General features: G+C 34.1%; 3 protein-coding genes across 6 annotated transcripts; all 3 read left to right on the top strand.

Annotated features, from left to right (window-relative positions):
• Nucleotides 1-394: 394 nt before the first annotated feature.
• LOC148303118 (fibroblast growth factor receptor-like 1) lies at nucleotides 395-9,290 on the top strand. 4 transcript variants are annotated; one of them, XM_088270470.1, is made up of 7 exons: nucleotides 395-571; nucleotides 2,141-2,403; nucleotides 3,465-3,580; nucleotides 4,248-4,458; nucleotides 4,955-5,025; nucleotides 7,833-8,108; nucleotides 8,996-9,290. In XM_088270470.1, the coding sequence occupies exons 2-7, from the start codon at nucleotides 2,337-2,339 to the stop codon at nucleotides 9,179-9,181; spliced, it is 927 nt and encodes a 308-aa protein (XP_088126596.1). In that variant the 5' UTR covers nucleotides 395-571; nucleotides 2,141-2,336; the 3' UTR covers nucleotides 9,182-9,290. The 4 variants fall into 4 exon arrangements, with proteins under 4 accessions (XP_088126596.1, XP_088126593.1, XP_088126594.1 ...); XM_088270467.1 differs by having other exon boundaries at nucleotides 395-563; nucleotides 8,996-9,282; XM_088270468.1 differs by having other exon boundaries at nucleotides 2,223-2,403; nucleotides 8,996-9,282.
• Nucleotides 9,291-9,794: 504 nt separating this feature from the next.
• On the top strand, nucleotides 9,795-16,828 carry RpLP0 (ribosomal protein LP0). Its single transcript, XM_088270476.1, has 7 exons — nucleotides 9,795-9,832; nucleotides 10,005-10,092; nucleotides 12,994-13,230; nucleotides 14,128-14,284; nucleotides 14,822-14,946; nucleotides 15,752-15,988; nucleotides 16,585-16,828. Exons 2-7 carry the CDS (start codon nucleotides 10,039-10,041, stop codon nucleotides 16,714-16,716), a joined length of 942 nt encoding a protein of 313 aa, XP_088126602.1. The 5' UTR covers nucleotides 9,795-9,832; nucleotides 10,005-10,038; the 3' UTR covers nucleotides 16,717-16,828.
• Nucleotides 16,829-18,088: 1,260 nt separating this feature from the next.
• Nucleotides 18,089-21,928, top strand: cyp33 (peptidylprolyl isomerase cyclophilin-33). Its single transcript, XM_088270477.1, has 5 exons — nucleotides 18,089-18,383; nucleotides 18,504-18,686; nucleotides 19,298-19,513; nucleotides 20,758-20,930; nucleotides 21,383-21,928. Exons 1-5 carry the CDS (start codon nucleotides 18,177-18,179, stop codon nucleotides 21,525-21,527), a joined length of 924 nt encoding a protein of 307 aa, XP_088126603.1. The 5' UTR covers nucleotides 18,089-18,176; the 3' UTR covers nucleotides 21,528-21,928.
• Nucleotides 21,929-54,055: the final 32,127 nt, after the last annotated feature.

Genomic DNA, 54,055 nt, shown 5'->3' with positions numbered 1-54,055 from the left:
AGAGAAAAGAGTTATTGAAAGGTAAGAAGTTAAAAAAAATGGTGAAAATATTTTTCTCTGTGCATTCCACTGGTAGGTAGTAAGGTAAGCTGGGTAGGCAATAGAGGTAGGTAGTAAGGTGAGCTAGGTACTGCTTAGTAAGGTAGGGTAGGTACTGGTTGCGTTTTTATATGTCACGCGGGTAAATTAGGATAGCACTGCTTTTCTGCCTATATGGAATGCACGCCCCTGCTGGTAACCAAAGGGTTAGGTCGTGATGGAGTTTCCCATTCGTCCCTGATCGAATTATCTAGGTGTACGTAACATAATCCATATTTATATGGAGAGATAAGAATGTTTGATTTTGTCAGATTGATTATTTCCAATAGTAACCCAGCTACTGTGGGGTCGGTCGGACGCGAGCAGCTCGTTCTTCTTCGCCCATCCTAGAGATGGTTATACTCCGTTCGCGTTGTTATTGCAAAGTGTGAAACAAAATATATCGTGCGTTTTTTTCGCTTATAAACATCGGTTTCAGCGTTCTATAAACAGCAACTAAAATTATTACCAAACATTGTGGCAAAGTAAAGTGGTAATTACGTTGTTTAATGCTTAAATAAACCCGCAGAGATAGATTATACATTTAAAAAATTAATGTTTTAGAATATTTGCGGTGCGAGAATTCTCGTTGAACCTCATCGGATACTAGATATAGTACCGCGTATAAATAAATGCAAATGTGCGCTTGGCTCAAAATATATCCTTTGTTTCTCATCTTTACCAATATTAGATATTCTTTTAATATACCTATCTATTATCTATATATGCAAGGCTTTTTTTAAATACAAAAAGGTCCCGGAACTCATTCATGTCAACCTTTTTACTAAAAAATATATATGTTCAAATATCATTCAAATATATATAAAAAAATACCATATTTTATCATTTTGACGAATTATATATGTAATTATGGATTGTTCTTACGGAAGCACAAACATTGTTTCGAAATGATTAAATGATTTTGAAATTTAAAAGAAAAAAATATCCATATTGTTTGAATATGATATTTTTAATTGATTTTTATTTTGAAAACAAGTCTCAAAGATTTATGACGTATTGATTAATGACATATGTAGAAGTTCCAAAAGTTTGAATAGTGTGGTTGTTAATCATGGGTAGAATGGTAAATGTTGCACGTGTGTAAAGTGATCATACGACAGGTCATAAGCCCTGTAAATACCCTGTAAAAGCCCTGTAAATCATCTTCGTCTATATTGAGAAAAATGTAAAAATAAGTGGAAAAACTTACATTTGTGAACAAATATTTGTAATGAAACCCGCCAGAATATTTCATACAGATAAATTGTTTTTTTTTCTCATTATATATGAAACATGTGAAATTAAAAAAAAATCTAAAAAAACAAAAAAAAATATTCGGCCAAATATCCTCTGTTAAAATGTCTGTCGGCCAAAAGTCTATTTGGCAAAATTTTCGCTGGCCAAGTGTCCGGGAGTAATAAATAAGTCCGTAATAAACATTGGCTGGCAATTAATTTCTTCTCGCAAATATATATTATAGAATATTTATTTCACGGCGAAAGATTTATTGGGCCTATAATTGAAACATTTGTGTGGTGTATACATTGGAACGTTATCATCCACTGATTCTGTGATTTGTAATAGATTGTTAACACGTTTAAAAATCTTTTTATAGATTATAATAAATAAAATTAGCATCGGAATACTGAACTTTTCCTGGAAACAACAAAAAATCACAGCTTAATCAAGGATTAAAAATTACTTTTGTACATAAGTTCTAAAAGAAAACAGTTTTTATATTTTTTAAATTCAAAATTCAAACCTTTATCCCCACCCCAATGGTGCATAGGGCACTGCATTATATAAAAGCAGTGTTATCTTGATCATTAACACACGAAGGAAAGGTGATCAGCCCTCCGCTTCAGGTATCAGTCCAGGGTGATATTGAATAAATATTAGAAGGAAAAAATCACTTATATTTATTTGACTCTACGGAGGCGGACTGTCAATAGAATATTGTAACCATGTCGGGTTGTTGTCCCGTGGTTAGTGTCGCGGACTCTTGAGTCAGAGTTTCTCGGTTCGAAGTGAAGTATGAAATGTTTTTGCTCATTTTATTTAGGTACCTTCATTCTTAACCACAATGGAAAATAATAATCAGTGTATGAGACTTGTTTGTGACTAATGTTCGTGTTTTGATGCAGTTTGTGAGAGACTAATTGTGCGTTTATCGAGAGCTCGGAAGTGAGAGCTTCCGTTAAGATAAAAATCCGTCGTTGAAACATGATCTATAAGTGCAGTCAACATAGAAAGGAAGGATGGAGTGGATGTTTCTTTCTTTGATTATCATCGCAAGCCGGATGTCGTGTTCTTCGAGCGAAGAAAGTAAGTAAGATATACAAATTCAATGTACGTATTTATATTTATCAACAATGGGACAAAACAGTTTGGGAACGAACTAACCAAACCTTTTCCAATTAGGTACTAAAACATTTTTGGTTCTATTTGTGTCGTGTCAGGTCGCCCAAGGTTGGCGATCACTCTGGCAAAGTCTGGAAAAACTCGTCCATTTCTCTTATCCCGATCCAGTCGCGAATATTGCTCAGCTGTGATGTTTGCTCTCCGTCAGCTCCTCACAGTCCATCTATCTTTCCCATCATGATTAAATGTAAAAGGTGGTATTTCTTTCCACGAAATACGTGACCCATATATGAAATCTTACGAATCTTGATATTCTACATCAGTTCTCTGTCTGATCCAGCTCTTCTCAGAACTTCTTCGTTTGTGACCATATCCAAGAAATACGAAGCATTCTGACGTGAAGCCATGTTTTAAACGTTTCAACTCGATTCATCGTATTCACCTTTAGGGTCCAGGTTTTCTCAGAGCCATATGCTATATGGACCACACATAGCACTCTATGAGTCTCTGACGAAGTTTCAGGTTAAGATTACCATTTCAGAAGAGCACTTTCATTTTATGATCGCAACGCATCCCATTCGGGGATCCAAAATAAATGATCTGAAAAATTTCTTTATGGAAAGATATATATGTCGTGTTTAGCCACATTTTTTTATTTTGTTTTTACCTTATGTTTTTTTATATTTTCTCATTTATTATATATTCTCATTTTTTTTATTTTAAACATGCTTCTTACCTTATGTTTTCCTCATTTATTTATTTTAAATATGCTTCTTATGCCAATTAATTATAACTGTTTATTGTTTTTAGATTTTGCCATGTATTAGTTTTGGTTATTTTTTAAATCTCTTTTTTGTAACTTTATTATTTGTGTTCCATTCTTGTTAATCATAATCCCATGTCCGAAAATGAAAACTAGAAATTGGTCATCGCGAATATTATATCTATGACTTATGTATGTGATATGTTTTGAAAAATAAATAAATAAACTCGGTAAATATTTTAAACAAATATCTATTTTTTAGATTGGCCATGGTCAGCGGAACACGAAGCTCGTGTAGGGAGAGTGATGGAAGGACATGATGTAGTGTTACGATGCGCTGGACGATTGGAGAATGCTACAGCTCATTGGGAATATAAGGTAAAAACAAAAGTTTTTTTTAATCAGTGAATGAAGTTTTAATCGCGGGTCTTATTGGATTCTTGTTAGTCTCTCATCACAAGCAAAACAAGAGGCATATTTTGCAATTATCAAGGGTCACTACAAAATATCGACAGCATCATGCTTTTAGCGCCGCGTTTACTGTATCAGGTTTAACCTCCTGTATAGCATTTTTCGTCGCATATGGTTACAAAGTGGGCATCTATGTTACGAAACTGCATATTTTCTGTTACATTTCCGCCTTAGTTACGTAGTTTTTACAATAAAGGGGAAAATTTGCCAAAGAAGTGTTCCAAGGATAAAAATACCATAGTAATGTTTCATAAAAGTCATCAGAAACGGTGCATTTTTTAGTGGAGAGCTAATTCATTTATTATCTGGCTGTTTGAATAGTGTAGGAATCACTAAACAATTGTTTTGTGTTGAGGAATCAATAGTGTTTTTTTCCTCAGCATGGTCAAAAAGGGTCTCAGGAAGATATTTGGTGCATCGAGGTTGTGAAGAATATTATAATGTAAATATAGAGATTACCTTTGTAAGTTAGACACTGCTTACGTTGAGGATACCAGATTACTTAATCAGGATTACTAATGAAATCCAAATATACCCATTAACAGTACCAATTTTTGGATTGTTTTTTTTCTAGGCGTGTGGTCCAGGGTTGAATGAGTCTCGCTGCTCCTCTGCCGCCAATTCCCCGGGGGGCTGGGTGGCGCTCCATGACCACTTCACGGGGAGACTCAGCCTGCGCGCCGTAGGGCTCCACGACCAGGGGCTGTACCGATGTCGGCAGAGTGCCACGGCCAGCATACAAGTACACAGCGCAGTACTGCTGGAAGTTGTGTCTAGGAATAACGGTGAATAATGTTTTGTTTACTACTTACTTACTTCAGCCTTTTAGTGTCCAGTATTGAACAAAGACCTCCCTCTTGGACTTTGGACTCAGTTGTCTGTTATACGCGACTCTCTTCCAGTGTAGGCCCGCCACTTTCTTAGTTTCATCAGACCATCTTATCTGGGGTCTTCCCACGCTTCTGCGTCCTGTTCTTGGTTTTCAGTCAAGCACCTTTTTCGTCCGATCGGTTCGGCGAACTCAATTTTTTTCGGCACCGGTTCTAGCGACCGGTGCGAACCGGCTGAATCCCACCACTGGGTATAATTATAAACTTATGTTTATATTCATACCTGTAGATGGAGGGATCCATAGCTTTCGAAACTAATTGTAATAGAATATAAAACTCGAGTGGTATAAAACAAAAGTTTTGTTTTTAATTTATACTCGTACTTGTTGATTTTGTAAGAAATGAAGAATTTAGTTGTGCCAATAATTAATTACTTTTATGTATTTTACAGATGTGGATCTAGATTTACCAATATTTTTGGAGGGACTTCCAAGGAATCTAACAGTTTACAAGGATTCACCGGTAAAATATAATTTATTTAATTAATTCCTCTAATATCAAGCACAGTAAAATACCGTCGTAAAAATACCAAAATTGTAACGCTTTACAATACAATACAAGTACAATACAGTAGACTGTATGTATGTATAATATCTATTAACACGAATCAGTAAGATGCGTTTTACTTTGACTTTGAAAATGGGAATAAAAAAGAGAGTGACTTGATATAAAGATAACAAAACTACCAAAATAATAAAAAAATATCTACCTATCTCTTGGCAGTATTAAATTTAGAACCAAGCTAAAATTCAAGCATGTTTTGGTAGAAGACACCTTGAAATGACATGATTGTGTTATATCTGTGGGAGTTATGTACTCCTTGTTCAGAGATACGCATTACATTGCATTACGTGTAGTAACTACTGATATCAGCTTAGTTGATAATATTGTAGATTGGGCTGTTACGTTTTATGGCAAGCGATCGAATCGGAAATGATTTTAACAACATTGATATAAGATAACACATAGGCCGGCAAAGTGTGGCTCGGGAGCCGCATGCCTTTGACCTTTTAAGCGCGGCTCCGGCACCAATACCCGCGGCAAGGCCTTTCGATTTTTTAAGCATGAACCTTATCAAAACCAAACTGAAAAATCGTCTAATGGGAAGCTGGAGAGAAGCTGGATGAGAAGCTGGAAACGTGCTAAACATAACGACGCACTTTGACTTGACTAAACTTGCAAATGAGATGCAAGGACATTATTTGCAATAAGTAGTTTTCTTATAGAAAGATATTATAAATTTTTTTATTTACTTAATATAGTTACATTTTTAATACAGTTTCTATACATTTATACATATTGCTCACTCCTTTCAAGAACGTCATAAATCAAAAAACTTGATTTTTCAGGAGAACGTTTTTAAAGTTAAAAAATATAATACAATGTATTAAAAATAAATATCAAGCCAGTTATTGAACTTTTTTCTGTGCAACAGATCTTTTAAGGTAAAACCTGAAGGTTTTTTCTCCATTTGAAAAATATTTAGTACATTAAAAAAATACTTAAAAAATACCTTTTCTTCAAAATGGAAAAACAACACTTCCTGCCTTGTAGCGGGTAAATATTAAATTAAAAATATGCCTCTTTTGCTGGGATATAGTATATTTTCTGGACATTCCAAAAACATGCACAACTAAAAATTATCGATTTTTGATTTATGACGTTCTTGAAAGGAGTGAGCGATATGGCAAACTTATAATTTTAGTTTCGCTGTGCCTCTCCAAAAAAGAGATTGAGCTCTTTTGCTTGGAGAGGGACTTACACTCAAGGTTTATTGTTTTATTTGATTAATGTTTTGGTCTTTTTCTTTTCTTTTATATATATTTTTTAAAGATTTACATGTGATGGGCATTACTTCTTTCCGTAAGAATTTTGTTATCTTTTTTTTTTCTTTATGGAGTTTATTGAATATATGTTGAAGGATAATGGATACCTTACTTTCAAAAGATTTTTTATCAACAAATAAAATCCTTGTTATGTATGAAATCAAGTTTTATCGAGTGTGCCCGTAATTTAATAAAGGTCTAAAAGTATAATTAAGGTGTAATAGAATTGCAAAACAAATTGGCTCTCAATAAAAAAATACCATTGTAATCTGCATTTTTGGCTCTTCGGCTAATAAGTTTGCCAACCACTGAGATAACAGAATGATAAGCCAAGACAGTTATTAGTCCTTTTGTCAACCAATAGCTGATTGAAACAATAATACTTGAGGCTCATAAAATGAATGCATTTTACATTGTTAGCATCTGAAAGTAGGTACCTAATATTGATTATAGAGACAATTCATTGTACACTCTGTATTTTATATACTTTTCTTGCATTATATTATCTGGTATCAGTCATGTTAATTTTTTACTGAAGGAATAGCATTTTATTATTATTTTTATATTTATTAGTTGCCTTAGAAAATTCTCCTTGCCTATTATGTGCAAGGATTTATAGCATATTTAGTTCATATGTCTAAGAAATGATAGCGGATTAGAAATGATACAGTTCATAATAAATTAATGAGGTTGATCTCCAAAAACAATAAAAAAGATACAACAATATAAATAGTACTTAGATTAACATTAGGGCAGTCTTTTCGCTAAAAATCTTCCTCTACTAACATATTTTCTTTAATCCCTTATCCGCACACAGCGGTACATAGGGCACTGTACGTAATTGAGGTAGTGTTATCTTAATTACATGTAAGCAAGTATATAAAAGATAAAATAGAAGGTCGACGTGGTGTGGGTTGAAGACAGATCTCCTAGCTCAGGAATATACGAGATTGGACGGGAATCAGGGCCGTCAAAGTGCTGTTTGCCCGAGACAAAAACAATTAATCTCAAGTGATAGACATGATACGCACAGAAAAAGAAGATTAATATCAAATGAGCTCATTTTAAGCTCTTTAAGAGACTTTAAACCACTACAAATGTTGTTTTAAAGCTCCCCTTAGCTACCGTGCTTGAGGTCCAGGGTTATATTATTCCCAGGGCTCTTGATAAATATTAGTGATTTTACAATCTAATATTTTTCTAATATTACCCTTGACTAGTCCCCGAAGCGCAGGTGTGATCACCTTGCTTTCATGTAAGTAACGATCAAGAACAATAACTATGATTATATGAAAATAGATGATTATGCAGTGCCCTATGCACCATTGGGTGCGGATAAGGTTTATAAGAAGAAGTAGAAATTTTTGTATGATTCTAATTAGGTACTAAGTTTTAAAATATCATATGATATATTTTTCAAACAGTGATCATCATTTATTTCAGGCAGTTTTCCAGTGCAAGGTATCTAGTCGCACTCCGTCGCGTTTGCTCTGGCTGGCCGATGGGGCCGGAGCCGAGGGGGGCAAGGGGGTCCCGGGAGCGGTGCGACACCAGAGCGACTGGTACACGCCCCTGGCCGGAGCCGGGGAGCTTGGCCTCCCGGGAGACGTGCACGTCAGCAAGATGGTGCTGCCGAGGGCGAGGGCTCGCGATGCGGGGAGATACTACTGCGTGGCTGTCAACACCAAAGGGTACATCAACAGTAGCGCTTATTTAGAGGTTTGTTTTATATCTTCTTCTCCGGTCATTTCCCTCAATGCTGAGGATTGTGATCCTTCTGCTGGTTTCCTCTGGAACCTCGAACAACACTCCGCCATTGGTCCCTGCATTGTGCAGTCTTTAGAGCTCCCGCAACGGAGAGGCCTGTGATCTCTTTCAACTAGTTGGTCTATTGAGTTGGAAATCTACCTCTAGCTCTCCGATCTTCTAGGCGTCCGGTTATGGCAAGCTGCTCTAGTATGTTTTATCCTGTTTTATGTACTTGACCACATACTTGAAACATCACACAAGCTGTAAGGGAACGGGTGTCTCAGGCAATGTTGCTTTGTTCCTTTTATCTTCTAAATTTCCAATCATTTTTGGCCCTTATAGTACCAATCCCTTTCATATGGAGTTCCTTCACTTACGTTATCTCTATCCAATATTACATATTTCCCCTTCTTCTTCTTCTTCTTCTTCTTGGTGTAGACCTTTGGTATGTTTTTAATAGACATTTACCTCCTGCGATGTCGATTCCCAGCTGTCAATCCATCTCTTTGGTGGTCTGCCCGGAAGTCGTCTTGGGGTTGGCCGTGTAATGCAATGTGGGAGAGTCTGGATGGTTCCAATCTCCTCATACGATTCACTCTGCGCATACGATTGTCTTCTTCGTTGCCTTCCCTACCTAACGACACCTTCCGATCTCACATATTTATTTTATTACATTTACCACTCCTGTCAATGTTATCTTCAACCTCACATATTTATCTTAATACATATTCCACTCCTATCAATTAAATTAAATTAAATTAGCAAATAATCAAATTCGTAACCCAGTTTTTCGGTCAATCGTCTATTCATCATCGTTGTTTTATCGGAAGATCTTTTATTGTATTTTTGATTTTCAGGTTATAGGAGATGCAGAAGATGAATGGTATCAGCTGTCTAGTGATGGGTGGTCTTTGTACCTATTATTCCTGCTTCCTTTGGGGCTGGCCGCTGTTCCTGCCCTACTTTGGGGGTGCTATGTTTGGAGAAAGAGAGTGAGCCGAAGGAAACATAATGATTACGAAGAGGAGGGACAGTATCTGTGATATAAATATTAAGTGATATTTTTAGTTTAGGATGTCAGCAGATAATTACGAATATGATAATGTATTATAGGAATATGTATGTATAATAATAAATAATTTTACTACCATATATGAATTCTTTACTTTTCCATATGCAATGTGAGATGTGCTTAGACTTTCTGAGTACATTTAATACGGATTATTTTTAGCACCTACTATATTAAAATTAAATAGGTGGTTCAGGTTTTCAGGATTTTGACAAAGTAAATCTAATTTTTTTTGGATCATCTTTCTGCCAGAAAGGCTTTTATTGAATTTAGCTTATGTTCTTGTCTTAAAAAGGTGATCCTGAAAAATAGTAAATATTTCTTATATTCGTAGTGGATAATTTTTATCGAGCTATTTAAAAAAAAAGTATTGAAAATTTGTTAGGAATCAAATGGCGCAAAAAGGCCAACTGCGTCAAAATAATTTTCATGGTACAAAAAACAAAATACCTCTCTTTTACTCACTGTCTGCATCGGCCATTATTTGAGTTTTCCAAGCACAGGTAAGTACGTCAGATTATTATAAATTTATTTTTTTGTAGTAGCAACATTTTTTGGTGATGTCAAATTGTAAACCGGAAATCGGCCATTCTGCCCGAATAGTTCGTGCTGTGTTTTTGCGTTGGTGAGTTTTTCGTTAAAAATCTGAAATTTATCCGTTAATCCGATGTTTTAAACGCCTATAGCGTGTGTGAAATGGCGCCTTCACTATTTTTATATCCATCACGCAGTGTATTTTCTTAGTTTATTACTTAAAAGTTGACAGGATTTTAAAACGTATGCTATTTTATTTACAGTCCTTAATTTTCGTGTGAATTCCCTGCACACAAGATGGGTAGGGAGGACAAGGCTACCTGGAAGTCAAATTACTTCACCAAGCTAATTGTAAGTACCCTCACTCACCAGAATAAACAGTATAACCTCAAAAATTTAAGCCCTCGATATCATAGCCCAATTGTTGTTGAAAACATTATTTTACTCAAATATTATTCAAAATTACAATAACAAATGTAATACTCAGTCTTAGTGCTTGTTCAAAAACTTTTCCGCCTCCGTGGTATAATGGTTAGCGTGTTTAGCTACCGCGCTGGAGGTCCTGGTAATTAATTTTACTCTCTGATATTTATCTAATATTACCCTGGACTGATCCCTGAAGCGCAGGAGTGATCATCTTGCCTTCATGTAAGTAATGACCAAGATAAAACTGTCAATACGTTGCAGTGCCCTATTCACCATCGGGTGTGGATAAGAGTTAGAAGTTAATTACTTTTGTTTCAGGCGAATTACATCGATTACAAAAGATTCATTACAATGCACTTAGTATCTTCATTATGTTCATATATTATTAAAATTATGCAATTTTTTCAAATACTACCTCCAGGGCGCTTATAAAGACATGGATAATAGAAATAGGATGATGATGATAATGATATACAAAAAATAAATGGATTAAAACGTCGTCAATCAGTCTCGGGCCGTCAAGTCTGGAGCGGGGAAAAGACAAGCCGACAAATTTAAACGCCTTCCTCTTAATCCCATGGGCTGGAGAATGGCCGAGGTGTTGGGTAGGACGCCTTCCTGAGCGATGGTCGTCACGCTGGAAAGCAGCTTGTTGAGCTCCTCGTCATTGTAGATGGCCAACTTTCAACTTCCAGACTAGGACAGTTCAAACGGGACTCACTTTTATCCTCTTGCCGCCCTTCCGTGGTCTGACATGATGATTTTGTCTGAGGTTTTCCACTTTCGCTTTTATACGAATGGGAGCTGGCGTAATTGAGGTATTTAAGGTTGCAGTTCGATTTCATCAAATTTAACTCTTTCTCCGCGCTTGGCATCTAGAGGTGATTTGCCGAACAAGGCCCATACGCGGCTGGCACCTATAGGTGACGCTGAGTTTTGGCCCTTATATCTTTACCATTTCATACAATTTTTGGTCGAAAATTGCTTGAACACAAGCCCTCAGCATATTTTAAGTGACATCTTACGAGATATCTCCTAAACATTTATAAATTAGTTTAAAAAATCAGATCTCCGATGAACTGTGAGATTGCCCAATAGTTCAACTTTTGGCCGCTACGTGGCGCGCGCAAATTTCGTAGTTTTGAAGTGGATTATGCGTCAGTAAGGGTATATGCATAATCTTTCTGTTACTTTATACTAAATCTCGGTTCGCGGTGTACCTTTTTTCCGAAATACTTACCTTTATTTGTTTTTATTTTCTCGGAGACTTTTGCTTAATATCTGTGAAGGAGTGTTTTGTCCTTTTTGCATTAGCTTTTATTTTTGCAAAATATTATAAATCGCGTCACGTAACTTTTTTAAAAAATACAGTTTTTTTTTGTTGTTTTTATTTGTAAAAAATCCGATTAAAGAAACTCGCAATATTGTGTCCTGTTTTTAATAACGTAAATACGTATACAAAGATATATTTATATTACGAAGATTGTGTTTTTTATTGTTCGAAAATTTAGTGCCTTGTGATATATATTTTTTAAAGTTTATATTATTAAAAATGGAGAGCCGTAACCTGTCCCAAATAGAAATAGAGGATATGTAATCGATTTGTTTTTATTAAATGGATAAACGTTATTTAAATCTGTCACTTCGAAAAATATTGTCTTTGCCGAATTTCAACTAAATGTTATCCGCCAAATTATTAATAAATATTCGCAATTTACTAAAGCATTCCCTCAACTTCACGCGCGTCATGTGATACGGAAAGCAGAGTGTCATTCAAAATTTAGTTATTAAAACACATGCCCCGACCGATTCCATCTACAGAAAAAAAAATCACTCCATTTTGTAGATATAAAATCTGCTCCGAGTTAGGGCAACGTAAAATGACAAGAGTAATGTGTTGCGTGTGTGATGTGTCCCTTTGTCACCTATCGTGCTTCCATACGCATCATGAAAGAATAAACTATTAGTTGATAATTAATGACTTTCCTAGTGTTTAGCTTATCTTAGTGTAATAAATCGTAAAATCATAAGTGGAGCTAGTGTTACCGCGAGTCGAGTTTCTCAAGTGCGAGAAATACGATCGACGCAGTGACCGACAGATTGATGACAAAAAATGGCGCCGGCCGAGAGGTATGTTTTTTAGTATGGGAGGTTATTATTTATTTATTTCTCCGAAAATAAACAAAATAAAGATGGTTTCATAATTTGAAAAAATACTTTAGGTGTCAGTTGACATATTTATGCAACGTTATGAATTTGACAGACATCGTACGGTTTAAAAAAAATGTTTTCGTTTCCCTAAAAACAGTGCCGCGTATGAGTGTTGCTCGCATACATTGAAGACGCGGAGAAAAGGTTAACCATTTAAGCACATGTTCTAGGATCGTTATTGTTTTTGCACATTTTTATTGCAGTCATCGAGAAGCTAGGGGTTTCGGATGAATACACTATGGTCGTAACGTACCCTTGAGGGACGAACACAAAGCGCTTTTTAACGCCCGATCGCCACATGTGTTCATTCGGCACAGATTCTTAGAAATACACTACACTGTTTAGGACCGCATTGCTATATTGAACGATGCAATGATATTCTTGATGCACTTTCATCAGTTAACAGCTAACCTTTGTAAAATTATAACTTTTAACCATTTCAAGTTAACACCAATCACAATATTTATAGATGTGCAAAAAATTGTAGACTTACATTAAAATTAAATAAATGGTGCAGTGTGGTTCCTCAGCAGTGTCGGGCGTTGAGGAACCAAACTCCAATTCACCTGGAATACATAGCTCTATGATATAATATTCTTTTTATTCCATTTATAGACGCTTTTGGATGAGTACCCGAAGTGTTTCATCGTGGGCGCTGACAATGTGGGATCCAAGCAGATGCAGCAGATCCGCATGTCGCTGCGCGGGCACGCCGTCGTGCTCATGGGCAAGAACACCATGATGCGCAAGGCCATCCGCGGCCACCTGGAGACCAACCCCGCCCTCGAGAGGCTCATGCCCCACATCAAGGGCAACGTCGGCTTTGTCTTCACCAAGGGAGACCTGGTCGAGGTAATTATTATTTAAAAAATATATATAGTTGTTATTATTTACAAAAATACTTCAATTTCCTACTATTTCTATGGTAGCGTGGGTTCAAACCCAGAAACTCTGACTCAAGAGTCCGCGACACATTACGCCACTAAGGGTAATGGACACTTTTATGCCGCATTTCAAGATGCTACACTCCAACCCTAACATTCCACATTCTAATTCACAACACGCCACACGATCAATATGTCACACAACCAATGCACTTCAACCAACACGCCACATAGCCAACATGCCAAAAACAACATTTCACACAAAAGACGTGGTGCACAACCAACACCCCACACACCCAACACGCTACACACAACCTAACATGTTAAAATGCAACTAATTGGTTGACCAGATCATATGATTCACGACTCGTATATTAAGGTGGGGACTGACCTCCACATTTCGTCGTAACGTAACATTCGCGGCGAGCATCCGACTTTGGATGGAACACTCAGAACGCTGTACTGACTATACGATTGCTCGCATCGTAACGTGTTACGTTACGACCAAATGTCTCCGGTCAGTCCCCACCTTTAGTATACTCGACTCTTAGATCTGTTCATTGTTGGTTAGAAAATATTTATTTATGCCAAAAAGCTATTTGAAATCAACCTTATGTCATAATTTTATTCCATCGCCTTTATATTGGTTGAGTTTTCTCAATTCCGGTCCCTTTACCTTGCATGCCTTCCTCGACCTCGGGAGGCGGCTTCGCTTTGGGACGACATCAACGCTTCATTTCTATCCTAATATGGTGATCCAGTCTGATCTGCATATTGGCAATATGACAGCAACAACCCTTTCTGTCTGCACATAACATATCTGGCCGTATCGCCCCGTCGCTCAGTAGCCGTGTTTTGTTGGTAGGTTCGCGACAAGCTGATTGAGAACAAGGTGCGCGCGCCCGCCCGTGCCGGAGCCATCGCTCCCCTGTCTGTGGTCATCCCGGCCCAGAACACCGGGCTGGGCCCCGAGAAGACCTCCTTCTTCCAGGCTCTCTCCATCCCCACCAAGATCTCCAAGGGTGAGTGCAAATTGAATGAATCTTCTTCTATAGCCTTCTGTCCTCCACTGCTACATATAGGCCTCTTCCGATATTCTGAGTAGAAATTAGAGAAAACTGATAAATAAGTAAATAAAGATTGTCTTATGCACTATTTCAGTGCTGAATAGTAGCCAGAAGAAATAAGATTTACAAGAAATTTAAAACCAAAGTTGTTAAAGTTATCTGTTATAATCCTATCGTAATCTCGCCTTTAACAAGTAATTTACTACTGATGTAACACTGAGTCAATCTGATGCAGTGCCCTATACGCCATTTGTTGCAGATAAAGGCTAGAAGACGTTTTCTGTAGCCCGTATGTCCCTTCTAATACTGGCTATTCTAGACCATAGAGTTTTCAGCTTCGCTTTGGGACTAAATGAACACTTCATTACTATCCTGTGTGAAGGTGGCACGTTACGCTTTACACTGGAAATATGAACGTTACAACTTTATCCAACATGTCTTGTAACACAATGTTTATCTCAACCATCGACTAATGTAGTGTTTCTCTTGCAGGAACGATTGAAATCATCAACGATGTGCCCATCCTGAAGCCCGGAGACAAGGTGGGAGCCTCCGAGGCCACCCTCCTCAACATGCTGAACATCTCTCCCTTCTCGTACGGTCTGATGGTCGAGCAGGTAATTACTTTTCTTTATACCCGTCGGGTCCCTTCTAATCCTGTCTGCGCTCGTGCGTTGTCAGTTTCGCTTTGGGACCAAATTAACGCCTCATTTCTATCCTAATATGAATATCTACCCTGATTATCATATTGGCAATATGAAGGCGACATTTACTTTTACCCGAAACGGAATCTTTAAAAAATTTCGGAATCTTCGGAAAATTATGTACAAATGGGGAAATACCGAACAAGATTGGAAGCATAAGCCAAGGAAGACAGAAAACAAAACATGGTGCGATCAGGCACATCAAATAAAGTATAGTCAATATTATTATCTGTAACTGAAAAATCACATTTTTTTAGAAACCATTTATTAATATAATCTCTTTATTGCATAATTCTATATATGCTGGCGAAACCACTAGTCAAGCCCTGATTGTAATACAATGCCACGTATTATTTTTATTGATTTGGCGTTAACTTTGTGGAATGACATGTTGATTACAGTACAATCGTGATATAACAAAATGCGATATAGTGAAAAATTACATATCGAAGAAAAAAAATCTAAATCTACTCCCTAAAACCAATTTTTCATGCAAAATCCGATAAATATGTAGAATATCACATTGTACACAATCAACAATGTAACAATATCACATTGTGATCAATCATGTTTGTTAATGTGCAGCAACCTAATAACCTCCAGTTTATTATAATGTGTAAAGATTAAGCCTTTGTTCTTCCTTATTTGAATTATCAATACCAGATGGTCATTGATTGCCCTTTGAATGAAAGAGACTAACCCATTTTGCGTTCCTCAGGTGTACGACTCTGGCACCATCTTCGCCCCGGAGATCCTGGACATCAGGCCCGAGGACCTGCGCGCCAAGTTCATGGCGGGCGTGGCCAACGTGGCGGCCGTCTCCCTGGAGATGGGCTACCCCACGCTGGCTTCCGCGCCCCACTCCATCGCCAACGGCTTCAAGAACTTGCTCGCCATCGCCGCCACCACCGACGTGGACTTCAAGCAGGCTGCCACCATCAAGGAGTACATCAAGGTAAACACTGATGTTAAGAAAATTAATAAATAAATTAAGAACTTGATATTTTAAAGAGTTTATGTATGGGCCTTGTATGTAGGCCATTAAGTGCGCTGATTGAACAACTGCTTGTATACAATGTAATAACGTTACGTGGATGAAAGAGGTGGTCGATGAGTTAAAAATATATATATATAAACACATTAGTTACGTGAAGTTTGTTAGAGAAATTTGACACAGGCGATATTAGATTGCATAGAAGTAATGATGACAGAAAAGAATCAATAATATTTTGACACCTATCTGCTATACACCAAAGCAAACATGACGAGAAATTAGAATTTTAAGACGTGTTTTGTGTGATGCTGAAGATAACTGAAATGCACAAAAATTGTGCACACAGCTGCAACATAAGATTTCTGAAATGCATAAATATGTGCACACATCAAACAATGTGTTAATAAGCCAGCATATCAGAGTGGAAAATGTAAAGCTTTCCCTTTTTATAATTTATTGGCTGATAATTGAAAAATGATTATTTTTTATCATTATCAGATTTGACCTTATCCACTACGCTGTTTTTTCTCTGTTTAATTTGATTGTGTTATTGCCAGGATCCCTCCAAGTTCGCAGCAGCAGTCCCCGTGGCTGCAGCCCCGGCTGCAGCCGCCGCCGCCGCCCCTGCCAAGGTGGAGGAGGAGGAGCCCGAGAGCGACGACGACATGGGTCTGGGCCTGTTTGACTAGAGCCCCGCAACTCCCTCCGCACTCCCAATACTTGTCGAGTTGGCTGCTCAATGGCAACTGGGGACGTGCTCAGAGATGTTGAAATAAATACTTTGGGAAAAGTTTAATCAAATTGTTTCATTTGTACTTATTATCCCTTCCCTATCCTTCCCAACATCCATGCACCGCAATAGAGCAGATGGACATGACTATCTAATTACCTATCTAGTATGTACCTAGCTAAAAAGAAGATAACGCTGGATAATACAATTTATTACTATTAGTTTCAGTTCTGGTAATTCAGTTTTTCCAACAGCTGTTTCACCTTGTAATGGCCTAAACAAAAATTGTGAAATGAAAGCATGCAGTGCAAAAAACTAATTGAAAATACTGCCTTTTTTCATCTGAAATTGCATTATATATGTTAGAAGGTTGTACTCAGTGGCATGAAGAGTTTTTAATCAGGGTTAGGTAAGGATAAGGCATAGGCATTGGTCGTGTTTCTAAATATATGGAACGCGGGTAATCTAGGGTAGGCACTGCCTTTCTGCCCATATAGAATGCACGCCTATGTACTTATATGGGTTATTAGCACATGGAGTAAAGAGCAATCACTTTTCATGTAACTCATCATTTAAGGGCAAAAAAGGATTTAATAATTACAAAAATATGCGATGTGTTTTTCTGTAGTATTAATCCTGTTGATTGGTCTGCAACAAATAACACCTATGCCATTCCGGTGTATTGTGCAAAACCCTTTTCAGAACGGCCCATATCCTTGAATAACCTGTAAATATATTCATGGCGTGACTGCCTCTGCTGTTAGTTCCCTCGATCGTTCCATCTATTATCAGGTGCAAGATGTAATGGTCAGCACGTTTAGCCACCGTACTAGAGGTCCTGGGTTCAATTCCCAGGGAGGGTCGAATAAATATAAGTGTTTTTTCACTCTTAAATATTTAATTTATTAAATATTACGCTGGACTGAAACGTAAAAGTGGAGGAGTGATCGCCTTTCCTTCATATGTTAACAATCAAAGTAGCATTGCGTTAATATGATGCAGTGCCCTATGTACCATTGGGGTGCGGATAAAGGTTTGAATGAATAAATAGACTAGTTACTGCTGAAAAATCTTTAATAAGCCCTATAATGTGATATATGCATAATTTTAGTTAAAATCAATGTATACTGTTACCCTGTATTTAGATATAGTTATAGGAAGAGTAGCATGAAGGAAACGATTTTCATCTAATTTATTCAGCTAGCTCGATTCAAAATTTTAGGAAGGGTGCATTTTTAGGTACGTAAGTAGGTAACTCCTGTTTTGGGCTATCAAAAACAAATATGTTCTTAAAATATTTTTCAACTTGCAACATTGTAAGTATTTGTCATTTTCATATTTTGGCATTTTCGTTTGTTGTCGCTGTATAACCTAAAAAATCTCGTTCATTAATTTAAAAAATAGTTAAGATCTATCGAAATGGCTTCTAAGTCAGCAAAAAGAACCGTATATGTTGGAGGTTTAGCCGAAGAAGTAGATGAGAAGGTATTAAATGCAGCTTTCATTCCGTTCGGCGACATTGTTGATATACAAATTCCATTGGATTACGAGTCAGAAAAGCATAGAGGCTTTGCTTTTATCGAGTTTGAGAATGCAGAAGATGCCGCCGCAGCAATAGACAATATGGTAAACATCATTTGAATATTAAAAATATGCGTGTATCAATGAATTCTTGTGAGGTTATTCTTCTTCTTGTGAGGTCTTCATTCTAGTTGAGAGGTTAAAATGATTTTTGCACACTTCTAGAATGATTCCGAACTGTTCGGACGGACAATTAGGGTGAATATTGCTACTCCGCAAAGGATCAAAGAAGGGTCTTTACGGCCCGTTTGGAGCGAGGATAACTGGCTTCAGAAGCATGCCGGTGCAGCGATTGCTGGTAATAAACCTGATGATATCAGCGATGAAAAATCAGAAGAAACAAAAGAGGTGCGTAGTAAATACTTATTCTAAACTCAATAAAGAATCAAATAAAGCGTTACCAATGTATATTAGACAAAGCATCTTTTAATACAAAGGAAGTATGGAAGTTAAGGCATTCATAGGACTTACGATTTGGCATTAAATATTGTGTAACATTCATCATTTATTCGCCTATTATTGAACATCCTAATCGCCAAAATTCTCAGAAGTTTTATATTGACACATTGCGGAAAACGCTTAAAAGCTACTTTAAAACACTGTTAGTAAAGAGCAAGAGACGCTTATAAGTATTCTATTTGCTTACTTTTGGTAGAGCGCGAGATGCCAAAAAAATATTGTACAGATTCGAATTGGGTTTGTGGTTACTTGTGATTAGTATACAATCCTAATAAGTACACTAATTAGAGTCGGGATTGATTAAAAAAAAAACCAACATTGTGTTTGAACAGCCACTTTTGTCTCTGAGTAGGAACTGACAGATTACTTCACAAAATTCCCAATAGATGGCAGTCCCATCTGACACTTGAACCCATTTTGAAAAGTCCAATAAGGCTCCATTGAAGTATAATATTGAAAACAAAATAGAGATAATTAATTTTCATTTGGAATATTTTTAGGAAACCGGGGATAAGATCCTTCCTGCCATTAGTGGTAAGCGGAATCCCCAGGTGTATTTGGACATATCTGCGGGGAAGAAGGAGTTAGGGCGCATCATGATCCTGCTCCGAGGAGACGTGGTCCCCAAGACTGCGGAGAACTTCCGGGCGCTGTGCACTCATGAGAGAGGTTTCGGCTACCAGGGGAGCTCTTTCCACAGAGTTATTCCGGACTTTGTATCCTTTTTAAATCATGTGGTCATTTAGATGGTATGATGGCGGATTACCTGGCACGTTACCTGAATTTGTTGTGGAATACATAAGTCCGCCTCCATAGTGTAATGGTCAGCACGCTCGGCTACCATTCTGGAGGCCCCGGGTTCGATTCCCAGGGGGGGTCAAACAAATATAAGTGATTTTTTCACTCTAATATTTATTCAATATCACCCTGGACTGGTACCTGAATGGGAGGGCTTATCACCTTTCCTTCATGTGTTAACGATCAAGATAACACTATGTTTATATGCAGTGCCCTATGCACCATATGGGTGCGGATAAGGGTTTGAAGAAGAAGACTTTTTGGTATTGTTAAAGTCAGTTGTTTTTTTAAAATACATTTTAGAGAATGTTTTCGCAACAAATTTTTTCCATAAATGAAACGTGCATATTTACCCTAGAATACTAAACTATTGTAAATACTACGACGGCAAAATGAAGTTCGCTTTGTTCCTTGCTACACAGTACCTTCCTAATGTACTTTTAATTTTTTTCATTGTTACGTGATCTAATAAACCCATAGAACTATTACTTCTAAAATAATAAAAGTTTTTGATCATCTTATTTATTCCCGCTTTATTTCTATGTTGTATTTTCTATGAATGTTTACTAACAATGTTAGTCGTAGGATAGTTTAGTAATCTAGGGTTAAGGTAAATAAGTCTTTGAGTATTTTTGGGGATACTTTACTAGAAATGGTAACTGGTTTAAATATAGAAATAAAACATTATAAAATACCGTTTTTGAGTTTATTGACCGCCCTACATACAAGAACGTACGTGTTACGATCGGATTTTCTTCACCATTCCGCGCTAACCCGTATGACTTAAGCGCAAGAGAAAAGATATCTGTTCCAAAAATATTTAATGCGTACCGGATACACTGACTAATTTTTGTCAGGTTTCATACATGACAATATTTTGTGACAAAAAACCGCTGTGATTTTTTTGCTTCTTTATAAAAAATATGCCTGAAAATAACCCGAAGGTAGGGTGGTTAATGTAAACACGACTAGTTTCGGGAACTTCAGATGCTCTCATCAGCCGGCGAAAATACTTAACTGTCATTGAAACACATGGCTTAACTTTGCCTTGAGATATTGGCCGATATTAAAACAAATTATTTATGATTCTTGTAATACAAAATTTGTGTTATGGTAACCGTATCTCGCTGGCGTTGAATAAGTTCCTTAACTAGGTTTGTAGATGTGTCAAGGCGGAGACTTCACAAATCACAATGGAACTGGTGGCAAGTCCATCTATGGCCGCAAATTTGAAGATGAAAACTTTGAACTGAAGCACACTGGTCCAGGAACACTGAGCATGGCTAATTCTGGACCCAACACAAACGGATCGCAGTTCTTCCTCTGCACTGTCAGGTTAAATTATGTGTAATATTTTAAGCAGCGAGCACAAAATAAGCACAAGAATGTCCATGGGCCAGTAAAAAAATGTACTTCACTATATGAGCTCTATACGAGTATATTACTTATTCTGATGTTTTTGATATTGACACATTTTTTGCGGGATATGCGTAAAAGAGTCATTAACATACTGTTAGTAGAGAGCGGGAGACGCTTATAATAGTACTATTTGCTTACTTTTGGTACAGCGCGAGACATCAAAAAACATTGTACAGATGGGAATTGGGTTTGCGGTTACTTGTGATTAGTATACGACACTAATTGATCTAAAAATTAAGGTCGGAGCTGATGAAAAACTGCCTGCCAATGTGAAACAATGTGTTAAAAATAATTATCGATAAAAATTACCCGCTATCAGAATTAAATTGGTTAAAAAATCTATTTCAAATTGTGTTATTTTTTTGCAGAACGGATTGGCTCGATGGCAAGCACGTGGTATTCGGCCACGTTATCTCCGGAATGCACGTTGTAAAGAAGGTAGAGAATTATGGAAGCAAATCCGGATCCACTTCTGAGAAGATAGTCATCACCAACTGCGGAGAGATGCAGTGAACCTTCAGTGAAACTTACTGTGATGAACTTTTGTGTTGTTTATGACTCTCGGCTTTGCAGTGAATGGACTGGAGTAATGACCAAAAATTTATAATATTCCAAGAAGAAAAAGACATTGATGGACTCTAATTCACTCTGATTTCATAACGGTTTTACTATTTTAATTTAAGTACAGTAGAGTGCCAGTTAATGTTGAACTTTGTTTATGAGTGACAATATGGGCAGTTCTCACAATACGGTCTGGTTTGTTCTACTATACCTGATCAACGGTTTTTCCAGTAAATGTCAAATTAAATTAAAAAAGGTCTCAAAATGATGTTGCACTGAAGGTTATTTTCAGATTTTGATGTACATACAATCGGAAATGATTTTCAAATAAAATACAACTATGTAAATAAAAACTACGGTGTTTTATTTAATTTTAACGTAATATAAATTTCCTTTTTATTACGTTAATCCCCAAATAAAAAAATACACAATAATAACATCCATTTTATGAATAGTTATTATTATTTAATAACATGAATAATGGGAGTATGTTTTCTACAACAGTTCTAACTTTCTGTTGAAACTCGAGTCTAGTTTTATTAATTAAATGCAATTGAATTTAATTAATAAAACTATTAATTTATTTACTGACTAAATTTAATCACTAAATAAATTTAAGAAATTCATGGTACTATTATAATAAACAATAGCATTAAACGCAATTTCCTTGAGGATGATGGAAAAATAGTTTCATCTACTGACCGCTAGAAATTAGTTATGCTACTATCCGCTAGGTGGCATTAAAACAAAGACATTTCTAAAAGAAATATGGGGACTTTTTTGTTGCTATTAAGTATTTGCTATTGATTAGATTAACGAGTTAGATTTAGTGCTTCCAAGTTTATCCTAAACTTTCGTTCAATTTCATATCGATGTCCCAAAAAAATGTTGTCAACTTTTTGCGGATTTTGTTTTGCCAGGCGCCCTTTTTTGACGACCTAGGCGCCAAATCGGACTCGTCACTCTTGATCCCCCGTAAGGCCGGTACAGTACAAGCATCATGCGTTTGTCATGAAATATTAAGTACATATATTGAAACGATAGAATTGTGACTTTAATGGATTGTGAAATTTAAAAATTGGTACAAAAGACTAGACATTGGCTATCGACTTTAAAAATCTAATAAAATGAAGATTTCCTTAAAAATAATTCAAAAACATAACCTAAAAAACCTAGTAACGAATACTATTTTAAATGGCTAACCAAAACAAACATCTATTCATTTTATATCATCTTTAATTCGGACCCTATGAGGTTGGAAACTTTTGATTCTCACTGCCTTAAGATGACCTATCAAAAAAAATCAAAATACTTCTTGAAATCAATTCTATTATCCAAAAGGTTATTATTTTCCGTTCGTGTCGCGTGCCAACATGAGGTAGGTACTTGGGATAATAATTTGATGAATAAGGTATGACCAAAGTCATTCAAACGTCATGTCAATCTGCCTTACCGCGATGCACGGACGTCGGGGAGTCGACCTTTATAATTTGATTGAAGGCTGCTGACGGCTTCACTCAAATTATATCAAACGGTATCGCTAAAGTATTTTGCTAAATGCCACTGAAAATAGGGGCTTTTCACAGATAGAAGGTACCATTTTATATGTATTAAATATTTTAAGTGTACTCAAAGATTCTAATTAACCAAACCAATTTTTAACAGAGAAATTCATTATTGCAATACACGTGGACATAATCAAATGCGTGTGTGGCCAATAAGCTCAATTAAGTTTGGAGTAAGGTGCTTACAATATATTGCCCGTACCAAAATTAACTATCTGCCTGACATATAAAAATTTTAATCCTGTCATGGATGAACTGGAAAAAATACTTTATTGAAGGATATTTGTGTTAGTGAATAGTTATATTTTCTCTCTTTTTGCTTTAAACATGCTTCTTACCTTTTGTTTTTATATGCTTATTTACTGTACCTTTTATTGTTTTATATTTTCCATTTTGCCCTGTGTTTTCTTGTTTGTAACTTTCTTATCTGTTTTTCAATTTTGTTAACCTTAATCCTATATCCCGAAATAAGTAATGAAAGTCACTCATCGGTAATATTATATATGTGACTTATGTACGTAATATATTTAAATAAATAAATAAGTAAATTATTTGACACTGGATTATTTATCCTAAAGATGATACATCAATATTATAGATGTTTTAACTTGAGACATGGAATTTAATTACAAAATACCATTCGTGCCTACAAAGGAACAAAAAAAATATAAACACAAATATGACCTATCAGAAGATCGTTTTTAAAGTTTAAAAATAAAATACCATATATTAAAAATAAATATCAAGCCACTTATTGAACTTTTTACTGTGCAACAGATCTTTTTAGGTGAAACTTGAGTGTTTTTTCTCAATTTGAAAAATATTAAGTATACTTATTTTAAAAAAAATGATAAAACAATACCTTTTATTTAAAATGCAAAAACAACACTTTCTGCCCTGTAGTGGGTTAATATTAAGTTAAATATATGCCACTTTTCTGGGATGTAGTACATTTTCTAAGCATTCCGAAAATACGTACAACTGAAAATTTACGATTTTTGATATATGACGTTGTTGAAAGGAGTGAGCGATATGTACAATACATATTTTTGAATAGTTAAGGTTGCGTTCACCCAGAAAAAAAATTAATCGTGATTTACAGGAATTAATTACCATTGTAATTTTTGGCTTTATTCTTTTTTTAAGTTTAAAAAAAATTAAAATACCCTATTGCAGTAAGCTGTCACTTCGGTAGACCAACCTAGAGGGTGTTGAAAAAAAATCTTACAAACGGTAAAATCGATGTAGTTAGCGTGTACGTCTCGAATGAAGACATTTTATAATTTATAAACACGCGGAAACTTGTATAAATTAAAAAATATAAATGAGATATTAAGTTAGGTTAAGTTCTCCTTCTTCCGACATCTATCCGCATCCAAATGTCACATAGGGCACTGCATCTAATCGACGTGATTTTAACATGATCATTAATTATGAAATTGGGGGATAGAGATGACGAAGATAATAAATATTGCTTCTGCATTTATATAAGTATGTAATAAATATTTGTGTTCTTTTTTCATACATAAACCTTTTTTATATATCGCTCACTCCTTTTAACAACGTCATACTTATTTCAAAAAACTTGATTTTGCAAGAGATCGTTTTTAAAGTTTAGGAATATAATAAAATGTATTAAAAATAAATATCAAGCCACTTAGTGAACTTTCTGCTGTGCAACAGATCTTTTTAGGTAAAACTTGAATGTTTTTTCTCCATTTGAAAAATATTTTGTATATTTAAAAAAATAATTAAACAATACCCTTCCTTCAAAATGCAAAAACAACACTTTCTGCCCTGTAGCGGGTAAATATTAAGTTTAAAATATGCTTTTGCTGGGATATAGTACATTTTCTGGGCATTTCGAAAACATGCACAACTGAAAATTGACGATTTTTGATATATGACGTTGTTGAAAGGAGTGAGCGATATGTATTTAAAAATATAAATGTTTGTGTTTTTATTATTTACAAAAATACTTCAATTTCATACTATTTCTGAGAGCCTAAACGGCTCCTTATTAGAAATAGGTATCAAATTGTGGTAGAGTGGGTTCGAACCCAGAAACTCTGACCACGAAACACTAATTTTAGTTTTCTCAGTTATTAAAAATAGGAATTAAGTTGTAGTAGAGCGGACTTCAACCTTCCCGACTCGACCATTTCTTTTAGACCTAATATTATTTTTCTATTTCATTTCTCAAGAAGTAGTAATGTCCTTTTTGGTACCTATCGACCACCTATAAAAATATAATTAAAAAAAACATTTTAGGTAGGAAGGTACTCTAATAAACAGATGGGAGCCTACATAATTTGAACATATAAAATTTTCGTTCCACTGGCAACATTTCACATGTCAGGTAAAAAGAAAAAAACAAATTTTGAATTCAGAATTGTTCGACCAAGAAAAATTTCACTGCAAAAAAAGAGCGAAAAAAGTGTTCCCTATTCAAATATTTATTTTTTCCCAGCGAAAATCTCTCGTGTTTATTGTATTGAACCTTTCTCCGAACCCTTTGTTCTCGCGGCGCGGGAAAACAGCCCTTTAGGAGAAGGGTATAAGGGCGAAAGTGTTGTGGATTCAACCCCAATCACATTATCCTTCTGTTCAATACAATTTCGTTGTTCGATACATATTCTAGTTGTTTTTTCCTTCGCAATATGGGAAAGGTGTTTTTTGGCGTATTTATTGAGAACAGGGTTACTAGAAAATGATTTTTAATGAAAAATATAGGAATATTCCATACCGCGATGGATACGGAGCTAGATTTTTTTCTCTTTATTTTAAATTATTTTTTATTATGCAACAAAATATAAATTCAAACACAAAAAACATATCGCCCAATCCTTTCAACAACGTATATATAAAAAAAACCGTCAATTTTCAGTCATGCATATTTTTGGAATGCCTAGAAAATGTACTATATCCCAGCAAAAGCGGCATATTTTTAAATATTTTTCAAATGGAGAAAATACATTCAGGTTTTACCTAAAAAGATCTGCTGCACAGTAAAAATTTCAAAAAGTGGCTTGATATTTATTTTTAATACATTTGATTATATTTTTATACTTTAAAAACGATCTCCTGAAAAATGAAGTTTTTTTTATATATGACGTTGTTGAAAGGAGTGAGCGATATATAAAATATAAATACAAAAAAAGATCCCAAAAAGGCACAGCCTGTGTGTGGGTATACAATATAATTTAGGTCATAGTAACGGACACTGGCAAGAATACTATAGATATTATAAGAAGTAGAACTAGAACGTCTGTACACGACAGATTCTTCAGTTTTTTAGACACGTTGTGTGTGGCAATGAGGATAGCCTGGAACGACTGGTTGTGATCGGTTGCCTGGAGGGGAAGAGTGAGAGGAAGATCCCCACACGATGGACCGATCAACTTTTGGCAGCAGCAGGCACCTCGGTGGTTGGAGCGCTATGTGCAGCCCAATCAAGGTATAACTCGATAAGAGTCATTGCTGCCAGTTTTTGCCTAGAATTTTCACTCATGAATTACATGAAATTAAAGTAACTTTAAACATAAAGAGTAACTCCACTCACGAGTAGGCATAGGCTATGAAACTTAAAATGTTGAAGCCTGAGTAGGGTCATGATAAGCGGTGTTGCATAAGCCGTAGCTAGATTTCAGAATCACTTGGGCGTTAGGTAATTAAAAAAATAAAACTTCCACAAGGGCACAACCCTCAGTAATGAATAGTAAGATGGAGAAGAGAAAATGTATGACCAATTTTTTTCGAGATTATACTTTCTAATCATTGTGTTGTACATAGCAGTGGAAGTGGTTACTCTGGTGTAGGATAATACGTATAATGTTTGTGTGCGGGGTTGGAGTGGCTAGAAGGTAGGGCGGCATTATCGAAAATGAAAAAAGGGGATATATTGTTCCCGAAATGGCCCCACAATGGGACCCGGAGGAGTTTCCGTTCCGTATAAAGTTACATTTTATATTCCCCATTATTGACTCGGTAAAGGATTCAGTTTTTTCTCTCCCCTTTCGATTCGGAAGGCATCCAATCCGGTGGAAGACGAGGCGAGGCGTCCATATTCCATGAATTAATGGTCTACTCGATCCAATGAAATACTTATCTTGGACGAACTACTGTTTTCGTATCGTAATGTACCGTAAAATAAAACATTTTATTTGCCGAGGTAATGCTGTTTGCCGTCATCAAAGGAGTATTGTAACTTTTAATTAAATAAAAATTAATAAACGCAGGATTGTCAATAAATAATTTATTTACATTGAATTTTATATGAACATAAATTTAAAAACGTTATATATTCTTCTTTAAACCCTCATCCGAACCCGATGGTGCATAGGGCACTCCATCACATAAACGCAGTGTTATCTTGATCGTTAGCACACGAAGGAAACTCCCCCAGATCGCACTGTACGGCCAACCCCATGGTAGACGACTCCCAGTCTGACCACCAAAGAGATGGATCCACAACTGGGAATCGACATCGCAGGAGGCAAACCCCTTTTTTAAAACAGGCCACAAGGCCTACACTAAGAAGAAGAAGAAGAAGAAGCAGGAAATATAATTATCTAATCCGAAGTAATTGTATTTTTCCATATAAAGAATTTGGATTCAAAGAAAACCACGGAATTATTTGGTATCTAATCTTAAAATGAAGATTAGCTTTAAAATTCGTATTTTTTGTTCCCGTTTTTATCTTTTTCCCAACGAAGACCCCTTTATGTAACTATCCCGAATTTAAAAATGCAGCACATAAATGTCTGGTTAAACTATAACAATGCATTTTGTTATTGCACTAGTGAAAGGTGAAAGCTGATGCGGCCTGAAAATGACCCTTTTTTGCAACAGTTTTTTGATGTACCAGGTATCTAAATAAAACTAAATAAATACAAATCATTCGTCCACAACCTTCGGTTACCGAAATATTTAAATTAAAAAAAATCTATTAATAACATTTTGAATGTATCCAAATACTTGTTCACAAATCTGGATTATCTCCAATTATAGGAGTTATTTTTCTTATTATTTTTTTCTGCTTAGTAAAAAGCTTCTTTACATCTCACCAATAGATGTCTGTAGTGAAGTTCTAGTGATTCAAGAACAAGGTTTATAAATGGTTCAAATATATAGAACTTCCAAGAATTTGAATAGTGTGGTTGTCAATAATGGGTAGAATTGGTGAATGTTACACGTGTGTAAAGTGACCACTTAAACCAACCTTCTTCATCTTTGATGAAATGTCAAAAAATAATATAAAAAAAATCTCTTGCATTACCGAACGCGTGATAAAAACAATGCTAGGACACAAAATTAGTTAGTAAGGAACTCTCACGAGAGATAGAGTTGCTAAAGAAAAAATTTCTATTTTTATCATACATGATAAAAATAGTAAAGGATATTGGCACTATAAACCAAGCTAGGACACAAAATGCCGAACTCTTTTCTAGTGGAACGGAAGGCCTGTTGACGACAGCTCACAGTCCAGCTTCTCCTGAGGAGTTTTACGTGGTTTTCTCTCAGCAATGAGTAAATGCTGATAAGTTCCTGATTGGCCCGCTCTAGTTTATCCTTCCTGTTCCCAACACAGATTAAAATAAATGTAAATTATTTAATATGGTACAAAAGTTTTTTCATAATTTCAATTCATTTTCTAGATATTTCTACTTTTATAATCTTAAAATTACTAACGCAATTCTCTCCAATAAAAAGATTTGTGCTTGGAGAAGGATTTACACTTTTTTTTGCTTATATTTGTTGGTAAAATAATAGATTTTTATTAAAATAAAACATGTTTTTAGCTATAGCTATTATATAAAATTCAATTCCGCCAAGAAATGTAATAGATTTATTATAAATGTAATGGATTTTTGTTTCTTAAAAGAAACAAAAATCCACTAATTGATCGATAAACCTTGTGCATACTAAGCAACGTAAATAATAATGCAACTCCCATTAAAAAATAATCTATTACATTTCTTGGTGGAATTGAATTTTATATAATGAAACAATCATATAGTTTTTCCTACCACAAACAAAAATGAAAAAAAAACTATTTAGCTTTTGTTTTATCACAGGAATTATATATAGTTTATCATTTCCAATGGTTGACGAGATCTGCCAGGATCTGCAACAATATTATTCCCGAATCATGGCATGTGTATTTGCAGACATTTGTGGTGATGCGATGTGACATTGTTCCCTGACCACCTTGCCAAAGGATTGTTCAATCCTTGCATATGTCGGCCACTATTATTCATTTGTTCTTCAGTGGTCTCGTCTTCCATTTTGAATAATAATACTTCAATGAACATTCCCCAAAATGCAGATGTTACATAGGATGCAATCTGCAACGTGTCATTCAAAACTAAATATGTTTACACAATAGATACATTAAATTATGGTATAGATATGCATGTGCACGAAGCTAGGAGTGCGTGTCAGAACAGATGAATGCGGCGTTCCATCCTCTCTGCCTACCCTTTCAGGGAAACGGCATTATGGTAGTACTAGTAGTATCACATCAAATTACCATAAAATATTCTTTCATTAGGTGTACTTTCAAACATACAAATCTGAGTGTCGTTTGCGCGCATTTTTTTAGAACATATACTAGAATTTGGCGAATAAATGGTTTTGGTATTTTTTTTAAATTCCTTACCTTTCAATAACTCTTTTCTTTTCAAAACCATTATTTAATTACCATATTTAAACCATATTTAATTCCAAAAAAACAATCAATACGAATACGCTATATTAAGCAAAAAAATACAATTACAGTAAATTTTATCTGGGTTTAAAGAAAATTAAGTTGCGGGCTATTGATGATTCCACTTTAATTGATTCGGCAGTCACTTTGTGGCATTATCTACCCATTTTTAATTTTACTTTTACTTGGTAAATACCACAATTTTAAAAAATCTATTGTGACATGTGTTTTGATGCATTCCGCATCATTTTAAAACACCGAATTCGGTAAATTCTAAATCCTTACGAAGACGGCGTTATATAAATTATCCAATAAATAAATAAATACCGAAGGCAGGAGCCGTGGCGTAATTGGGTAGACGCTCGACTGCGAAACTGGCGTCGCGGGTTCAAGTCCCGCTAATTGCAAAATAAATTGAAGAAATATTCATTTTCAATTTGTCTGGGTGTTTGTGAAGTATTTTTTCACATTTACCTTCCCCATCCTTACTATCCTACCTGCAGACAAGACTGTAAAAGAGGGTTATTCCTTTAAAAAAAAAAGTAACTTGCCCTAGATGTTTCCAAATGAAGCATAAATATAAATTTCAGTAGTGTGGTTGTCAATCATGGGTAGAGAAATAATCAGCGAGTACGTATGAGGAGACGCATGAGAGTGGAAGAGGCGCAGAATGTTTTGCAAATATGGATTGGTGTGGCGATCTATTTACAACATTTAGAGTGTGTCCAAATACTTTATTATCTTCAATTATAGGGGTTATTTTTCATATAATGTTTTGAAATCTTATCAAAGATGAAGAAGAATATGAAAGTCTCTTTATCTCCCCAATAGATGTCTATAGAGATTCAAAAACAATTTTTCAAAATTGGTTCACATATCGCTCACTCCTTTCAAGAACGTCATAAATCAAAAAAACTTTTTTTTAGGAGAACGTTTTTAAAGTTTAAAAATATAATACAATAAATTAAAAATAAATATCAATCCACTTATTGAACTTTTTACTGAGCAACACATAGTTTTAGGTAAAACCTGAAGGTTTTTTCTCCATTTGAAAAATATTTAGTACATTAAAAAAATACTTAAAAAATACCTTTTCTTCAAAATGGAAAAACAACACTTCCTGCCTTGTAGCGGGTAAATATTAAGTTGAAAATATGCCGCTTTTGCTGGGATATAGTACATTTTCTGGGCATTCCGAAAACATGCACAACTGAAAATTGACGATTTATGACGTTCTTGAAAGGAGTGAGCGATATATAGAACTTCCAAGAATTTGAGTAGTGTGGTTGTCAATGATGGGTAGAATTGGTAAATGTTACACGCGTCTAAAGTGATCACTTAAATCAGCTTATGACGGTCGTTAGCCCCGTAAATGCCCAGACTAACATAATCTTCTTCATCTTTGATGAGATGTCAAAAAATAATATGGCGATCTATTCTGTCTGCCTACCCCTGCGGTATGATGGCAGTTAGTTAATTAAATACTATGTAATTCAGAGTAGGCGCTTCACACCTTGGTGTTGTGAAGACACGTGTTTGAGTATACCACGTGTGAACAAGGCTACCATTAGTCGTTCGGGAGAGGGTATGAAACGTAAGGAAGTCAATCGTTATAGAGCAAGGTTGGGTGGAGGAAATGCAGTGGGTCTCGACTTGTGATCCCACGGGACCTCGGTTCATTAAATGCAAATCTGCCCAACGCATCCACCGCATTCCCAAACATTATTATTATTATAATTTTAATTAATTTGTTATATACATAATACTATGTAGTTATGAAGAAAATATGGCTAAGTTGCCCTCACCGCTTAGACAAGATGGAATAGCTGACTGATTAACTAACTAACTATCACTAGAAGTAGAAATCATGCATTCTAACATATCGCTCACTCCTTTCAACAACGTCAAATATGAAAAAACTTGATTTTTCAGGAGATCATTTTTAAAGTTTAAGAATATAATGAAATGTATTAAAAATAAATATCAAGCCACTTATTGAACTTTTTACTGTGCAACAGATCTTTTTAGGTAAAACCCGAAGGTTTTAAACAAAACCTTTTCTTCAACATTTTCTGCCCTGTAGCGGGTAAATATTAATTTTAAAATATGCCGCTTTAGCTGGGATATAGTACATTTACTGGGCATTCCGAAAACATGCACAACTGAAAATTGACGATTTTTGATATATGACGTTGTTGAAAAAAGTGAGCGATATAGTTAATACTTTCTGGCATACAAGTGTATGAAAGTTCATAATGTCGTAAATAATTTCCACCCTTAAAAAATGCGCACCTCAATACTCCGATATTTGAGAAGCACAGATCTGGATATGAAGATATTCTTGAGGTTACAATCCACTTCCAGGGTGTGGTTTCAGGAATTCACCCTTGAATTCCAGAGGGATGCCTCCTTCTTCCCTCACATGTAGTGTGGCGTTCCATCATCATTAATTATGTGCACTTTATGTTCCACTTTACACAATTATGAACTCAATCGGCTTCCGAGAATTGATGTATTGGCTTCCTGCTATTAGCTTTTTAAAATAATGTTGATGTATTTTGTATATTAAAAACATTATTTTCTCAGCTCTAGACTCCGCCCTCTCGACGTCCCGAGAACGATTAAAGACGTTTTATCAAATTAATCTTTTTTTATCATCATTTTCCTATTATAATCCATATCTTTATAAGCGCCCTTGAGGAAGTATTTTACGAAAATGGCGCTACACAAATTAAAAAAAATATTATTACTATACATACAATATATTAACTTTGTGGTATGGTAATATAACCACTCTCCTTATCATACATACAAGTGGTATAATACATTGTGAACGATGTTATAACACAGAAAAATTAGGTGGTATTACACAAAGTGATTGATAATGAGTATAAATATGTAATAGGTACCTACTCTTTTTTCTGCGTCACAAAAATAGTGTTTTATTTGTTGTTGTACCTAGTACCAACCAAATTTTGAAAAATAGTTTTTTTATCTAAAAATAAAATAACTTTTTTTGCCTTATTTTTTATATTTTATATTCACAATTTTTTGCTGTATGTAATAATAATCTGGGGTTCGGATCTAGCATACATCCAATTTTAAAGGGTCTCTGATAAATAAAAGCTTTCTCAATCCAACATAGATGGCTCTCGTGAACTCATATGTACATTGTCAATATATTAATGATGGGAACCAGTGTTCCCTTCATAGTGCACTATTCATTGAAGTAACATTTCCCATTTTTGTGAAATTATCAATAACATAGAATCTAACACGATAATTAAGAATTCACTTTAGGAATTTTGGAAGGAATCAATGCTCTAAAAACTTCATACTTAGTTTTTGAAACAGTTTATTGATTTTGTATTTATAGCAAGGAGAAAAAATGTTCACTTCATGGTGGTTGTCCCCTACGTAGACGAGTTCCAAAAATTTGAAAAGTGTTGTTGTTTATCATGGGTAGAATGGTGAATGGTGCACGAGTGCAAACTGATCACTTAAACCAGCCTATGACGGTCGTCAGCCCCGTAAATGCCCAGACTTACCATATTCTTCTTCATCTTTGATGAGATGTCAAAAATAATATGAAAATAACTCCTGTAAGATAATCCTGGAGATAATCCAGATTTTGTGAAAGAGTACACACTCAAAATGTTGTAACTCGTATTTGCATAGCACAATTATCAAAACTGAAAGTGATTTTGGAAAAAATATCAAAGATATTCGTGGTACTTAGTAGTACAAGGTTGCAAACGGTGCAATAATAGTAACCAGTCAGGGGTGCCAATTAAGCGACGGAACGTATTCATGGTATGTAAGGGATGATTTACGACCTCCAGCCCACTTGTGCAGGGAAGAATGCGACATTTCCTGGATTTTAAAGGATTTTTTAGACTACTGTTCGCTCCTGAATGCAATTTAGCGCGGAAATACAACAAAAATGTGCCAATTTTTTTAAACAGAACTTAATTCATTATTTAACTTTACTTACGAAATATTTTAAAGTCGCTTTTTAGCATAAAATATCGAATTGATTTGTAATATAAAATATTTAGGTGTAATTAAATGTCAGCAATTCTTTAACAATTCACAAAGCACAAACAAAGTCAAAACGAGCCAAAAAAATATTAATTCTTTGACCAGACTTCTTTGCTACCACATAAAATTTGGCGAGCGTGCCTTTGCTGTTGCCGAACATAAGGCATGACCAGAGGCATACTTGTGGTAGTAGATATGATCGCAGAAAACATTTTAAGATATTTTTTTAATAACAAAAGATAAGTTATTTCTTTACTAAATTATAAAAAAATGTGCATTTAAATATATAGTACATAGCACAGATATAGTAAATGCATGTTGAGAATATAATTAAAAAAATGGCTCTATGTTAATTTTATGAAAATTGTAAAATGTTTATATTCTTAATTTTTTCTCTCTTTTGTGTCTATATTAGGTTAAAATCGTTAAAAACAATAAAAATGTATTAAAAAAGAACTCCACCGACAAGACACACAAGGTGGCTTGGTGGGTCTCTGCAAAAAAAATGCTCTAAATATGTATAAATTGTGATTTAAATAAATATATATAAATAAAAAAAGTAAAAATATATATAAAATGTACATACGTTTATGATAACAATTACTATAAATGACACTTTTTTAAACATTAATAATGGCTACTAAGAAAAACGTCACCAAACGCAATGAATGAACGTCCAAGATAGGCGATAGCATAATCGATATATTTGCTCGCATTTTTTCCGGCCCATAAATATCGCCCATTGGCACTTATTGGCCGGCTTTGTGCCCTCGGCCGGCAGTCGAGGGCAAAAAACTCAAAAATGAAAGAACAGAGAGAATGGCGTAGGAGAGTTTTTTTGTTCATCTGGAAATGTGACCACACGGCAGCTGCCTCGCCTGGACCTTCGCTAACTGACCACCGAGGGGGAGCTACAAAGTTCCGCGATGGGATGAAATCAAACTGTCCGTGTACCGAAACTTTGAAACTGTTGAAAAACTTAAACGAATTGAAATGTTTCCAATATGTAGTTTGGTTTTTTACTTCTACTAATACATTGTCTGACTCCGTGGTTTAGTGGTTAGCACAATTGGGTAATAATTTTGGATATTTTATAAAGCTCTCTTGAGGTATTATTTTACGGCGCTAAAATGGCGCTACATAAGATATCCAAATTTATTATTATTATTATTAAAGCGCAATTTTCTTAAAACACTACCTCAAGTAACGGGTACCGTGAATAAAGTCTCCTCTATTTATTTAATTAAAAAAAAGAGAAATATGTATGTTTTTGTCTTGAATTTTATACAATTTCTGTGAGCCTAAGCGGCTCATTATTAGAAATAGGTATCATTTTGTGGTAGAGTGGGTTCGAACCGTGAAACTCTGACTCACATACGAGAAGTGTGATTTATAACGAAAGGATTCGGTTAAAGTAACTTAAATATTACAAACATTAAGTATTATTGTAACATGACTTTTATATTTTAAACACAATAAACATACGACATATGAAACATTGATCTGGGTATTTGTAATGCATTTTTTACGTCTACCTTCCCTATCCCTACCATCCTACCTGCAATCAAGCCTCTGAAAATAATGATTTTGAGGTGGCTTTGTTATCATTTAAATAAATATTCTAAAATTTTAAAATATAAATCAGACCATTCCTTTTTTTAATCTTTACCTTATTCTCAAACTAAACATGAAAAAAAGATATTAAAAAAATAATAATCCAATACGAGATACCTTTTGCATGCCCCTCCTTTTCTATTGAACTGCCAGTAATATCGGTAAATACTAAATACTTAACTCAGTTGAAAAAAGCTTTTTACCGACCCGATATTTTATCCTTTTTCTTGGAACGACACAAGTTAGTTCAGCGTTCCTACCTACTTCAAAGACATATTGAAGAATGATGTTGAAAAAAACGCAAAATGTGCCGTAAAAAACAGTAATAATCTATGGTTTGTAACACGTGATTGGAATCAATTATCTATGCTTGTAAAATAATAATATCGGTGTGGTTTTTCTTTAGCATTTTTAAAAACTTTTTAACGTCCAACAGATGTTTTGACTACTCGGTATTTTAAAGAATGGTAGGTATTTAAGTTGTATGAGATTCGACCGATGGTCCGTTTACAAAAGAAGATATCTAGTGACATACTATTACTACTACTACTACTACCATCATCCCGTTTCTCTGTAGGGGTAGGCAGAAAGCATGTAACGCTCTTTCAGTAATTCCAAATTCATTGGCTAAATACATAAAATACTTTAAATTATATGAAAATTATATTATATCGCTCACTCCTTTCAACAACGTCATACATAAAAAAATCGTCAATTTTCAGTTGTGCATGTTTTCGGAATGCCCAGAAAATGTACTATATCCCAGCAAAAGCGGCATATGTTTAACTTAATATTAACACGCTACAGGGCAGAAAGTGTTATTTTTGCATTTTAAAGTAAGGTATTGTTTAATTATTTTTTTAAGTATCCTTAATATTTTTCAAATGGAAAAAAAAAACATTCAGGTTTTACCTAAAAAGATCTGTTGCACAGTAAAAAGTTCAATAAATGGCTTGATATTTATTTTTAATACATTTCATTATATTCTTAATCTTTAAAAACGATCTCTTGAAAAATCAATTTTTCTTATATATGACGTTCTTGAAAGGAGTGAGCAATATGTTTTATCTTACAAATAACATAATTTACCCACAGTCAAAAGGGATTTTTTCACAATTTCGTGTATTTACTAATTCCCCCAGTAATGAAATTATCGTAGATTTTGACAAATTGTACTTAGATGAATTGATAAAATATTATTGGGAGTTTAGACAGCATGCGGGTGACATAAACTCTAAATGGCTGAAGATTGTAGCCCACTCCCAGTACAGCAGGGTACTTTCACATTTTTTCGTTTAAAAAAAAAATAATATCGCGATACAATCGGTATTACACTTATTTAAAACCTATAAAAATCAAATATTAACTTACTAACCCAGCTCATTACCCCAGCTCGCATCCAGCGTACTAAATTTGGCAAGCGTGCTTTTGCTGTTGCGGGTCCGATGGCATGGAATGCTCTTCCACCAGTTGTTAGAAATAGTGAGAAATAGTAGATCTTTACAAAAAACTAAAAACAAATTGGTTTGCTAAATCATTTCCACCATCGTCTTTTCCCCAATTCATTCGCAGTGAAGCGCCCTTGAGATAGTATTTTACGAAAATGGCGTTATAAAATTTTTCAAAATTTATTATATATTATTATTATTTATTACCAATTTCCCGTTTTTTAACTCATTCGTATCCACTCACCACATGCCCAAACCATTTCAACACACCTTTCGTAATTTTATCGATTATGCCCTGCATTCTTTCCTTATTTCACCATTCAAATACCAACATTCATCGTTTTGGCGCACATTCGTCCGAGGGATTGCATTTCGACTCCATTCAGTCAACCTTATGTCGAGTTGTGGTCCCGTGGTTAGTGTCAGAGTTTCTCGGTTCGAACCTAATCTACCACAATTTGATACCTATTTCTAATAATGAGCCTCTTGAGGCTCACAGAAATGGTGTAATATTGAAGTATTATTGTAAAGAATAAAATAAACACAAATATTTTACTTTAAATTACAAAATAAATAAAAATCTTTTAATTGATATTAGTAATGTTAGTAAATAACCACTCACCGACTACTTCTGTCTACCGGTTTCGAGACGTACCCGTCTCTTCGTCAGGACATACACTACAATTTAACAATCATGCGAACAACACTACACCACACCCACTTAGTACTATTCACATACACTATCACTACACATGCAAAACATGCAGAGCGAGTTGTTAGTCCCACCATGCTTTTGGGAAACCCACCATGCATGGTGGGACTAACAACTCGCTCTGCATGTTTTGCATGTGTAGTGATAGTGTATGTGAATAGTACTAAGTGGGTGTGGTGTAGTGTTGTTCGCATGATTGTTAAATTGTAGTGTATGTCCTGACGAAGAGACGGGTACGTCTCGAAACCGGTAGACAGAAGTAGTCGGTGAGTGGTTATTTACTAACATTACTAATATCAATTAAAATGTTTGACCACAAAGTAAATGCTTTGAATATAAATAATATAAATAAAAATCATTCATTCTTCTTTTGCCAACTCCAAACTTCACCAAAATACGACTTAACTTGACTTGACAGTTTATTGTTGAATTTTGTGATTTTATTGTTGTTGAATTCCGTATTACGGTGTTTGAAAATGATGCGGAATGCGTCGAAACACGTGTCGCAGTAGATTTTAAGAAATAGAGGTATTTACTAAATGAAACTTCAATTAAAAATGGAAAGATATTACCACAAAGTGACTGCCGAATCAATTAATGAAATTGTTGAATTTTGTGTATAGCAATAATGTAACTAAGTTGACCGATTCGTCGATTTTTTTAGAAATAAGTAACTTCATCCAGATTAAAGAATATATTTTTCCGAATTCAAGTGCATATTCGATTTATTTATTGTTCTATAATATACCTACATATAAAATATATTATAACGCCATTTATTGTTTTGGACATAAGTTTGAAAATGCCATAACAAGGCGAAACAATTGTCACAAAATTTACATTCATGTGTTTTTTTAAGAATAAAATACAATTCAGTAGATTAAAAAAAACAGTGTTTGATTTTAACATTTAATATATGAATCAAAATGGAGTTCTCGAAATTAAACGCCAAATCTATAAATAACTAAGCTAATTATTGTTTTAGTAATGGTATGAACGTTTATTTGTAACAGTCAATATAATTCCTGACCCATATTAGAGATAGAGAAATGTCTGTAACGATACGATATGAAAAATGACATTTGTGTAATTCGTATGGTAAAAGTTTTTCGAGAAAAAAAGTTTTCGCTGGATTAAACATTAATCAAGATATTACACATGTCTCAAGGCACGCAGTAACTTTTTGAGGCTAGGATTATGCAAGTCTGGGTATTTACAGGACTTACGACCTGTTATCCGCTAGCTTAAGAGATCGCCTTACATACTCGTGTTATGTCCACTGACACATTCTATCCATAACTGAAAACCCATATAGATTTTATCATTGGAATTCGTATGTACCATACGACATATTTATTGTACAACAGCCATTTGTATGTTCGTTGGATTGGTATCTATTGAAAACTTTGTTTTAGTACTTTTAAATATTTTTAATGTTTTTTTTATATTTTCTCATTTGTTTATTTTAAATATGCTTCTCACCTTATGTTTTTCTCATTTATTTCCTTTAAATGTGCTTCTTATGCCTATTTATTAAACTTGTTTGTTGTTTTTATATTTTGCCATGTATTAGTACTAGTTTTGGTTATTTAAAAAAATCTTTTTTGTAACTTTATTATTTGTGTTCCAGTCTTGTTAACCTTAATCCCATGTCCCAAAATGAGAAATAGAAATTACTCATCGGGAATATTATATGTATATATATGACTTACATGTTTTTAAAAAATAAATAAATATTTGTTTTAACCTTTCCTAACTAACTAACTACCCATCACGCCGCTTCTCCGCAGAGGTAGCAGAGAGAATCGAACGCCACACTACTCTGTCAATGATGTTTGCAAACATCTCCTCATATATACCCGACGATTATTACGACTCCTGACCCAGCCGCTTTCAAGTATTTTACATACTTGATTGTGCCAAGTTTTTTTCGGTCTTCCTCTGCTTCTTTTTCCTACTACAATCGCCTCATAAATTTGTTTCACCGTTCTTTCCTTACTCATACGTTCCACATGTCCAAACCATCTCAACATACCTTTCTTATTTTATCAATAATGATTATCTCAGCCTTGGATTCTTTCCATATTTCATCATTCGAACATCTATCAACCATTTTTTATATCTAAAATGTAAATGTTGTCTTGTTCAGTGGATAGGTACTTATTTGTAGTTTGTTGTTTGTTTAAGGTAGTTTGTAGATACTATTTTTATCAATATTTTTCTTAGCTTAGTATTAGGAGTTCCAATTTAATTTTCCGCTCTCATAAATTTAGGGGTGCAGTTAAAATGATATGCTGCGACTCTATTCACCCTCAACAAAAAGGGGATGGATTGGTTTTAGGTATCACACTATTAGTAATACAAAATACAAAGAATTTAATATACATAAATCGCTCACTCCTTTCAACAATGTCAGATGTAAAAAAAAAAACTTGATTTTTCAGGAGATCGTTTTTAAAGTTTAAAAATATAATAAAATGTATTAAAAATTAAAATCAAGCCACTTGTTGAATTTTACTGCGCAACAGATTTTTTTAGGTAAAACCTGAATGTTTATTCTCAATTTGAAAAATATTTCGTATATTTAAAAAAATAATTAAACAATATCTTTTCTTCAAAATGCAAAAACAACACTTTCTGCCCTGTAGTGGGTAAATATTAAGTTAAAAATATGCCGCTTTTGCTGGAATAAAGTACATTATCTGCGCATTCCTAAAACACGTAAAACTGAAAATTGACGATTTTTGATATATGATGTTGTTGAAAGGAGTGAGCGATATGTATAAATACTTTTTTATAGTTCAAATAAATATAATACATGTATTCATAGCAAAAATATCGATATTCGTTTGACCTATTTTTAAATTTTAATAAAAAAACTATTCACCGAATGCTTTGAAATTTTAACACAATATAACATTGAAAAACGTGTGTGTTTTATCTATTTAGTCGTTAAAGTATGTGTACGGTTGATAAAAATTCAAATGCATACTTATAACCTATAGATATATCTTGTTTTACGCCGGGGTTGCGTTCCAAGAGACATCGCACAGTGATTCGCCCAGAACAAGCCAGCAAGACAAAAGTCAATTCAATGAATCGACTTATTGATGATAACATGATAATAACAACCCCCCATTAGTCACAATTCCAGGTAATTATTTTGGCAAATATTCCAGAACGATGAGTCATAAGCGGTTGAAATGAAGTGATAAGGTTATTCCTTTTTTGTAAACAATTTAGTTGCTATTTTGCAGTGCTTTCAATAATATCTTACAAGACGTGAAGTGAAGAATATTACTATTGCTGTAATGGATTTTACTTAAAAGGGTATGAATTTTTTTATTTTATTTTAAATTTGGTTCAAATGCACGACAGTATGAGTTATGATAGAGTTTGAAAAACTACGTAAAAATTGTAATTTTTTTTTCGTTTTAAATTTTTGAACGTATGCATCTTTTTGTCCCCAGATGTATCCAGGCTAATTTTTTGATATTGTGTAGCTACATTTATTAGCTATACAACGATATATAATTTTTATAAGGCATATAGTAGCAATTTTCATTTATTTATTTTTTTCAGATCGTGAGTGCTCTCTCTCGAAATTAGAACTATTTGAAGAATGGCGGAAATATGCGAAAGAAGAACGAAATTTTCGTCTGATGGATTTTATTATTAAAAAATTTAGTGTTACGGATATGATTTTTGATTCAAAGAAGCATTTACTGATAAAATTTTAAAGTGTTTCGTCAAAATTCTCTGAAAAGTGGACTGAAGCTAATATGAAGACGGACCATTTTTCAAACAAAAATAAAAATTGGTTAGAGGGCGTAGATGTAAAATTTAAAATAAAAATGCATCATCCCTGCGCTTCTTCATCATCTGGAGGAAGTCAGCCTCAAGTCTAGTACACAGTGCGGTGGTTATTAAAATATTCATTCTTCCAGTCGGGGAGCTCTCGGAAGAATCTCAAGAGGCCCGAAATAAAGATTGTCGTAGATTCCGCGAGCACCATACTAGGAAACTGTCACGTACTTCCACGAATACAGATTTATTGAATATGCTTTTGAAAACATCCGATCCTGTAATTAACTCACTCAGAGAAGTACCTAGAAAGAGAACTAATAAATTACCGTTGGAAGTTCTGAGTTTAATTGTCCCGCCTTCAATAGCATCAGGTGGCAACATCAGGTGGCAAATAACTTTCATCCATGTAACGATGGTGATTATTTAATATCTGATTCCTCTGATTGTGAGATTGATGATGAGTCGTGATAATGATTATTAGTCTTGTGTATTATTTATTAATGTTATTCTATGTTTATTTCTGTAATCTAAATTATTTCCGTAAAGTATATACATAGGTACAATAACAATAACTAAAGGGGGCTTCTGACAGCGACAGTTTAATCGCATTTTATGATAAAAATTGCTATAATTCTACAATAATATAGGGAAATAATTATTTGCCTACCACAGGTTTAATTTTTTGTTTAATCATTATTTAAGAATTAACGCGATTTTGGTCATAAAATGCCATTGATGTGTGACTATCGGAGGCCCTCACAAGTTGATTGTATAGTATTAAGAGTAAATTTATTTGTATAATTAATGATGTGTTTAATTGTGTATCCGCCTCCGTAGTGTAATGGTCAGCACGCTCGGCTACCGTTCTGGAGGTCCCGGGTTCGATTCCCAGGGGGACAAATAAATATAAGTGATTTTTTCACTCTAATATTTATTCCATATTACCCTGGACTGGTACCTGAAGCGGAGGGCTGATCACCTTTCCTTCGTGTGTTAACGATCAAGATAACACTGCGTTTGTATGATGCAGTGCCCTATGCACCATTGGGGTGCGGATAAGGGTTTGTATTAATTGTGTATATTATGTATTTTCTTGTCATAACAATACTGATTTTTTTTAAATACTTTTTTTATTTCGTACTTAAGTTTTTTTAAATTAAAATATTCTCAAAGCTTCAGAATTATCAAACAATGCATAATTATTCGAAAAATCAATGAAATAATATTGATCAATACCAGAACAATCAAATCGTAGAATAAAATGTTTTTGTCCACCTAGCTTGTTCTGGGTGAATCACTGTGCATCGGCGCGAAAAATCGGCGTAAAATGAACAAAAATAAATTGGACTATAACAAGGTTAGATTCCGTGTAAAAATTTTAAGAAAAATCTAGCATACTTATTTATTTATTACATAGCCTATATGTAAAATGAATTGTAAACGTATATAACAAATAATGTTTGAATTAGTTTATCCTGAAATTATCAGAACTCTCTCGCTGTCATTTTTTAAAAATTGAGATCAATTTAACACTGCATCAAGTCGTAGAGTGTAACAGGAAAGAAAACGTTGTTATTATTTTTTTTTTAAACTATTAATTAAACTTTTCATTTTTTTGTCTGCCTACATAGAGCAGTAGTTAGTACAATTTTCTACCATGCTGGAGGTCTCGCGTTCGATTCTAGGGATTTCGTTGCAGTGCTCTATGCACCATTGGATTCGGATAAGGGTTGATTATAATATAATTAATGACTGTGTTTTTTTTATCTAGCTACACCCCTGTTCCGTCGGTTCAAACCTAACCCCATGTTTGCATATTTCAACGCGTGCCGTTAATTTTACGCACAGTTCACATTTCCTTATGCATAGTCCAGTGGTGTAACTGTTTACTGGAAATCACGTGACCGTGGGTTCGAATCCCCCCGGATTAAAATAGACAATACATTGCACTCTCTATTTATCGAGAAAGATGGGGAAATTAATTCTGATTTAGCGAATTTCTCGGTTGATTAAGGCCCAATATACGATAAATCGCAACTTAATTTTCTTTCAACCCAGGTGTTTGATATTTGATTATACTCATTTGGTATTTGAGATTTGTACGTTTAGTGTAATTGAACTTTTTGCTTAAGAACCGTTTTTGTATTAAATAAGTTTTTTTTGCGAAATAAATATATGATTTTGAAGAGAAAAAAAGGTAAGGAGTTTGAAAGGTAAGGAGTTCGAAAAAAATGATAAAAAATATTTGTTCAACATATTTTTTTTAACACGTCCGACCTCTAACGCAGCCATCCGCTTCTGAATTTGAAGAATGCTACACCAATATATCTTGAAAACAATCATCGCCTTTTCCACAATCGTGCATCTCTCCATACATATGTACTCGACGCTTTTCAAGTACCTATTTGAAATACTGGATCATGTCAAGGTTTCCTCGGTCTTCCGCTGCTTAATTACCAACCACATTTACCTCATAAACTATGAAATTATTTCATTGTTTAATATTGAAAATAAAATTTTAATGCGATTGGCTAAACTTTGCTATGTACATGTCAAAAAAAAAAAGATTAAAAAAATGTGTAAAAAGTCGATAAAAACCTTAATGTATAATAAAAAAAATAACAAAACAAAAAACCTCTTGGCGGCTCCGTATTGGTCGGATCTACCGCTTTATTCTTTGAAAAAGGAATCAAGATTCTATTTATAAAAAAACCCGCGGTGGCACGCGATTGGCTGAGGGTTCCCCCATAATTTGAAAACCGAATAAAAAAGTTCTATTTATAAAACCGCACAACGCCATTGGGCGCACTTTTCCCCTTTGAATTTAAACGCGGAATAAAAAACGTTCTATTTATAAACAACGGTGGGGATTAGGTACTTAAAAAGAATGTTCCAAAATTCGAAAGGGTGATTTAAACGAGCCAATGAGAATGGGGGAATATTTTTAAAGTGAAGTTTAAATTTATTGCTTGGGTAAAGACAAACTAATTTTTGGGGTTCCATAAAAGGCCATTAAAAATTAAAATTAGAGTTACTTTGAAAGATATTCCAATTCAGAACAATTTGAGTGTGTTCGAACTCTTGTTCACAAATTTGGGTTTCTCCACTTAAGTTATAAATTTAAGTATAAACAAGGATTTGAACATAACCAATATGTTGTGAATAAAATAACTAGTACATTTTAAGCTTCATAAAATAAATTAAATTATGTTTTCAGGCGTCTCCTAGCATGTGAAATAATTCAGGTAGAATTTTGCATACATTTATGAGTCTCTATCAAATAAAAAGCTTACTCAAATCAAGCATAGATGCTCTAGTTGCTCTCATTTAATAAACCCTGATGATGACAAGGTTCTTGTCGAGACCGGTAGGTTAAAGTGTACTAATAATAAAAAAGTAGTTAAAACAAAGTTGTTTAATTTCATATATTGTATTAAAATTTAGATTACTTGATACAATTAGATAAATACAATATTCAATACACGCTTCTAAAAGATCTGTAAGCGAATTAGGAGACGGGCATTGTTTTAGGTATAAATCAGTGATGCTTGCATTTTGGCGCCAGAGAGAATTGGATATGCCTTTAGTCTGTCTTTATCTATGGCCAACTTCTGTACTTTGTCTCTGGTAAATATTTGTAGTGTTTTCTCCCGCCAAAACTATTACATTACGCGTTTCAGGAAATCATTCGTCTTTTTCACTCAGCTCTTGAAACTCTGGACTAGAAATATCTAAGGGTAGGTACCTACCGCCATTCTTGCGTACATCATAGAGCTTGTAATGGAATTCGTTGCTATCTATGCTAGGCGTAGGAAATATGCAAAAATATAATTTTTTTACAATAATTCAGACCATTTTGTTAATTTGAAAAAAGGGGAAAACTTTTGATTAAGATTTATCTACGCTTCTTTTCTTATAATATAATTTACTTTTCATTTATTGATTCGGCACTCACTTTGTGGTAAAATTTATCCATTTTTAATTATTTTTTTACTTAGTAAATACCACTATTTCTTAAAATCTACTATGACACGTGTATCAATGCATGTAGATTTTAAGAAATAGTGGTATTTACGTAGTAAAACATAAAAATAAATTTACTCATTAAAATGTATTAATTATAAATTAAAATAATGCTAGTTTGTTCAAAATCTTAATTCTGTTCTAGCTATTCACCGAATGCTTTAAAATTTAATTACAAAATATACACGTGTTACGCCTGTGATAAGTAAATATTTTTTTAACGCAATGGCAGCGCCATCTGTTGAATGTAACAGCAGGACACGCAATACTAAACATTGCTCATATCGGAGAGCGTAAAATATAATATGTATAAACCAATACACACACGTAAAATATAATATTATATGTTCAATATAGCGACCAATCTGTTTCGTAAAACGTCGTATTTGACTAAAACGTTCATTTTGATTTATAGGAGAGCCAATTTTTCTTTGTAAAATGTCCAATTTGATTTGTACGGTGTCCATTTTGGTTTGTAAAACGACCAATTTGTTTTGTAAAACGCCCAATTTGATTCGTTAAACTTTTATTTGTTTTCTTTATTTGTTTCTTCCAATTTTACAATTAAGTGATTTCTAAGGTAAAACCTGTATTGATAGCGGTAAGTTAATATGGTTTAAACTCTATCTAGAACATTCTCAGATTAAAGTACATAAATATTTTACAATATAAAGCAAAAGCACGTTCATGAATTTTTTATCACGGCGAAATTTTCTTCACAGACGATTTCCCGCCGACCTTAGTTCGCCCACCGACCAGTCGGGGGACCCCCCATATCTCTATAGGCCTCCTCGACTCGGGGGTGGGATGGGGGGGTCCATAAAAAATGTCTGCGTATTTCGGACCGCTTTTTTCCACCTCCACCCTATTTCTTTTTCTCCGGTTGCCATGGCGACAGGCCGCCATCTTTCTGACCGGTTCTCGCCGATTTTCCCTCCGAAAATATAAAACCTTTGTACCTACTCGCGAATGTCAACAGTGGGGGAAAGAAAAACTAGGAAAAAAATCATTTACAATATATTTTTGACATTTCAACGTAGATGAAGAAGAATATGGTCTGTTCTAAACCCGGAATAGAAAAACTGAGAGAAAAATCGTCTACAAAATTTTCACATCGTAATATAGATGGAGAAGAATATAAATATGAATTAATTCAAATTTGAAGAATATGAATTAAGTATGGAAAAGAAAAAACTAAGTGAAAAATTATCCATGATATATTTTTGACATCTCAGCATAGATTAAGAAGAATTTGGAAGCCTGGAAATGAAGAACTAAGATATTTTTGACATCTCAGCATAGATAAAGAAGAATATGGAAGCATGAAAAAAAGAGATATTTTTGACATCTCATAGATTAAGAAGAACATGGAAGTCTGGGTATTTATAGAGTTTACGACCTGTCAAAGGCTGGTTAAGCGATCATTTTACACACGTGCAACATTCATAATTTCTACCTATGATTGATAACCACGTTGCTCAAATTTTTGGAACTCCTAGATATATTTATCAATCTCGTGACGTAGTAGGTACATGTAAGTTCACAACAGTCATCTTTGTTGGATCGAGGAAAACTTTTATTAATAAGATACTCTTTTATTTAAAAAAAAAAAAAATTACTAGTAATGGTCAGCACGCTCGGCTACCGTTCTGGAGGTCCTGGGCTCGATTCCCGAGGGGGGTAAAAAAATATAAGTGATTTTTTCACTGTAATATTTATTCAATATTACCCTGGACTGGTACCTAAAGCGGAGGGCTGATCACCTTTCCTTCATGTGTAAACGATCAACATAACACTGCGTTTATATGACGCAGTGCCCTATGCACCATTGGGGTGCGGATAAGGGTTTTATTATTATTTTATTATTTATTTAAACGCTAGGTCCGAATTCTGGATTATATTCACATACTTGAGGCCCGCCTGAAAACATGCTTTTCAATTTTTTAATGGAGAATATTACATTCAATTATTATTTTCAGTTTTTATGTACAATTACGTTATTTACAATAATTTGAGCCATGTCCAAATTTTTGCTGTTAAAACTGGTTGTGATATAGGACTTATTCTTTTTATATTACATTTTAGACAAACAAGGATTTAGATACACTTAAAATATTGTGAAAAAAATTAAATGATCAAATCACATGTTTAATAAAAATTGTAAATCATGTCTTCTAGAATGTAAAATAGAAGAATCTTACAAACATTGCCTATTCCATATTTTTTTCAACTGCGTTGAAATTTAAGAAAACTTCATTCCAAACTCCCTTTTCAATTATTGTTAATTGTAAAATATATTTTAGAAAGAAATTCATAAATGTCTTTAAAAAAATCTGTTTCTTATTTTACTGTGAAAATTCATAAAAAATATTGAAATATAGTATTTTTAATAAATTTTCAGTTAAATTGAAATTGTGAAAATAAGCTCGAAATATTTACGGTAGAAAGGATATCTTTAATTTATCCCGTATGGATAATATTTATGATATGAGTAGTAATTTAGAAGTTTTCAAATTAGTTTCCTTCATTTTCAATTTAAGCAATTAAAACTTATTAAGTTGATTTAATTTGGTTATAATTAAACAAATTTGAGAGTCTCTGGTTTCCCTTTAATGCGAGACCTTGGGTTGGGTGTACCTCCTCGTATGATTTCTCGATAATAAAATAAATGTGCGGACAGTACACCCGCGGGAATTGGGAGTCCCTAGCCGCTACTATTTTACTCCAGAATGTTCAACCTTTTTAGCATTGAAAATTTATGTGTGAAGATATTCAGAGAAAATCTAAGAAACTGAGGGGGAGAAAGCAAAAGCGTATTTTACAATAATTAATGTGTTGCGTATTGATAATTGTTAAAAAATGAATACAGAAAACCCCCATATAAGGTTGAGATAGGTACCGCGTTATCGCAGGGAACATTATAAGGGGTTAATATTTTAAATTGTATTTTTACATTTTAACCAGCAGAAATAACTAAAACGAGTCATTTAAAATTAAAAAAAAAACTATTTAAAAACATTAACCTTCTACAATGTTCCATCCGAAAATGCGGTACCTTTCTCAACGTTATAGGGGGGTTTACTGTATATGATATCGAAAAAAAGTCAAATCATACATATCTCAAATGGATTTTACCCTACTGAGGGCTAGTAATTAAGAATTTTATTTATGTCATGGATGAACATGACAACAAAGACAAAGAAGTTATTGCTATGGGAAATTTTTGGTGAAATCCTCTATGTAGAGTTAAATTCAGATTTTTTAGAGGGAATTATTGAATAATTAGCATATTTTTCTAAAATGTTGTTTTAGGGTTGATTTCGCCTAAATCGAATTTGACTCATTATGACTTAAGTTACAATTTTCAACTAAGGTGGAAAGTTGAAGATTGTATTCAAAACCTTGAAATGATATAAACATATCAATGACAGTCTAAATATTGAAAAAACATAATATTTTTTCACATAATTTTTTTTTTGACATCTCATCAAAGATGAAGAAGTTTTGGAAGAAGAAATTTGGAAGTTTCTCAAATTCTTGGAAGTTCTATAAATATATATATATATATATATATATATATATATATATATATATATATATATATATATATATATATATATATATATATATATATATATATATATATATATATATATATATATATATATATATATATATATATATATATATATATATATATATATATATATATATATATATATATATATATATATATATATATATATATATATATATATATATATATATATATTTATGAACCAATTTAGAAACCTTGTTCTTGAATCACTAGAACTTCAGAAGAGACATCTATTAGAAGAAGCTTTTTACTGAGCAGAAACTCTAATGTTAGTATGTGAGGTCCGAATCCTGGATTATAGTCACACACATGAGAAACGCCAAAAAACATCATTTTTATTATTATTATTTTAGTTTATCATTTGACCAGTTAATTTATTTAAAGCATTTTGAGTGTGTCCAAATACTTGATTACAAATCTGAATTATCTCCAATTATAGGAGTTGTATCTTTTTTCAAATGCTCTCTCTCTCTCTCTCTATCACTTTCTCTGTCTCTCACTTTAAATCTCTCATACTTTTTTAATCTTATTAAATCTAAATATCTTATTTTTTACTTTTTTAGTTTTTCTTCTGCCGCTTTCCGTCTCGGCTCTAAAACAGCGAGGCACCCTCAGGTTTGAGCGAGTATATTTATAAGGCATCGATTCCCTCCCTCGGAGAGTCGCGAGGGGTGGGTGCCTAGAAGGGGAGGGTGGAGGGGGCGAGGGAGGTGATGGGAGGGGGGGGATGCTTTACAGCGGAGGAAATGTCGATGGGCGTTTTACAAAACGAACATTTGGAGGAATTACGCAACGTGTGCGACGCCATCGATTTCGGCGATGCGATGTGACGCGAGCGAAAAAATATTTTTAAAATTTTTAAATGTGTTCAAATAATGCAGGCGCCGTGGCGTAGTTGGGTAGACTCTCGACTGCGAAACTGGCGTCCCGGGTTCGATCCCGCCAAGTGCAAAATAAATATAAAAAATATTTATTTTCAATTGGTCTGGGTGTTTGTAATGTATTTTTCAGGTTGTGGTCTCTTGGTTAGTGTCGCGAACTCTTGAGTCAGTGTTTCTGGGTTCGAACCCATGCTACAACAATTTGATACCCATTTTTAATATTGAGACGCTTAGGCTCACAGATTACAAGTTACGTTCAATTAAATTAAATTGCGGGCCATCGATTGTCCCGTTATGAGGTAGTATTTTACGAAAATTGGTAAAGAAAAATATTCAAAATTATAAAATAATTATTTTAAATTAATGTTTTACTAAGTAAATACCACTATTTCTTAAGATCTACTGTGACACGTGTTTCGATGCATTCCGCATCATTTACTTAGTAAAACATTTATTAAAAATGGATACATTTTACCACAAAGTGACTGCCGAATCAATTAATGAAAAAATAATTATTGTTATGAAGATTGTAAGTAGGTTGAAACTATACTGTTTTACTCATTATTGCTTTAAATTGCGTCTTATTTAAAAAAAGAAAAGATTTTCATGCACATTAAAAGAGAAAAATATCTTAAAGAATTCTCAGTCAGGGTAAAATGAGCCCGCGTTGCCATGGTGACAACCAGCCCCTGAAAAAGGCGGTAAAAAGGAATGAAAAACTAGCGACGAGGGGTTGTTTTTTATACCCTCTGAGAGGAAACCCCCCCGGGGGGCTACCCCCCTTTCTACCGACTCATAAGAGATTTTCCCCCCTCACCCACCCCTCAGAGATATTATTTTGTGTCATAGTTTGCCGTTTTCTTGCGAGAATGTTGGTAGAAGAAAGGTTGGGTTATTGATGCGGACTTTTTTTCTTTCTTTAGTTTATTGATCTGCCTCTCCGTTTTAGTATTTTTGTATGTATCTACTTGTGTGTTTTCTATGGTGTAGTCCATGGTTTCTCAAACTTTTTCGGCGCGTGGACCACTTGTCATTTTTTTGCTATCCATTCGAAATCTGGATTTGAATCAGCCAATTAAAATGAATCCATAAATTCAGGTTGGTAAACCCTTCCCTAATTACCAAGCCTATCTAGAGCGCAATTTTCACTCAGTGAGTTTAGATCAGCTGTTAGTCGTAAATGACGAAATGTATTTTGGACATTCGAAACAGTGTTATTCACCTTGATAATATGGCTCCAGAGTATCTTAAGGAGCTGTGTATTCCAGATGAATTGGTTGATAGACGTCTCAGGCTTCGATCGGCTACAACATCTGCAATGGGCAAAGTGATCTTACCAGCTCGCAACCAACGCACTAAATTTGGCGAGCGTGCCTTTGCTGTTGCAGGACCGACGGCGTGGAATGCTCTTCCACCAATGGTTAGAAATAGTGAGAGTGAGATGATCTTTAGAAAAAGACTAAAAACACATTTGTTTGCTAAATCATTTCCACCCTAATATTTTTCCCAATTCATTCACAGTGAAGCGCCCTTGAGGTATTTTTTTACGAAAATGGCGCTATATAAGTTTTCCAAATTTATTATTATTTATTATAAATCAAACAAGTCTTAATTTTTTTTGGTAATGGTCTAGATACATTACTGTTGGTATAAGTACCTACTTTTAAAAAGCTGCATATTATTTTCTTGAATGTTTTTCGCAGATACGAGTACTTTGTGTTTAAAAAAAAACCTGCAAATTAACTTAGTACAACGCATAGAAGACATGTAGGTACTGTTGATATTTTAATTATTTCGATGTCTATATAAGTATTAGGTTTTAAACATGTGTTGATAAGGTGTAATAAGATATTCACAGAATGCCAAAATACATAATAATAATCTTAAAAAACAGAATTCAGTAAAAACTGTAAGTATGTATTACATATTTCAGCTTTTTTTTTACAAATCAGCTAACAGTTTTAGAAAAAAACATATTTTACAGATTTTTTTCTCCTCCGAAGTGATAACTGCACTGCAGTGGGGTCCAATTAAATATGTTTTCCATATTTTTGTTTTACATTTTAATAATAATAATAATAAAACCCTTATCCGCACCCCAATGGTGCATAGGGCACTGCGTCATATAAACGCAGTGTTATCTTGATCGTTTACACATGAAGGAAAGGTGATCAGCCCTCCGCTTCAGGTACCAGTCCAGGGTAATATTAAATAAATATGACAGTGAAAAAAATCACTTATATTTCATTTACCCCCCTTGGGAATCGAACCCGGGGCCTCCAGAACGGTAGCCGAGCGTGCTGACCATTACACTACGGAGGCGGACATTTTGCATTTTACTTGGAATAATTTAACCACTGTTTCTTAAAATCAATTATTCCGCATCATTATCGAACACCGTATGTGAAGCTAAGTCACATGCCACCATATATTTTAAGAAATAGTGGTATGTATTTGCTAAGTAAAATTAAAATAATTGAAAAGGAGATTGCCGAATCAATTAATGAATTTCCACTTCAACATTTATTCAATATTACTCAGGACTGGTTCTCGAGAGTACAGGCCTGATCATTGCCTTTATGAGAGTAATGATCAAGATAACACTACATAGATTTGGTGGATTGTTCTATGCATCATTTTACACGAATAAACATTACACTAATTTGTATTAAATTAAATAATTCATATTTTTTAACAGTTCGCTAATATCATATTTTCCACTACATTACGTAAACGTAACAGAGTAGGGATTTAACCTAAGAAACTTGCTCTCTCCATGAGAGCGACACCTGACTACATATTTTCAGTTCCAACAAACTAGCGTCGCTGGCACACCGAATATTTTTTTATTCTTTTATTTATTTATATTTTTTAGCATAAAAAATAAAAACACAAACATCGCTGGCATCAAGTCCACTGGGAAAATGGCACAGGGCCGCCATTTTGCTTTATATTCCCGCCAATTATTTTTAATATCTGTGTTGTCTATTCTTTTTATGTCACGTTGTCTATGCCTTCCCGCCATTTGTCCTTTTTACTTTATGGCTATGATTTACTCTTTATGGCCTCCTTTGTTTTTGTCCTTATCGTAGCGATTTTCTTCGCCTATGAAAAATGTTATTATACTTTGCCCTCATACATATTTATAAGCGGGAAAATTCCCTCCCAGTGCTGAAAGTGGTGATAGCGTTGATTTTGACGCTTGCTATTTTAATGTATTTGGCCACTGCTTCTTATTTTATGTATTCATTTTTAAATCAAACACAGATTTCTTGAGTCTACTAAGTTGTATTTTATTGAGAAAAATACATAAAAATTGATATTGTTACAATTGTTTCGCCTAGTTATGGCATTTTCAGACGAATGGCCGAATTCGTTTCGTCGAACAAAATACAACTTTGTAGACTTAAAAAATCTGTGTTTGATTTAAAAATTAATATAAAATTAAAAATGGAGTTCTACAAATTAAACGCCAAATCAATAAATATACTGCTTTTTATGTTTAGAATTAATTAGTATAAATGTAACGCAAATGTGCTGGCCTTAAAAATTAATCAAGTTTCAAAAAAATGTCCGCCTCCAAAATATCGTGATTAGCATGGTCGGTTACGTGTATCCCCGAATTCGATTTTCTTTTAGGATATGTCAATAAAAGAAATGTGCTACGTAGAAAATAAAGCGTCAGAAAATGCAAATAAATACAAAAACAATGGTACGCAAATTTTAGAGGTAGGAAATTAGAAAAAAATCGGATGGTAAAAAATATTAACACCTATTTAATGGCATATTCTTAAAGTGAATGATTTTTTTTTGATATACAAATTTCACAGTCACTTTGCACAACTTCCTCTTAAATTTAGAAGCTAGGCTCATTCTAATGAGCTAATACCTAATTCTTTCTATCACCCTATTCCACTACCATAATTTATTACAACCTTGCTACTCATCGCCCAGGTTTTACTAACATAAAGAGCTAAAGACATACTTCAGTAGATAGGTATATAACAAATTAAAAAACTTACTTTTTAAAAAATATTCCCATTGTGATTCATTTGTCTTCTTTCTGTCTTTTAAATTTTTCA

The sequence above is a fragment of the Brachycentrus maculatus genome, unplaced genomic scaffold, assembly GCF_059751285.1.
Source record: "Brachycentrus maculatus isolate JH-2025_06_01 unplaced genomic scaffold, ASM5975128v1 h1tg000386l, whole genome shotgun sequence".
Taxonomy (NCBI): Eukaryota; Metazoa; Arthropoda; class Insecta; order Trichoptera; family Brachycentridae; genus Brachycentrus; species Brachycentrus maculatus.
Note: the sequence above shows the minus strand (reverse complement) of the source record. Positions and strands in the feature narration are given on the sequence as shown.

What these genes read in the sequence shown, in the direction of transcription:
- LOC148303118 (XM_088270470.1), top strand. Translation starts at nt 2,337, where the DNA reads ATGGAGTGGATGTTTCTTTCTTTGATTATCATCGCAAGCCGGATGTCG. An exon ending in CAGCTCATTGGGAATATAAG is followed by an intron (nt 3,581 to 4,247) that starts GTAAAAACAAAA and finishes TTTTTTTTCTAG; the next exon opens with GCGTGTGGTCCAGGGTTGAA. An exon ending in ACAGTAGCGCTTATTTAGAG is followed by an intron (nt 8,109 to 8,995) that starts GTTTGTTTTATA and finishes TTTGATTTTCAG; the next exon opens with GTTATAGGAGATGCAGAAGA.
- cyp33 (XM_088270477.1), top strand. Translation starts at nt 18,177, where the DNA reads ATGGCTTCTAAGTCAGCAAAAAGAACCGTATATGTTGGAGGTTTAGCC. An exon ending in ACAGAGTTATTCCGGACTTT is followed by an intron (nt 19,514 to 20,757) that starts GTATCCTTTTTA and finishes CTAGGTTTGTAG; the next exon opens with ATGTGTCAAGGCGGAGACTT. An exon ending in TTCTTCCTCTGCACTGTCAG is followed by an intron (nt 20,931 to 21,382) that starts GTTAAATTATGT and finishes ATTTTTTTGCAG; the next exon opens with AACGGATTGGCTCGATGGCA.
- RpLP0 (XM_088270476.1), top strand. Translation starts at nt 10,039, where the DNA reads ATGGGTAGGGAGGACAAGGCTACCTGGAAGTCAAATTACTTCACCAAG. An exon ending in CCAAGGGAGACCTGGTCGAG is followed by an intron (nt 13,231 to 14,127) that starts GTAATTATTATT and finishes TTTTGTTGGTAG; the next exon opens with GTTCGCGACAAGCTGATTGA. An exon ending in CCCCACCAAGATCTCCAAGG is followed by an intron (nt 14,285 to 14,821) that starts GTGAGTGCAAAT and finishes TTTCTCTTGCAG; the next exon opens with GAACGATTGAAATCATCAAC.